Source organism: Mytilus edulis, chromosome 2 (assembly GCF_963676685.1).
Source record: "Mytilus edulis chromosome 2, xbMytEdul2.2, whole genome shotgun sequence".
Classification (NCBI taxonomy): Eukaryota; Metazoa; Mollusca; class Bivalvia; order Mytilida; family Mytilidae; genus Mytilus; species Mytilus edulis.
Window position 1 is genome coordinate 22213606 of NC_092345.1, and position 72089 is coordinate 22285694.

Consider the following 72089-nt stretch of genomic DNA (forward strand, 5'->3'; position numbering starts at 1 on the left):
ATCTTGAAATACATCTAGAAATTAAGAACGAGGATCGATTGACAACAAAAATTTACGACGAAATTGATGATTTCAACTTATCATGTGTGAACTTTCCATTTCTATGTAGCAGATTCGAGCAGCGCTTGCATATAAGGTATATATCTCCCAATTGATACGGTTTTCTAGAGTTTGTATTTCTTGAAGTTAGTTACTTCCAAGGCAGCTATCTACCAATAAGTTCTACCTAGTGAAGTTAATGTCATGCCAATAAAATTTTACGAAAGTTTTCAAAAGTTGGTTTGACAATTTGGCCGTTATTTAATATCTTTTGCACATATGAAGAATATGTTCTAATCACAATGTGACATCACAAAATTATCGTAGAATTTGGACTTATATGAGCCGCACCGTAAATGCTAATTATTGGAGCTAGATCTGCTAAGCGTTCCCCAAAGCTCCTGAATTCAAACCAATTTTTTGTGAAGTTCTATTTGCTTAATCATTAGTTTTCTATGTTGTGTTTTGCAAATTGCTAATTTGTAATTTTTAGTCGGTTTTATGTATTGACATGGCGTTGTCAGTTTGTCATCACTAGTTTGAATATTCCTTTGGTATCTTCCATCACTCTTTTCATATTTACTGGTACCATTTTAAGTTTGCAGTTTATTTGGATCAAAAAGATGATGTTCCAGACACACAAAAAAGCATAACAATAACTCAATTCTTTGGACCCAGGTGTTAAAGGTCATATTAAAACCAAGCACTGCTACTACACATTCATACTAAATATCATAACTCAATGCCAAAATTTTGGTTGGGACAAGGTTGTATGAGAGCTTGAGGAAGAACAAATACTACTGAAAGATAATGTCTTCCTTCATTGAAGGGAGACATAATTTTATTTCATTGACTTATAAACAATGATAAAGGAGTATTACTGTACTAATAGTAAACAGAAAACCAATTTTTACAATATATATCAAATGTTAACAATTGTACACATTATTATAAATAACAAGAGTATCATACATTTTTTACATCATTTATAAAAAACAATTACTGGGGGCTGCATGCTGATATATAAAGCATCCATCAGTTTCTGTTGATCTGAAAGATGTTGGGTATAGGTCAAGTAGAAAACAACCATACAAATAACACAATAATTGAAATACACCAATTGTGTTCATTAAAGTATTCTTAAAAAAAAGTCACAGCCTCAATTTTTTTTTTTATTCCTGTTTCAATGTTTGTTTCTGATGACCATTATGTATGTTTTTGTCCAATATGTTTTTCAGGTTAAAATAGCCAAAAGAAGCGTTTGCTGACCATAAGGACATTCCAAACATTCCAAAGTAAATATGCCACAAAGTCCATGATGATGTTGTAAACTGTGCATATATCTGTGCTGTTACAAGTCCACTATTTCCCTATAATAAATGGAAAATGTCTAATTTACAACATATCATCATAAAATAACACTTCAAAACGATATAAAAACATTTTATAAATTAAATGTGTTCAAAGCACTTTTCTGGGTTTACCTTCATCAGGAGTTTTTAAATTAGAGTATTTGAAAGCCAAAGATATACAAGTCAGGGGAATTACTGAAATAAGTGATTTATAAATCACTTATTGAAGTAGCAGATTCCAAATTTTGTCACAAATTGTGATTTGTATTTTTTTCAAAATTTTAAACATAAACAAGTACTTGTTGACATCCCTATTTAAAACTATAAGAAGACTGTAATTCAAATGATGAGCATTTCACATATCACTGGCATTCACACAGATTTTAAATCTTTTATCTATGATGAGTTCTATTTAAAGGTTGGCATCACAAAACAGTTACTTCTATCATATGAAACCATATTTTATTGACTCTGATTTAATTTCCATACACATATAGATTCCCATTACTAAGTATACGCAAAGATGTAAGAGAATCTCATCCTGATTGTGTGAACTTAGAAAAGACATAACATGATGTTTCATGCTTTTGTTATTGATCCAACATTGTATGTAATTTATGAAATCATCTTTTTAACATTTAATATATTCTTTAAAGAGATTTCCAAAGAACCATTTCTTTCCTTCAACTACTGATGTATATATCCTTACCATAACCCTGGACACAAAATGCCAAATTTTATCAATGTTCTCTGAAAACTGCAAACTTTTCCAAGCAATTATTCCTGTATTGAACACAAATGCAGCCATCATTCTAATCAATGTACAATGTAGATGATTCAGAGTCTTTGTAGTCTAAAATATAGGATTTTAAAAACTTTGGAAATCTGGAGAAAGTTATATTATATAAATACTAAAATGCTCGCTGAGCACAGCCTGATACAAATGCAAAGGTTGAACCCTGAACAGAAGGGCCAAAATTTGGACATAATATTCAAGATTGATACTGTCTGATTTTGAATTGTGATCAAATTTTTACATAATACAGGTTTCTGACACAAAAAAAATGAGGTCAGAGATCTAAAACAATATAATGTGCAATACTCTGCAATTGAAGATTTCTTCTTGAAAATTTTTTGAAAAGAAATTATGAACCCCTTTAAAATACCCCCCCCCCCCCCCCATCCAATGGAGCAATTACACCCAAACTCAATCTCAGCCCTCCTTTGTAGTATGGAACCTTGAAGAACAATTTTAGAGAGATCCATACACTAAAACACAAGTAATGGTCTAGAAACTACAAAAATTCTTGTTTTTGGCCCCCTACTTCCTATACTGTTGGTACCATAACCCCCAAAATCAATTCCAGCCTTCCTTTTGTGGTATTGAACCTTCTTGTAAAATGTCATAGAGATTCATTCACTTAAACTTAATTTATTATCCAAAAACAAAGTGTGTCTTTGACGAAAATTGGTATTAAACAAATAATAATGAATACACAGTAAAATGTATGGTTTTTATTATATCTAAATGTTAATTATTACCTGAAATCCAAGCATTAACCTTGGCATTACGAAGAAACTAATGCCAAACAAAAAACACTGTACAAAGTCAGACTTCAGATAAAAATCAGCTTTAGATAAAGTGGTGGTCACCTTTCCCAAATCTGTAACTTTCAATGAGTAAACAAAGTTTCCAAGCAACCATAAACAGTCTCCATAGATACCAAACAGAAGAGCCTACAACGAAAAATATAACACATTAAATATGGCATTACCAAATATAGAAAAACTTATTATTACCATGATAACAAATGTTAACTTTCACAAATTAATTCATTTTCGCACATGATTTTTTTTCTTTTAAACAGTTATAGTACATGTTTCTTAACAAAAAAAAATTGTTAACATTGCTCTATCAATTCACTTATTTTGTACCTGATCCATGTTTATCAATGTCACAATCAAGTAAATGTCGTCACCTACTTGTAAGTTGTTAGCTAGCGGTATATTTCACTTAATAAAGTAGTATTTGTCAAGAAAGTATTGCAGATTCTTTATAAATGTAAAAACAAAACGTCCATAAGTACTTAATTTACTATATAATAATTTTCATTTCTTTATTATTACAAAAAACTTGTTTGATATGACTTGATGATGTTTGTACAGAACAAAAAATATAAATTCCATCTTTATGCAAAATATGATAATTTTAAACTCCATTAATTCAAGCAATGTCTTTGGATGGCAGACATGTATATAAGCAGTGTTTTGAACTGAACTTTCAAAGGGAAGATCACTAAGGACAAACAACAAAGTATGTGTATTCACTGTAAACCTACCTACCCTAATTTTTATCCCCTACCCTAAAGTTTTCGAGGCAATTTTTAATTAACCACTGTTAAAGTCACAATGTTGCTACCATAGACTCAATGTAAAAAAAATAATACCTACCTACCTACCCTATTTTTTTTCAGCATGTGACAGTAAACACACATTCTTTTTAATTTGGCCTGAATATTAATTCAGAAGATCAACAGGATTAAAATTATAAATTTTATGTACGTTCTCATTTGATCCATAAATAATTCTATATGATTGTCTTAGATGTTTTATTGTAGCATGCTCACCTCAAATAGTTAACTTCTCTTTTGTCATTTATTTTCAAATAAATTTTGCAAAAGATTTATTTTAAAAAAAAGGCAATATTGACATTATTTATCTTTTTTCTTTTGAATCAATAGCTTTATCATATCTAATAAACTTAGGATTATAAAAAAAAAACATCATGAAGGTATCTGCCATTATTGTTTAAAAAAGGTCAATTTAATTTTCAGTTTTTTTAAGTTGAAATTTCTTATTTTTTTCAATAAAAGAAGATTCACAACAGTACAGAAAAAAATTACAGGTCTCTTTATATCTGTGAAGTGAAATCACATATAAAACTTAAAAATAATCAAACACTGATGTCACTCAAAGAAAAGACACATCATTGTTATAAACAAGAGTGCACACGTTGAAATGTCTCGCCTTCTTTACTAATCATTGATATTATGTTCATACATGTAGTCCTAAATATAAAGCTTTATAACAACTGTCACATAATCTAAATTCTTGGCACTGCCTATTTCTATTACCCCTAATTAATAATTATGTCAGTACTGTAAAATATTTGTGTATCCTATTTATTACACTTTCAATGATTTCTCATTTATTTTCAGGCTAATAACATTATTTGTTATATCAACCTTTTTGCACTTAAAAAACTTTTACATAGAAGCAATATACATGATTTAAAATGGTTTTGTGTTATGAATTCTTACACTGTAAACAGATCTAGGATTGAAAATAAATGGAGTCTCTGCAAAACATTTATATTTTAATAAAAAAAATACCTGTCACAATATATTTGTGCAAAGTGGACTTTACATGTTTAAACCCGCCGCATTATATATGTATGTGCCTGTCCCAAGTCAGGAACTTGTAATTCAGTGGTTGTCGTTTGTTCATGTGTTACATATTTGTTTTTTGTTCATTTTTTTATATAAATAAGGCAGTTAGTTTTCTTGTTTGAATTGTTTTACATTGTCAATCTGGGGCCTTTTATAGCTGACTATGCAGTATGGGCTTTGCTCATTGTTGAAGGCTGTATGGTGACCTATGGTTGTTAATTTCTGTGTCATTTTTGTCTTGTGGAGAGTTGTCTCATTAGCAATCATACCACATCTTCTTTTTTATATTTAGTAGTTTTGGGTAAACACAAATACATTAATTAGTTATAAAATTTAACTTCATTCTTTAAATAAAAGCACTTAATTATTCTCTGACAGGCCCTCCACTATTTCTAAATAAAAACAGAATGTACAATGATTTATCATTTACCTGTTTATTCCACTTGATGGATTTTGAAACTTGAAAATAACCATGCACCCTTGCCATAACATATAGTGACACTCCCTGCAAAAGTAATTAAACAAACTGATATAAAGTTGATAGACTTTCATAGAAAATAAAAATTATTATCAAATAAATCAATTGAATAAATTATTGAAAATTTATCTTCGCTACACAAATGGAGACCTCCAATGTGTTGTCGCATTACTCATGTACACTAATATTAGTCCAGTCAAACTAAGTTTGAACCTCAAACTAATTCAAACAGAATCTAGTTCTAATCTATAGCAGTTAGCACCAAAATATACATTATATACACAGAAAAAAACTCATAAAATCTAACTTGAGGAAAACTCAAAATCAGCATTTTTAATTTCCTATTAAAATTAACATAGGAAAGGGAAATAACTCTGCAAAAATGAGTTTTTTTTTTTGTTTGTCAGTTTTTGGTTGATTTTCTTAAAAACCATGTAAAGTATGATACTTTGATGGGGTTATAAGTTGGTAACTTTTATTTGACTACATTATAAAATCACCTGCTAATGAAATGTACAAAACCAAAATGTTACAGGTATTTTTTAGCTTTTTTGCACAATTTTCCTTAAAGAAATTGCAAATTTATGGCTTTGTGACCATTTTGAAAAATTCATTTGAATATTTGGATTGTTTATGTCTATAATTTATTTTTGTTCAGCATCTACCTTGTTTAAAGATGATTTAAACCACAAAAAGAAGAATAGATGTTTAATTATTTTTTTTTTAAATTTTAGATGCTTTACCTTCACAAGTTGAAAAATCAAACTACAAAAATGTATTGAATTATGAAATCTAGGTTAAAGATATGAAAACCCCTTTAAAGTTGTTTGTTATACTCTAAAGACGGCTAAAATAACAAGAATCAATTCATTCTGTTGAATACAAGCGGTAAAGTTATAAATTTTGTATCAATTTTTATTGGTATTTCTGCCCTTTTTGCAGAGTTATCTCTCATTTCAATGGTTTTTTTTTTAGTTTCCCTCAAGTGAGATATTCTTGGACTTTTTTCTGTGTATATTTAGGGTACAATGCTAAAGATTAAAACTTAAAAATCTTCTGTTGCAATTACTATAAGGTAAGGGTAACATTTATGCTATATTGACTGGACTATATAGCCAATTGTCTGAACTGTGGTGGATTGTTGTTTCAGTCGCAATCATACCATACATGTATATCCTGTTTTCAATTAATCAGTTTATTTCATTTCAAACATTATGCATCAATATAAGTTTTGCTAACTAAGCTACAAATACACATTGAATCGTTTCAAAGTTTTCATATGACATATGACATATAAAAAAAAACAAGGAGAAAAATGATTAAAACTCATTTCTGCAACAGGTCTGCTATTTTTGCAAAATTTATACTCCATGAGCAATTTTAAGCACATGAGAAACTTCAGCTCCTCTTTTATGTCATAAGCATTTTGAATCTACTAATTTAATGTTTGAATGAATACGCATTTGCGTAGGTACCCTTTTATTTCATTTGAATGCTTGTTTTAAAGTGTTCAGTTGATAAAAATAAAGGAAAAAAAAGAATATCTAGTAATAAAACCATAAAAATTTAAGAAATCAGATATACATGTACCAAGTTTACCCCAGTCCTCACCTGCATATGCAGTCATTAAGTCAAGAGATTTGTTTATTAATCTGAATCAGTTATACAATCCTTATTCTGGTGTATGGACTACGATGATACTCACCACAACCCTCCCCCACAGTATAGCACTTTTAATGTTTTGATCTTTTGACTTCCTTGCTAGCCAAGCAAACATTGTACTACTGAGAAGCATTATACCACACATTCTGTACATATGTAGATGGACGTCATCTAACTCGCCTTTTGTCTGGAAATAAAACATTTGAAACTAAATAGAGTTTAATTCAATATGGTAATTTCTGTGATTTTGCATTGAAATATATTTTGTATTAGGCCAGACAGGGCTGTGACTACAATTACTACTTTGAGGCAAATGTCTCATGTTGTTAATTTAAAAAAATATAAATGATAAGTTGAAACAAAATTAAAGCTCTTCATATCTTTATATCAAATTGTTTTCACAATGAGTGTCTGCAAGAACCAACTTCTGTTCATACTCTGAAGTCGCCTTTCTTTTTTTTTTATCAGTGTTTCTCATCTATTTTTAATTTTAAAGTTAATTATCCATTGTTTGTCGTTGTGCGTCCAACATCTCAATCTCTGTACAGCACTCGTTTCCTTTACGTATACTTAGTACACTACAATACAATGACACACATATTAAGTGTAGTGATACGAAGTACATGTAAGTACGGAACGGATGTGAGCTCTGCGCCGTTGATTGCTAACATCTGTACCCTGGTTTGTCTTTTGCTCATTGATTGCCCTTCTGTTTGAATTATTATTTTCAATACTTTATTTGACATGGTAAATAAAATTTCATTATGTTTTAAAAATGAAAGTATAAATTTGTCCATCTTTGACTTTTTTCAATAATTTTACAAGGTTCTTGTAAACAATCTTGTGACTTGTGATCTTTACATCATAGGAAGTCATCACAGCAAATAAAATAAAAACAGCCTTTTAATTATAACTAATAAAAAAGCGACTTATTCTCCAATCCAACGGCAAGTTTTTGTTAATCTCCATATTGGAAGGGATTCAACAAAATATGCCACACCCACATGTGCCACATCCCCCTTCCCCCTTTCCATTCTCCACACCATAGTAGATACAATTACATTCAGCCTTTAGCTACATTTATTTGGTTCAATCAACCGTTGTGTAAAAGCTGGCCGTTTCGATGTACAAAACAAAATCTTAATCTTCCCTTACAATACAAGTCACTGACCATTGATGACCGTTACATGAACCTTTTTATGATAGCTCACCTGCCGGCTTAGGAAATGTTTTGGGGAACAGACCATCGTTAAACCGAAAACCGTTGTAATGATTGTGTCTGCCAATATCCAAACATCAACACCCCATGGAATCAATACGACAAACATAAAGGTTACTATTGCTGACGGTAAATAATCTGTCATCTTACGATCTTCAATATTGAATCAACCGCCGACATCAGTGTCAATTGAATTGGAGATGTAACATAATGATAAACGTTTAGCTGACTATTTACAATTTTACAATGAATTATAACAACTGCAGCTAATACGGAAAAGAGTTAATAAATATCCGGAAAAACAAATCTTGTTCATATTATCACTTTTATGATCTGTTATTAGAAGTATGTTGATAGTCATGTATAAATAAAGAAAGTTATGAATTATTTCAATTTAAAGCATATGTACTTAGGGACATGACAATTTTTTTAGCCCCCCTTTTTTTCCCTTCAAAATCCGTTATTTTTTTATCCCTTTTTTTTGGGGGGGGGGGGGGGGGAGGTCCATTTACTTCTGTTTTTTTTTATCTGGATAAGAATCTAAATCACTGATCAAGCAGTTCACATGATAAATGTTTCTTGTTACTCTTTTTTTTTTTATATAGTTAGACCGTTGGTTTTCCCTTTTAAATGGTTTTACCATAGTCATTTCATGGGAGGGGGGCTTCATAGCTTGCTGTTCAGTGTGAATTGCGCAGTGTTGAAGACCGTACGGCCGTCTCAGTTTGCCCTATAAATGGTTTCCTTTTACAAAGTTATGACTGGGATAGAGAGTTATCTCATTGGTACTCATACCACATCTTCTAGATCTTATAACTAGTTATTGTCCGGTCCCCAAGATAATTAACTTCTGTAACACTTACATGTAGTACGTAGTCTCAGCCCCGAGTACATATGATTTTTTTAACCTGAAAGCACGTTCTTATAATTAACAAAATAGTCATTGCTAGAATAGTATTGATTCACGACTAGATAACAAAGGTTTTACTTAGTTTACTTGCAATCAGTTTTGCAAATGAAATTTGGAGAATTTGATTGATTTATATATTAATGTCTGCTTTGCGCCGCCTTAGCAATGACTTAAATTAGCCGTTGTTGTTGCCTTTTATCTGGCGGATAATATATTAAGTTGTCTTGAAATTGACAATGTTACCACATCTCCTTATTTTAATACAACTTAATGCTAACTTGGGACTAAAACGGACTGACTGTCACACCAATAGGGGGGCATTTAGAAGGGCACCTTTTACCAGAAATATTTGGATGATAGAATAGGAATCCACTGAAGCATAAACGGAGCGGCCCCTCTTAAGCAGCCAATGCCATTTATGGGCCCCGGACTTATGAAAGTTTCTGGATCCGCCACTGATATGACCAACACAATAATTTGAATAGATTTTCTGTGTTTTGACGGCACTTTTAAGAACCGTTTTAATCTATTTCGTGGCGGCCAGTTTTTATTGGTGGAGGAATTAAGGCGGGTGCCCGTAGAAAACCTTCGACCTTCGATATAATATGGTATTACAAACAAATGGAAGTTTTTAACGACCTTGACTGGCTATACAGCCCTTGCACGGTCGGTTAAATGGTATTAAATGGCTTAACTTTATATATCTATAATCTAACTATACTAGATGACTTAAGTTTTCTGAAAATATAAACGGGCGTGTCAATGCAAGATAAATAAGTCTATTTTGTAAATTTTAAAGATTAGATAATAAATGGACATATGATTTCTGCATAAGGAAGAAATACTTTTTGACCCTTGCAATATTTACTGAAAAAGATAATTTCTTATTTAGTTAATAACAATAATTCTAATTTACAGGTAAGTCAATAATAAAGGACGCCTCATCTTTAAATATTAAAGTTAAAATATTCCAATCGTCACATACTGTGGTAAATAAAAGTACATAAAGTCATTTATTGTTAAAGTTTGATTGTTATTTCTAAATTGAAATCTGGTGACGTTCATTTTTATCTAGATTTAAGCATTCCGAGTTTGAAATCATGTTACCGAGGTGTGCATGTGTGTGGGGGGGGGGGGGGGGGGTAGTTTCCGACGGCCTCGATCAGTATTTTCAGTCGTGGTGAGACAGCCATTGGAAGAGTGCAATATTTTCTATTTCACGTAAACCAAACCACAATATCTATAAATAAGAAATAAAAATATGACATGTTGTTATCCCCACTTTTTGGAGGTGATATATTCTCCAATTCTCTGTCTTTTCTCTAGGTCAGTCAGTTAATTTAATACATCCGAACTAATAAATGTCTCTTTCCGAATTTGCAAATTGACGTTTAGCAACAAACAATCAATATCAATGCGTTAAATCTGATTTCATTATTTATCTCGAACCGAAAGTAGAATGACTGTGAAAAACATACCAATTAAAATTTATCATATCATGACATAATAGATATCATTTCATTTAAAGTACCATGTCAGAACAGAAGTGTGATCCTTGCTCAAGAGATGAAGTAGAAACCTGTGCCACGACTTGGTGCACTGACTGCGAAGAAGCGCTATGCGCCGATTGTACGAGGGCCCACCGTCGCAACAAACTGAGCTTATCCCATGTTTTATTAGATACTTCAGAAATCAGTTCATTACCAGAATCTACCATCACAACGCAAACGTTCTGTGATATTCACTGCGACATTCTACTTGAGTTTTATTGTCAGTCCCACAGTAAGACCTGTTGTCGTTCTTGTATGGTGGAAGCACATCGAAACTGTGACAATGTAATACCGTTGAGCGAAGCTTCAAAAAATATAAAATCTTCCCCTATAATTGAAGAATTGTCTGCAGAAATAGAAAATATTATTAGTACAGTCGATAAATTGCTACAAAATGGAAACGGAAACTTGAAGGAGATTGAAAACCAAGAAAGGGAAATCTTAGATAGTTTATCGAAAGCGAAAAAACAAGCAACCGACACTTTCGATAAAGCAGAAAAATCTTTGAGGAACGGTCTTGCGAAAGAGAAAAAAGTTATTGAAGAAAAGGTAAAAGCTCAAGATGCAACTATGTTACAAATCAAAAAGTCAACCGAGGTTAGTGACCAGGAACTCAAATTTATTGAACGTTATGCATCCGATGTCCAAGGATATCTTCAACTACGAAAAGTGAAGCAGGAACTCCGCACGAAAGCAGATGAATTAGACACTTCAATTTCTGAGATAACTAAAATGTCAATGAAGTATGACAATGCAACAGATTGGTGTGTCAAGTCACTTGGCAGCGTCAGCGTAGAAGTGATACCATGTCCTATTGTATATAATCCTGTATATCAGACGTCAAAACCAGAAGTTCCAATGTCTGCTCCTCCTCCTCCAGCGCGAGCGGCAAAAGAACAAACAATTTTGGATCATTCTGGTAAATGGTAAACAAAATTAAGAATAACAGATAAAAGACAATGTCAATTAAGAAACTGCGTATAGATTGATTAAGCTAGCCTAACTTGTTAAGTGATCGATTATGACTTCATTTTATTTTGATACTCAGAAACCTTTTATGTGTTTTGCTTCTAAGTTTCTGTCCCCAAGTGTCTTTTAATAAGGTTCTAGTAACGCTTGTCATGTACTGTCACATTTCTAATTCGTTTAATTTTAAAATATGTATAATATTTTATGCATTAAATCATGGTGTCAAAATAACTAAAATGTCGAAAGAACATATTCAATGATAAAGACACCAGAAGAAAATAGAGGCATCAATATTTATAAGTATTCGCTTTTTAATGTATGAAATAATCTCAATGGAATTATACATTTTACTTAAATTTCCAGATGAAAATACTGTTAACGTACTAGAAATACCAGTCGCATCAATAAGAAAAGGACTAAGAATTAAAAGTGGACAATTTGCTGATGTGTGGAAAGGTAAGAAGTTCGAAGTTTAGATAAATTGTATGTAGTAATTCAGAACAATCAATGAAAATTTCAATCAAATACAAAAAGTAATTCTCGATTTATCACCGAGTTTGCATGAACAAATCTTTATTCTTATTTGTTTTCGAAAATTCCTTCTGTCGATTGGTAAAAAAACTTTCAACTTAAGTATCAACCAATTTTAAATAGTCGTTGTTCATTTATCACGAGGATTACATTAATTTTATTGAACCTAACTGTTTTTATTTTCAAAAGTCCAGGGGCCTGGTTTTCGAAAGTATCTTATGACTAAGACATGTCTTATGATGGTCTTAGGACATGTCATAGTCGTAAGATATGTTTTCGAAAGTGTCCAAAGTTACGATTTGTCATAACTTTTGTTGTAAACTTAAGACCCCTCGCGACATGACTTATGATGGTCATATGATTTTCAACTAAAATTTGAATTACTTTTCATGTATAATTTCATGTTCATTGCAATAAAAATATTAGTTGTGTTTCTCAGTTAGCTAAATAGTAAAGTTGTTTTTTTCTCAACTACGTTAATTAAAAATTGAATCTCCTGCGGTATACAATTTTGATTTTTTTTCTAACTCATGGTTTTGTATAATAAATATACATATCATTGCGTTCCTAGTATATTTAAAATAGTACTGTATTAACGTATGTGCACGGGCATTTCGTTAAGCTGGTACTCGATGTACCGAATCTAAAAATTATTCAGTTAAATAACTATGCATGTATGATAATACACGAAAGCGAAGTTCAAGATTTATTATATATTACAAACTAAATTTTAACAAATTATCAACTCATATTTAAATTCCTTTTTGTATAAAATTTCATGTTCATTATAATAAAATAAATAAAATATTCGTAAATATTAATAACGGTAATAATTAATATGTTCATACTTTTCATTTTCATTTTTATATTTATCATTTTTAATCATTATTTAAAATAATAGAACATAATGTTCACCTATGACAGACATAATAGCATCATAGCTATGACTCTCTTAAGACAGCTTTGATTTACATCCTATGACATATCATATGACAGTCATAAGATGATCATAAAATATGTCCTAAGATATATCTTATGACATATCTTATGATACTTTCGAAAACCAGGCCCCAGTAGAATAACTCTAGAACTGTAAAATTCAAAACGACAACAATATAATTTAATCCGTCTTCAGTGGTCTGACATATTCCATTAAAAATTCGATCGGTTCCAAAAAAAGATTTTCAAATAGCCGGCCCGGAAACATTTTTCCACAATCAGTTACTAAATCTTTCAAACGGTAAAAGTGAAACGACGAAAATGAACCTGTTTTAAGTGATCCGAATATTCAATTAATATTTCAAAGAATTAAAAAAAAAACGGTTCTCTTGCTTACGTTAGTAAACCAAACGTGTGATGAACGGTCGGACGGACAAACATACGGATTCATATATTCCCAGATATGTCGAAGTCGTTTTGGTTTTACGTTACGCGGCTTATACGCATTCTCAGAGCTCGCAAACGACATCAATATGACGTCAACAATAGTGAGTTTTCTCATAATGCAAACCATTTCTGAAAGTGTGTTTAGTTTGCAGTCTTGTATATATATTTTTCGTTGAATAAACTTTTCCTCTTTCCATGAAAGGTACATGGGCGTCTGTAAAACTAGGACGATCCAAGGAGGTTGTCGTAAAAGTTGCAAAGGACGACGAAGCGGCCATTACACACTTAAAATCCCAGATTGACATCCTAGCTACATGTAACCATACAAACATAATCACCCTCTTTGGAATTTGTGTTGGGCCTCCATTTTCGATGGTGATGGAATTTATGACGCAAGGAAATCTATCGCAGTTTCTAGTGAAAATGGATAGGCAGTCGCACTATATATCAGAAAGACTCGAAGAACTTGCCTCAATTGCAGTACAGGTAATATCAATCTTAATTTTTACGTATTTCTATGCATTTGAATTTGATATTTATTAATATAGCTAATTCAGTGAATCACACGTCATATACCCATATATATGTTACAGGGAATTTGTGAAATCAGTGATTTTGTAAAATCACTGAAATTTCAGGGAATTTGTAAAATCACTGAACTGATTAGTGATTTTATAAAATCCCTGATTTTGACTAGTGATTTTACAAAATCCCTGTAATAATTAAGATCTTTTTTATAGATTCACTGATTAAATTCAGGGAATTTGTAAAATACATTCATTAATTTTTATTAAGAATTTCTGTGGAAAAAAAGACTACAACAGTAACACTCAATAAGTTTGAGGTTAATTTAGTATTTATTTTAATGTTAAGTGAGCGGTTTTCATGCACAAAACAACTGACATACTGTAGAACAATGGCTCAGACACAACTGTCTTGAAATCAAGAGCAAACATACACACAAAAGTTACTTCAAATAAATGAGGTAAAATGCAACATATGGAACCAGGGAAAATATGATAAACATTTTGGAATATTTTGTCAACGAGCCACAGAAAGAAGACAAAACAAGCTCTTATCACTACCGTGTTTGAAAGAAAGTTACTGTTTATTATAGTTTTTCTGTTTAATTACTGTAGAAAATAAAACCAATTATATAATTTTTTTAAATCAAATATAAAAACTGATCAGAACATTAGGTTGATTGCTGTCATTAGAGAAGAAAAACACATTTGTAAGGTATAAGAAATTGAGTGGGTTAGGGTATGTGATCCAGTGGCAAATATTACATGCATATCAGATCAAGAGCATCTTACTGCTGCATGAAAAAGTGTTGTATTATTAATTTGCTACCTACAAAATAACATTTATATTCACAAAATAATAATAAAAAAAGACAACAGAAAATATTGGTAATAACACTTTGTTTTGTACTTGCATGTTTATGAATAGGTTAATCTAACCAAGCAAAAATAAACAAAGTTTACCTACTTTGGTCATTTATCAGACACATGTATTCTATCACAAAGTGGTATAACTTTGAATAAGTTTCTAAAATTTCTCAACTCTTTTAATCCAAATAAAGTAAATATTTTGTTGATAAATGAAAGTATGAAGTTCTTCAATGTGAAGATTTGAAAAAAATTGTTAAAAACGATATTCATCTGATGAAGATGTTTTAAAAATATTATGAAGACATGTACAGCATAGTTAAGAAAATTCACATATCAATAGCTTATTGTGGTAGGGATGTCATCCAAACTTGTCTTGCAAAAATAAGCAAATTCAGAGTGGTCTAAATACCCGTTTAAATGCTTTTTAGTCATTATCATTATACACAAGTTCTAGCTCATAGTGTTTATTAAACAAATATATTTCTAAATAATTAGTGATCATTCATTTGGTTTATCTTTATATTAAAAAAAACACATTTCTAATAGCATGTTATACTCTATTGTAATCAGGGATTTTACAAAATCCCTAGCTCTATTTTCAGTGATTTTGTAAAATCCCTAACAATTTCAGGTATTTTACAAAACCACTGAAACTGTTAGTGATTTTACACAATCACTGATTAGTCCAGTGATTTTACAAAATCCCTGATTTTACAAATTCCCTGTAACATATATACTAGTACTTAACCATTTATATTATACGCTATATCTTTATTTTTGTTTATAATAGCTTCATACTATTTGGTTACAGGTGTGTAATGGCATGGAATATCTTAATTCTAAAAGAATTGTCCATACAGATCTTTCCGCAAAAAACGTGCTGATAGCTGATGGAATAATTGCTAAAATCACTGGCTTTGGAATGGCAAAAATTCTAAGCAATGGAGATACACTCAAAATGGGTAACTATTTTCTTATCAAAAACTTTCACTTGAATAAAAAAAAAAAAGCAAAACGTATTACCTCTAACCCCAGGGGTGACATGGTGAATAGATTTGTGATCACTTAGGTCTTCTTCCAACCCTTGAAAAAGTAGGGTATACGCAGTATGACTGTGCGGGAAGTACAAGTACGCAACCACAAAATTTGGGCATTAAATCCGATGCCTTCTTGTGAAGAGGTGCCACGCTTTTTATATGTGAACGATGTTAAATACAACGATATAAATGCATTTCTTCCATCTTTTTTTTATTTAAGATACAGCCTTTCCTGTACCTATTAAATGGACAGCACCGGAAGTTCTTCTTGACAAAACAATATCCATAATGACTGACGTCTGGTCATTTGGAATATTAATGGTTGAAATAATGATGCTTGGAAAGGAACCATATCCTGGTAGGTGAACAAATATCTGTTGATAAAGTCATTTAGATCAAATTATTTGTTGTTGGGTGCTTAATAGAAAAACAAAATTGATCAAAATGTAACTTATAAACCTTATGATACAGCTCTTTTTTTAGCTTTAAGAATTATTTTACTACCACAGGAACAGATTACCATAGCATAACCTTTTGAAATTTTGGTCCTTAATCCTATTCAGCTCTGTACTTTACTTGGCTTTTCAACTTTTTGATTCGAGCGTTACTGATGAGTCTTATGTAGACAAAAATTGCGTTTTGCGTACAAAATTATAAGCCTGGTATCTATGATGTCCACGAAATTCCGACTTATTGCAAAGCCATTTTTATTTTTCTCGACAGGAATAAAGAAACAAGACCTTATTCCTATGATGAAAACTGGTTATCGACATCCTCAACCTGAAGATTGTTCCGATTTAATTTATGATATTTTACTTCGATGTTGGAATGAGAATCCCGACGAAAGGCCAACGTTCGATTTTCTTTACAATTTCTTCGATACAGTAGAAGTAATTAATGATGAAGATATAGGAAGCGACGATGTAATGTCAGTTGCCAGTAACGAAGAGGAAAATGCATCAAGCAGACTGAGCGATGTACACGAAGACATACTACCTACACAACGAAGCAAGAGTAAGAAAAAACATCAACAGAAAGACAAAGAAAAATGCACTATATCATAAAGATATATCTGGACAGACGTTGTACGTTGAAAGTCAATGAAATAAAGACAAAAAAGAGATGATTAAAATTGAGGGCGTTCAACTTTTTTTTATTTTTGCAATATCATAAATGTAAAAAAAATATGTTTAACTTGATATTCTCGAAGGCTCTAAGATAACTAAAACAATAAAAAAAAAAATTGAGTCGAATAGTTTAAATCCATAAAAGTAGCTACAAGATTTCATTAAATGATATTTCTAGTTTTCGTATATTTCAAAATAAAGTTAGTTGTGTAGTATGGAGTTTTTTTGTGCCTGTTACTGAACATGACTTATTTGTTTATAATTGTTTAATTTTTTTTTTTAATCTCTTGAATTCAAAATCGATTATCTAGTGACGCCAGATATTGGTCAAACCAAATTCAAGTTCGAATTGGTACATCTGTGTTAATATCGATGAAAATATCAAGATATGAAGCAGACTTTCTAATTTCGAAATAATCATTAATTGCAAATTCACTGGGTAATATTAGATGGAAACGCACATCGAAATGATGTTTATAGAGTACCAGAACATCACCAATATAGCTGAAAGTGAAATTAAAAACCTTGGTTAGATTATTTTTCTTTTCGTCTTTGAGAAGGTTCTGTATGAATTCAAAATTAGCCATTAAATGATGTCATTTTATATGAAGTACACTTCATTGTGCACCAAATCATCACAAACAATAAATTATATAAAACCAAGCAAACAAGCTGTACGTAAACTATAAATATAAAATCGGCTTCGGTTGAGTAGTGTACACGAGGGGCACATCAACCAAAGATGAATCAAAAGATAGTTAGAATGTTAGTTAGTATGGTCCAGTAAGATTTCACAGACTACAGGTAAATAGTATGTAAGGTCATGGTGTTGGGTCATTTAAACTGTTAGAGAAATATTAATATATGCCTTGGCATAGACATGAGTTTTTTCTCATTATAATTTCACTGTAGCTTGATAGGCGTTTACACTGTATTATTTGAGTCACATTTTTTTAGTTTGGTTAAATAATAAAGAAGAGAAGTTTCAATTCAAAATTGCACCTTTCTTTGCACTTTATGTAAATAATCGAAAATATGTATCTGAATTAAATTGTGTCAGCACCTTTATTAATAACAATTACAAGATTAAAAAGAAAATTGACAATACTTGGATATTTTACAGTCCAGTCTCACATAAACATGGATAGGTTTGGAAACTATACAAGTGCGTGTAACACAAATTGTAAAATGATTCATGAATTGGATCTCCAAATCCAATATGTATAAACATAGCTGAAAATTTTAAAAACTTTTGCAAAACATTAGAAAGACGGATTTTTTGGATAAAGTTGTCTTAAGTGAAAAGTGGAAGATACTAAGGGGACATAAAAGAAATTGAAAATGTCATTACAGAAAACAAAGGAACAACAAACTTGTTCACAAAACACTACAGAGGAAACTGAAGACCGGTCAACATGAACCTACCAGAATCCGGGATTGATCTCATGTGCTCCGGAAGGGTAAAGAGATTTGCATGTGGCATTAGTCATTTTGCTGATGATAAGTACACATTCGGTAATGTAAGCATTAAAGCCCAGGTCAAAACAGATCGTACGAATTTTTGTCGTGGGAGATCTATAAAATAGTTGTCGTGGCGCAGTCGTGCAAAATGTCAAAAAAATATTTCGAGTGGTCACATCAGCTACGACATGCCCACGAAGGTTCCACGATGGGTACAAGAAAGAAAAATGAATTATAATTGTACGATCGTGAGTTGTCGCAAGTCGGTCGTGTGACAGTCGTACGACAATCGTGAGTTGTTTGGGGCTATTTTTCAGGTTTTCATGTCAATGGATGCGCGCGTTACTGTCGTGTCACTGTCATGCCACTGTCGTATGACTGTTGTGCCACTGTCGTACGACTGTCGTACCACTGTGATGCTACTCTCGACAAAAGCTCTTGAAACATGCCAGGCTCCATCCGCTCCAACTCTTACATCAGTGTACTATACTGCCAAAACATTAGGCGCCGTTTGATCCATGGCATAACCAACCAATGTCGGGCGTTTCGCTGGTTCCTATACTGTTCACGGGCTCGAATCAACACTAACAGGACCATATTTTGCTCTTGTTGTAGTCCACAAAGGCGCCTATTCAATAGGGCAAAGCATAATCGTTCTGATGAAGTAGCCATCCTCTTTAAACGGGAGACGGTATGTTTTTTCCAAACATTCATTCCCACCGAATTGTATTCTTCTAAATACAACGAGAATATGTTGCACGACGAACGTACCTCTGTCGTCCGATTGACAATCAATTTTGTGCGATCATCGTACGAAATTTGGTATTCCTGAGACAATCGTGCGACTGTATCACGAGTGTTTTTGCGACAGTCGTGAGATTGTCGTACGATAGACGTGCGACGATTATTTGATTAAAATGCATTATATTGATACCCACGACAATGTGATTATCGCAAGACAGTCGCACGACGATTGTAAGACACTTTCTCGACAGCCACACATGCACAAGACAGTGACACGATAAAAAAAATCGTGTACGACGACCACAGATGACCCACGATTTGACCAATTTCATTTCGTGGCGCTGTATAGATGTGTCGTAGGTTCCTTGTGACCAGGGCTTAAGGAAACTTTAAGGAGGACTGTATCTACGACAATTGCTATGTAGTTTTTTTATGTACAAATAATTTCCTGTTGGTATTTTTTTGTAAAATAATTTGAAAACCATAACAGCTGATTATACTTTTTGATATACAAAATTAAGTATACCTGTCTAAATTTGACCCAGTCTTAGAAACAAGTACACAAAACGTATCCTAGCTTTTAAGGACTTACTTATTTCACAATTCATATCAAATGACCTTGATTTATACTTATTTGAAATCTTTTGCACCGTCATGAATAGTTTATCTCTATTACTACAGATAATGAAATAGTAATATTAAATTCAGCAATTCATTGAGACATCATTTACATTAGCATTTAACATAATGTAAAAAAGTATAAAGTAAAATTGCTGATGTCTAAGAGTTTGTTTTCGATCTACGAGTTTGAATTTATTCTTCGTTCTAAAATGCGAATTTCATATTTCAATGGAGATAGCTAATGAGCATCAGTTAATGATCTTGTCTGCATTGATTCAACTTGAAACTATTGTCTGATCGGTTGTCAGGTGGAATTTTCGAAAATTCATAAACATTTAAAAAAAAATCTAATCAAATATTTCGTAACAGGGCAGACTAGATTTTTTTAGTGGTTGAAGACTATAAACCCTAGTTTTCACACACAAAAAATTATAATTTTTCTAAGATATGCGTTTTCATCTTCTAACTTGAAAGACTGTCGTCAAGTACTTTCAGTAAAAAAAAATAGCTATTGTTCTGCTTAACTTTGTACTAAAAAAATTGAAAACTTATGCAAATGGTGTTTTAAAAATAAAACACTTTGTAATTGAGAAGAAAATTGTAATTTTGTTTGTTTCTATTAACTTTTAAAATGTTTGTCACTAAAGTAAACATTACAGTAAGCATTTATCGCCTTCTCTAACAAAGAGCGTCGATTCTTTTGTTCTATTTCAACCGGGTTTCCGACTGTAGAAATCCAAATCCAAACTGTATTTTGTCCACACATATATTAATAACAATTAAAAAACTAGCAAGCCAGTTGTATTACTTATGACAAAGTTGTAACAGCTCAAAAGTTTAAACCTTTATTTTTCAAAGTTCATTCTTCTATACACAGGAGACGTAAATCTATGTAGATCGAGTGGAGAACATTGCTACATTATAGTTTGTAAAGCGATTCCTTATAAGAGAATTGGAACATCTGAAATGAAACTAAAGACTGGACAACAAGAACACAACCAAAAACCTGGGGTTGGTATCATGTGCTCCGAAAGATTAATGCTATCCTGCATAATATGGTACTGATGGTAAGTACAAAAGTTGGTGATGTCAGAATGTAGGGAAAAGAAAACTGGAATTTTGATACGCAATTATTTTAAGACATAAATTCATTCATGTTGGTATTTCATGTTTAAAAAATTGAAAACTCTTTTTAAGTTGTTTATTATTCAATCATTTTGATATACAAATTTGAGAATGACTTTCCACAATTCTGATGTGAACTCCGCCAGAGAAACAAAAACAGGAAATTGTCCATGCTTCTTTTTTTCAAACCTTCTATAAAATGACCTTTATTGTATACTTATTTACAATTTATTGCACCATCATGAAAATTACACCCATATTACTTCAGATGATGAAATGTTCATATAAAATTCATTTATTCATTGGGAAGTACTTAATATAACCTAAGACAACGATATGTATTCGGGAAAACGTTTTAAAAGTTTCACATTTCAGGTACGTATACTATAGACTAAGTTAAATGCGGTCTACATTACAGATTTCATATTTCAACGGAGATATGAAGTTCTTTGTAGCATAATTAGTTTAAACCAAATTAACAGAAACTTCGTGGTATATTAACTTATCTATTTTTAGTGTGATGGAAAATAGAGAATAAACGACACCAGATATCTCAAAATATGTCTAAACGATATTTGAATTTCACCTAAATGCACATGTAACAGGTTAAACTATTTACTTCATTCAGTAATTTACTAACGGGAAGCAAGGTCTGAAATTGTGTAATGAAATATTTCAGTTTAGGCTTTGAGTTGCTGAAAAACATCAACATCATGTAGAGATAATTGACATGTTTTTGCTCAAAGCAAGAACATTAGAGTATACTTGACAAAGTTAAACTTCGATTTCGATGGAATATGCTATTATTTTCCCGTCATATAGCTCTTTGTGAGTTTAGGTCAAGTATTTATAAAAATACCTAATATATGTCCTTGTTTCAGACACAACATTGGCTTGCATTAAGTGTCTAAGTATTCCAGGTAAAGCTAAATCCCCGAAAGCGGTTCGGAAGCATTAAATTTATTGAATATTATTTTCATATTGAAGGTATCCAATTAAATGCAAAAAAAACCCAACAACTATCTTCCTGTAACTGATTGTGTCATGCTTATTCATCGTGTGTAGTGTACCGAAAATTTATCGGAACGTAAAAGAGGGGCGAAAGATACCAGAGGAACAGTCAAACTCAGAACTCATGAACTGACAACGCCATGGCTGTTAATGAAAAAAAACCCAACAAAAACAGACAAATAATAGTATACAAGAAACAACATAGATAACTAAAGACTGAGCAACAAGAACCTGTATGTGATCTCAGGTGCTCCGGAAGGGTAAGCAGATATTGTTCCACATGTGGCACACGCCGTGTTGCTCATGTCATTCCATTTACGTGAATGTCAGCATCGTTAAATATTCGATATTCGTCATTGATGGCTTAACATAAAACATTTTTTTGCACTGCTTTGACCATTCAGCACACGACTGTTATTTTCTCACTTCAGTCTCAAGACTAGAAATGATAAAGGAGTACTCTATCTTCAATAGAAACGATGTACCTGTCTTAATTATTTTGTCGGATGGATTTTAGTGAAATATTTCCGTGATAATGAACAAATGTGAACTAAATTTGACAAGAGATATGCACAGTACCAATCTACTGATATGCAAAAAAAAATTAAACGTTCATCTGACCGTCAAATTTTTAACATTAATATCGCACTTGTTTTAGTTACATCTTGTGATTTTTAATGTATGAATAACATTATTGCTCTTGGAAACATGATATGTCCATCTATCATCTGTACTTCAGGGTTGATAAATTGAGTGCTTGATTCATTCCTTGGTTAGTGGTTTAATAATGTTGTGTAGTAACACATAGGCTTGTATGTCGCTGCATGGATACTTTTTTTTGTAGTACTATTAAAAGTAGACAAAAGACTTGCCAATTAGATAAAAAAAAAAAGTATCTACAGAATTGAGATCATTAGACTTTCATTTACTCCGTGTAGTATGATGTCTTAAATCGCTTCATTTAACTAACATTCAATGTTCTATTCACTATAGGAGCACTCGTTTTGAAACCAAAGATGATTTGTTCAGATTCAGCTGTAAATCTCTACAGAAAACTAAAGAACGACAAAGCCTACAGACAAATATTTACAGTGTTTGCATGGTCCTGTTTTGCTTTTCTTGTTTTAGTGAGTAATAATTAATTACATGTACAACAACGAAAGAAACTGGATCAGGACCTGTCTTATTCGATAAGTTTACCATACACATATACATAGTTTAGTAAATCACGCACGAGTAAAGACATACCAAGATTCAAATTGAGAGACCATGCATCTAATAATATCACAAGGATGTAAAAAAGGCCAAAATAGTTACAAAATTAAACACGTATAAAGTTGAAGAGCATGCAGGACCCAAAATTCCAGGAAATTGTGCCAAATACGACTAAGGTCATCTATGCTTGGCACAAAAAAATTCCCTGTTAGTACTTCGAATAGTTCATAATATTGCAAACAGTAAATTTATAAAAATGACCATATAATTGATATTCATGTCAAAACCGAAGTGTTCACTTCTGGGCTGGCAAAGGCTTTTATAATAAACGTCAATTGAATGAGACTTTATTTCTATCAATATATTTACAGGGTTGGAATCTTGGACTAGGAGGGCCGACTTTATTAGACCTTCAGATAATCGCAAACTGTTCACTAGAACAAGCATCTCTTTTCTTTACAGCTATTGCATCTGGATATATGGTTTCATCCCTTGTAATTGGAGTCACCTTTGACAGATTTGATAAATTTTTGCATATCATATTCGGTAATGTCGGCATCACTATCGTTATGGCTGCCATACCATGGTGCAAATATTATGAACTCATGTTCACAATACATGTTCTAAAAGGATTTTTGTGTGGATTTTCAGATGGAGGTTTGTACTTTTCAGCTTTCAACAAACCTACTATGACATTTTATAATATATAACGTCCTGCCGTAAAATTGTTTGTTGTGTTTCAAGTGACATTTACCTTATTCATATACCAAATGCTCAAATAAGTGGTCATTTTTGTCCGGGCAATATTTGTGTCATTCGTTGAAATAGACTTCTCTCTCCTTAGAAACATATCTTGCCTGTATAAATAATCTTGAAAACTGTTCAAAGCCCCGCTACTTAACCCTAAATATTCTTAATTATAAATCCTTTATAGTGTCAAACAGGAATGCGTTGACACTGAAGGTCGCACGCCTCCCCTTTTATTGTAAATATAGTATATCAATAACCATTTGGATCCCACCATTCAACCAAATGTATTCTGAATTTCCAGGAGATCACTTTCCAGTGTACCATAGCTTTGTTCCCGGGGTTGTACCTCCCAGTCCATTTTAACCAAAAACTGTTTAATAAATCTACAATTATCAAGATTTTTTACTCTAAACAAGATATTTTCTGTATGAAATGACACTCTTTCTTCAGCAATATTTATCCGGATAGATTTGACTACGTACATGTACATGTATTTTGAAAAGATTTGACTACGTACATGAACTTGTATTTTCAGAACATTTTAAGATCGTTATCCATTAACCATGTATATTTACCATAATCTTGTAATATAATAGATTTTTGTGGATTATGCGGAGATATATGTTGAATCCACTACAAAATCTATAAAATTCTATATAGTTTCTTTTAAATTTATGTTTTTTATGTCGTGTTTTTCCTTTAAAAGTCGTAGTTTACGAAATCAATCGGGGTCGGATCTATTAACTGCTTTATTTGATTTGTTGTAGTATCATGTATTGTTAAAAGATAAGATAATAACTTTTGATTTCTTTCCTTTGGAATAGTTTGACTGAGCATCGTTATATGTGTAAGGAATCCTTTATTTTATCTTTACAGTTGCCTCTACCATTTTGATTCATCTTCTTGGACAAGACTGCAGAAGATATATACAGATTCTTCATTTTTTCTTCACGATTGGAGGAATGCTATCACCACTAGCCGCTGCTCCTTTCTTAAATCAGCTTGAAGGATCGAATATGATAAAAAACGAGTCATATAATGGGTTATTTGATATGACAACTTTGCGTTACAACATTAGTAACGTACCTACGGTTCAAAATTCGCATAACCTTTTAATTTTACGAAATACTAGCGATAGTTCCATAACAACGGAAGTTTATAAACCATACTTAATTTCTGCAGGATTAAGTTTGCTGTCAGTTGTTCCATTTGCTGTCATGTACTTGACATTTGATAAGAAACTGATGGAAACAAAACAAAAAAAGTTAACAAAAGAAGATAAAAACTGTGAACTTCCAATATTGCTCCGTATCCCAGTTTTGTTAACTGTAGCTCTTTGTTCATTAGTATACACAGCACTAGAAGATTCGTTTGCCAGCTTTCTTGCGACGTTTGCTGTTAAGCAGTATCAATGGGACAAATCAGTAGCTTCATATGCGACATCACTGTATTGGGCTTCATTTTCAGGAGGTAGTCTTATCGGAATATTTATAGCGCCGTTATTTGATCTATCTAAATTCTTAACATTCTACAGTTTAATGATAGTTTCATCATTTACTGTGCTCTTGCTGACTACTTTATATGGATTTGATGGCGGTATATGGGCATCTGCTGCAATCTCTGGATTCTTTATGTCTGTTTTCTTTCCTTTATTCTTTGCATGGACAGAAGAAGATTTCCTCCATGTTTCTGCTCGCGTAACGGCATTAATTATGCTATCAGGAAGCAGTGGGGTAATAATCAACCCAATTATTCTAGGGAAGCTGATGGAAGTATCGCCGGTTTGGTTCTGTTACATTTTACTGGGGGAAAGTATTGTATTGTTCTTACTCTTTTGCGTTGGAACCCTTCTGTCAAAAAGAACAAAAAAAATTCGAATGATGTCAGAACTTGAAATTCGTGTTGACAGAAATGGGGAAATATATGAAAACGGAAATACAGATGCAAAGGTCAACAAAGGTTTTGAAATAACTAAATTCTGAAATAAAAAAATCATTATGAATTACATTAATTCAAATAAAATGATTCATCAAAGGTACGGGTTTAAATCATCTATGTCTGGTGGTAAACGCCTATTATAGTGTTTTCAATATTTTATTACATTTCTTTGAGAATGGTAAATTTACAGAAACTGACCGTATCAACTTTATATTTCATGTCAGCATAGAGTGCTAACTACTTGGCTTGGGATATCATCATGTCCGAAACTTCCACCGGCAGTGTCGCAACCAACCTAGTGGTTGTCAAAACTTATAAAGGATAATAGTCCTATAAGTAACTAACGAAAACGGGGAGCCTTCTTGTTTTTGTTCTGTTTCTTCTTTTTATTATTTTTGCTCTTTACAATATTCTTGATTTTTTCATTCTGAGACTGACGTTAATTCACGCACTTAATAAAACCTCAGAACAGATCTTTAAATTGGAGTCAACACACAAACCAATAATCTTGGCAAATCTATTTCTAGTATAGTTATCAAAAAGAGATACTTGCAATTGTATAATAATTGCACATGGGTTAGGGCAAATTTTCCTTGTACAAAATAGTCCTCTTTTGATTTTCAATATTATGGAGGCTATTTTATATGTTTAAAACTTTTTCTAATTTTTCTAATTCAATTTTTTTTTTTTTTTGTCAAGTTCATTTTAATCAAAACAATAAATGTACACGTTTACAAGAGCAGGGTGAGAGGAGTGTGATTTGTCCCGACTACGTTTATATTTATTTGGGCCCTCATAGCATGCTGTTTGGCGGAGCTTAGGTTTCGTGTCGAAGACCGTATTTTGACCTATAACGGTTTTTTCTTTTACAAATTGTGATTTGTCTCATTGGCACTCATACCACATCTTCTTTTATCTAGAGATACCTAACTGAAATGAAATAGACAATTCAAAACGCCTATAACCTGAAAACATAGTGTTCAACTAACCTGTATGACAGGTGTTTAACAACCTTGATTACCAATGAGGGTCTAGCATGGTTTGCTGTCCTACTACCTTGAGTGAACACACGAAAAAACAGTAACAAACTTGTTTCACAATATTTATATTATCTTCCTTCATTTTTTGGTTTCCTGCTTTACTAATGACTTCGACCAAAAGAAGGTATTACTTTAGCTTATAATGCTGTCATGTACCAGCTAGCGAGCAATATTAAAATAAGAAGATGAGGAATGATTGCAATTGAGACGACTCTCCACCAGTTTAAAAAAAATGAATGTAAAAAATTATAGGCAATTAAAGGCAATCTGCAACAAAGGGAAAAACCAATATCATATGGTCAGCTATAAAAGGCCCCGGTGATAAAAATATATAACATTGCAATTGAGAGAACTAAAGTCCTAATTTATAACAAACCAATTAACGGAAAACAAATATGACAGACATGAACAAACGATGACCATTGAGTACAATAGGTGCTTGCAGATCACATCATTTAAGATCTGTAACATAGTCTATCATTTGAGTCTGCAGATCACACTGCTAATTATCTGTAACATAGCCTGTATAATGTGCCTGCAAGTCTCCATAGCTCTGCATTATACACTAGTAAAGGTGCCTGCATGTCACACTTTCATTTATACATCTGTATGGTAGGTGCTTGCAGGTATGATTGCAATTCTCAACAACAGACCAAATGACACAGAAATCAACCACTATAGGTTCCCTTACGACTTTTACAATGAGTAAAGCCCATACCGCATAGTCAGCAAATCTAAGTACAAAATAATAGATGAAAAACAAATATGTATCAGAGCAATTAATGACAACCACTAAATTACCAGCGTTTGACTGCGGACAGACACATACAGAATGTGGCGGGGTCAAACTAGTTTGGAGGACTAAGCCATCCTCTAACCTGGGACCGTGGTTTAACACTAACAGTAAAATATAAGAACAATCTACAAACATTAAATGAAAAAGGCTTAACTCATCAAATGAGTACAAATAGAAATACATCTAACAAAACCCAAAGTGGACGTGGAAGGGTACCTGTACATGCGCATAACAAACAAAAAACACCAATTACAGATCTGAGAATACTCGCAGTTATCACTGGTGCCTGTAGGTTATTATACTTATGATCAGCACCTTAGCTTATCATATAAGCCTGCTGGCCACACTGCTATTTATCAGTACCATAGCATATCATACGTGGTTACATGCCATATCGCCATATGTCTGTACCTAAGCCTATCACAGGAGCCTGAAGATTGACCATAATAGGTCCACACCGCTTTTGTATGTAACGTATTCTATCATAATGCGTGCATGTTAATCGTAAGTGCCTGTAGGCCACACCGATTTTGTATGTTCCATATCCTATTATAGGTGCCTGCAGGTCACATCAAACATTATTTGTACCATGTTTGCCTTCAGGTCACACTTTTTTCATATGAAACATTAGTCTTTTGTTACCTGCAGGTCACAGTGACACTTATACATGTATATATCTGTATAATAGCCTATCATATGAGTTAGACTTCAGGTTTCGTCTCCATAGAGCTGTATCATAGGTGCGTGCAGGTCTTATCCTCTTTACCAGAGCCCATCACATGAGTTTGTAGGTTACACTGCTAAAACAGGTATATATTTATCAGTTGATAAACGTTTCAATGTCGAAAAGAATCAAAATCCACATGAAAAGTTTATATTCCATGGACCCTGTCTATCCAATATAAAGCAGACTATAGATTTTGCATTTTGTTAACGAAGTAAAAAATAAATAAAAATAAAACGCAGTTCCATGGGTATTGCGATATCGATTGCAATTGCCCCCTTATGTAGTGGTTAAACAATATGGATGTTTGCTTGTACCCATATGGCCTAAGAATGTGCCAGATTCTAATATATTATAGAGACTGTCTTTCACTATGGGAGAAAAACAACTTGTGCATTCATTTAATTTCACTCAATTCTTATGTTACGGTCTGCTCAAGATAACATTAAAGTTCATCATTAACAAAAACGACGATGTCAAAGATTTATCAGCTTTATCCCGATTTCATTTTGAAAATTTGTGTTGTGTTTTTTTTTTTAATTTTTGCGACACTCCTCGTGTATATCGCTTAAGCTAAGTAGCTAAAAAGTAAAAAATTCAAAAAGGAAATTCCCAATTCCCAAATCAAATGTCAAAATAAAACACCCAAACACATCAAACGAATAGACAACAACTGTTATATTCTCGACTCGACACAGGCATCTTCCTACGTAGAAAAATGACGGATTGAACCTGGTTAAACCTCGTACCTGCACGACAGCCGCAACAAAAGCAACTTTTCAAAATATTTTATTACATTTTCCAAATCTGGTATAAAAATTCAATCATAAATCGTTGGAATAGTTGTATGTGTTACATAGAATAAATCATTAAAAATAAAACAAAATAAGCCGTATATATATAAATTGATTTGTTTTGATATTCCAGCCGTATTCACATTGAACTAAAATTAAGTTTTCGTATTCGTTATATTTTCTTTACATTTATTATAACATACAATTATACTCTAACCTGGGACCGTGGTTTAACACTAACAGTAAAATATAAGAACAAACTACAAACAATAAATGAAAAAGGCTTAACTCATCAAATGAGTACAAATAGAAATACATCTAACAAAACCCAAAGTGGACGTGGATGGGTACCTGTACATGCGCATAACAAACAAAAAAACACCAATTACAGATCTGAGAATACTCGCAGTTATCACTGGTGCCTGTAGGTTATTATACTTATGATCAGCACCTTAGCTTATCATATAAGCCTGCTGGCCACACTGCTATTTATCAGTACCATAGCATATCATACGTGTTAACATGCCATATCGCCATATGTCTGTACCTAAGCCTATCATAGGAGCCTGCATGTCACAATGCTATCTATTTATAACATAGCCTATCGTCGGTGTCTGTAGGTCACACAGTTTTTTATTTACTATATTCCATCATAAATGACTGTAGGTCACACGGCTTCTTATCATAGTGCCTGCAGATTTATTCTATAGGTGCCTGAAGGTCAAACCGCTTTTTCTGTTCCATATTCTATCATAGGTGTCAGCATAGATCTATATCATTGGTTTGAATAATAGACTATGTTAAATAGACTGAAAATTGACCATAATTGCCTGTAGGTCCACACCGCTTCTGTATTTAACGTATCCTATCATAATGCGTGCATGTTAATCGTAATTCTAATGCAATAATTTTGTAACAATGGCTTTTTATCAAATTTTATTACATTCTGAAGCGGCACAGAAGCCAGAAAACGCCCGGTGTTTATGTTTGACGCCGGAAGCTTACCTATGACGTCACCTAGTGTAGAGCCCTAAGAAGATAACATCTTTCGCGGAATTTTCTTTAATGAAGATTTTACACTTAAATCATGATTGAAATTTAATAATGAAATTGTTTTGCATTGAAATAGAGATAACTGTATTGTATTTGAAGCTTTCCGGACGTCCATCGGTAGTTTTACTGTCGCAAATACCCGTAAACGGATATTGGCGACAGTAAAACTACCGATGGACGTCCTTAAAGCTTCAAATACAATACAGTTATCTCTTAAGTGCCTGTAGGCCACACCGATTTTGTATGTTCCATATCCTATCATAGGTGCCTGCAGGTCACATCAAAAGTTATTTGTACCATGTTTGCCTTCAGGTCACACTTTTTCATATAAAACATTAATCTTTTGTTTCTACCTGCAGGTCACAGTGACACTTATACATGTATGTATCTGTATAATAGCCTATTATATGAGTTAGACTTCAGGTTACGTCACCATAGAGATGTATCATAGGTGCGTGCAGGTCTTATCCTCTTTACCAGAGCCCATCACATGAGCCTGTGGTTACATTGCTAAAACAGGTATATATTTATCAGTTGATAAAAGTCTAAATGATGAAAAGAATCAAAATCCACATGAAAAGTTTATATTCCATGGGCCCTGTCTATCCAATATAAAGCAGACTATAGATTTTGCATTTTGTTAACGAGGTAAAAAATAAATAAAAATAAAACGGAGTTCCATGGGTATTGCGATATCGACTGCAAATGCCCCCTTATGTAGTGGTTAAACAATATTGATGTTTGCTTGTACCCATATGACCTAAGAATGTGCCAGATTCTAATATATTATTGAGACTGTCTTTCTCTATGGGAGAAAAACAACTTGTGCATTCATTTAATTTCACTCAATTCTTATGTCACGGTCTGCTCAAGATAACATTAAATCACATCATTAACAAAAACGACGATGTCAAAGATTTATCAGCTTTATCCCGATTTCATTATGAAAATTTGTGTTTTGTCTTTTTTAATTTTGCGACACTCCTCGGGTATATCGCTTAAGCTAAATGGCTGAAAAGTAAAAAATTCAAAAAGGAAATTCCCAGTTCCCAAATCAAATGTCAAAATAAAACACCCAAACACATCAAACGAATAGACAACAACTGTTATATTCTCGACTCGGCACAGGCATCTTCCTACGTAGAAAAATGGCGGATTGAACCTGGTTTTATAGCCAGCTAAACCTCGTACCTGCACGACAGCCGCAACAAAAGCAACTTTTCAAAATTACATTTTCCAAATCTGGTATAAAAAGTCAATCATAAATCGTTGCAATAGTTATATGTATTACATAGAATAAATCTTTAAAAATAAAACAAAATATAACAAAATAAGCCGTATATATATAAATTGATTTGTTTTGATATTCCGGCCGTATTTACATTGAACTAGAATTAAGTTTTCGTATTCGTTATATTTTCTTTACATTTATTATCACATACAATTATACTACTAGTCTTGCATGTGTGTTGTATGTTAAACCAGTCCCTTTAGCATAAAAGGAAAATATGAAAATAAGGGAAAATATGAAAATAAGGGAAAATAGTATAAGTGCCAATGAGAGAAATATCCATTTAGACCAAATGACAAAAATGTTAACCAGCATTCAAGTAATCTTATGGTCTAAATATATCAGAAATAATTCTAGCAACCTTAAATCTCATTTGTTTAATAATTCTAGTTACGATTATCAGTTAATCACCAGTGAAAGGGCTATATCTCTAAAAGGTAGTCTACTGAATATTTCAACCATGTTCATTTCTTTTTAAATCCTGTCTTGCGCATCATTTTTGACAAAGTTATTTATGATAGCTGTTATGATACATGCATATATGTAATATGCAAGTAGAAACTAAATGTTGACGCTGCAGATTGCTACAATATGAAGGATCGATATGCCCAAAAAGGTTTTTGTTAAGGGCTGTTCCAAGATTGATTGTGTTAAAATAATGGGAGATTTAAAGTTCATAAATCAGACAGAGAATTGACAAAGCAATGAAAAAACAACGAATACACGAGTAAGCCTTAAAAGCAAAATCAAAACAAACCTTCAATATGGTAGGGATGAAAATAAAGCCAATTGATGAAAAGTTTCACTGGAACAAATACCGTATAGCGGGTTATTTTCGAGGGGTGAAAATTTTCGTTTCTTTTGAGGAGAGAAAAAAGTAGCCAAAATACATTCCGCTAATTTAAAACGGCACGTTCAAAAGTCTTGATGAATGTTTCGAATCCGCCAAAATAATAACCGCCAAAATATTTCGTATACCTCATTCAATGAAAATCGTGAAATTTTACACCCGCGAAAATAACCCGCTATACGGTTTCATGACATTAAATAGGTGATTGCTAACATGAAATAAAAACCCAGATTCAAAAGCAATTTATTTTATCATAAATTATGACCAAATGAAAAAGTCGAAATCCTCGAAATTACTTACATGTTTTATTCAATTTTATGTTTTTTCCTTAACGTATATTTAGACATTGTCAAGTGTTAAACACTTATAATAACCATCTTCCCATCTTTGTGTTAAAACAATGAGCCAATTGAAATTTCTCTGTTAATTTCAATAAAGAAGTTTTCGTCTTTCCTTTTTCATACTTTTTAGTCTTTTATGTACTAGTATATAATAGAGGTGGTATGATAAGATTTCAGCTTAATCCCCATTTCATTATGAAAATTTGTGTTGTGTCTTTTTTAATTTTGCGACACTCTCCATGTATATTGCTTTAGCTAAGTCACTGAAAAGTATAAAAATAAAAAAGGAAATTCCAAATTCAAATGGCAAAATCAAACACCCAAACACATCAAACGAATGGACAACAACTGTCATATTCTCAACTCGGCACAGGCATCTTCCTACGTAGAAAATGTTTTATTCAATTTTATGTTTTTCCCTTAATGTATAGTTAGACATTGTCAAGTGTTTAACACTTATAATAACTATCTTCCCATCTTTGTGTTAAAACAATTAGCCAATTGAAATTTCTCTGTTAATTTAGTCTGTTATGTAGTAGTATATAATAGAGGTGGTATGATAAGCTGATATCACGACTGTGAATGATCTTGTACAGATGGAAAGGTGAGTTTTATTTTATTGCAGTAAAAGTTATTCGACAAGAAATATAGATTTCATCTTCAACTTTGCATAATGTTTCATAAGGTCAAAGTTTAGACGTATGTTAACTGGCTTCGTTTTAATGCAACAAGTATACTTCAGTGCTTCATTAACAGATCAATCACATATATTATGTCTGCAATCAGATTATAATATTACATCTGTTATCTGTAAATATAAATATAATCAATAGTGAGGTCTTGCCACTTTTCACGTCCTTTTTTAACCGATCGTCGTGTTAAGCACTTTGTCTATAAACCCTGACATGTAAATTGTGTTTTTTTTTTTATTACATAGCATATCTCTTGCGGTCGGTTTTGTTTAATCTACGATAACCAGAGATTGATTTAAGGAAATCGAACCTCTATTTGTACGTATTCATAATTTATATATAAAAAAGGTCCAGAAAAATAAGACACAATTATATCATTTTGCTAATAACAAACCTAGTTCTTACTTTTACTTTGAAAAAACACCAGACACATACTTCTACTAGTGATAATGATAACCATAATTATTAGAACGCACAAAAAACAAGTAGATTGCCATGCTAGCTCTTGATTTCTATTACACAGAATAACGTATCCTTTATGGGTGGATTTTACATATATCTTATATTGTAAAAGCAAAATGGGGTTGTTAAAATTGGTGTATGCTTTTTTGTGCTTCGATGTTACATTTTTTTGTTTTTATTATGATTAAGATGTTAACACAATGCTGACTACTGTACCCCTATTTTTGACATTTTTACCTAGTGTGTCTTTTTGTTTTGTTCACATATAATAAGCTATAGCCCAGCGTCAAGAAGGAAATAAAACTTCTTATTATCACTCTGCAGAGGATATGCCTAAAGAACTACAGAATATATTATTTTCATACTTTGAACGACATTATTTAATAATTCTATCCTGTGTGATGTTTACTTCTGACACCATTCGCACGATGAACCATTTTGGTCTGGCCATTTTGTTATTCGTGCTTAAAACCGTTTATGGGTAGATTTAACATATATAAATAAAATTCAAAAGTAAGAAAGCAATGAATGAGGTTGTTACATTTGATATATGCCTTTTTGTACATCTTTGCTCAGTATCTGTGTTGTTTTATTGGTACTAAGATACTTGTACTTGTACATTCTGTCATTATTGTTTATGATATTCTCGTAATCTTGTCTTTCATTTTGATAATGTACTCTGTCTATATGCATTTTGCTGTTACTTCAAAAAATTGTTTGTTGCTCGTCTTTCATTTTTGCTATGTGCCTTATCTATATACCTGTTTATGTTTCTCCGTTACATATATGATGTGTCTCTGTACATCCCGTCATTGTGTTTTAGTACTAAGGTAATTTTTTGTATTCTTGTCTTTAATTACCGGTAATACTAATATGCTTGTTTTGTATGACATTTGTGCTTCTGTATTACATGTATGTATGGATTGTTTCGTATGCTGTATTATTGACATTTTAACATAACCAATTATGTCTGTGTGTTTTGTTCTCGCATCGTTGTCAATATAATATAATTTGATGCGACTGTCATACAAGTGAAAGGTTTAGCTAGCTATTAAACCATGTTAAATCAAGAAATGATTTTAGCTTCCCAATTGTTAATTTTCATTTAAAAAACCAAGAGCTCCAAATGATGAAGATTTTACTATTTACACATTTTTTATTCAAATGTAGATGCATTTTGGTCAAAACGCCGCATTGATTTTTATTACTCTGTCTAAACAAAGAAACCTGTAATTTTGTAGTTGTATTTTGTTGCTGTCTGTCATATTTGTGTATCCGTTCATTGTCCTTGTTTTATACCATTACGTTTGGCACATTTTGTCACATGGAAGCCTTTTCTATAAAAAGTCAAATAACAAAAATACCAAACTCCAAGGGAAATTTAAAACGGAGCATTCCTCTACAAAATGGCAACCTCAAAAGCTCAAAACATCAAATGAATGGGACACAACTGGCTCGATAACGATATGGGTTGTGTTTATCGTGTACAGCTTAACTATTGTTCCGATCTTTGTACGTTACATGGTTAGCATAGGCATCTTCTCAACGGGCTCCGATTGCGCTAATTGGAGACAACTCCATATACAGTAAAACAGCATTCTTTATGAAAAGATAAATAGGAATAAAGCGCATTAACTGTAACAATTTATGACTTACATACTTGACTTAATAACTGAACATTATTTTGCTTGTGTATCTCATGACACAATGTATACCCTAAATACATTCGATTAAAAGTTGTAAAGTTGCAAATGCTTTTTTTAATATACACACCATTGATATTTCCGTTTAAATTGCGGCCAACATGTTTTCGAACTTATTTGATTTTATGACTTCACCAATTAAGGCATCTGATTTAATATGTAAGTTGACGGATTTTGCATTCATCGTTGAACGCTTGTCTTTCTTCGTAGGGAATTATTCTATCCAGTTCACGTCGAGTTTTGAACACGTTTGGCTTAATTTAGACTATCGGCGACATGAATAAAATAGAAACGTCACTAAATTATGAACCTTTTCTATTAACGCCATCCTGTAATTCACAATTGAAGTATGCACATGAACATTTTCTACAACGAAGTTTACAGTTATCAATTTATGATTTTACCTGTCATTTCCACAATCCTGTTTAACATTCGTCATATGTTCATTTCTCAAATTCAAATCCTTCACATTGTAAATATACACTTGAAAAATCAGAATAGAGCAATCTTTTTTTTCTATATCACAATGTGTTTTTAGGGCTCCTTTGTTTTATCTTTTCATAGTATGGGTTGTGCTTATTTTTTTTAGGACAAAACGATGACATATAGTAGCTCATATGGCTGCCCTTTACTCTATGGATATTTGCGTCATTGGCAAGCAATACAAATATCCTGAATTATACATTGACGGTATTCAGTTCTTTAATTTTCCCATTTGATACTTTCAAAGTTATAAACGTACAATAAACAGTGTGTCCCATAAAACTTTAAAATAAGGACGAAAAGTGTCAGGTATCAAAAAAACAAAAATACCATTATTCATTGGGTCATTACATTTTTCCACCAAGAAATGTATTTACAAAAAAAGAAGTGCTGTGTCCAGGTATGATTTAGTAGAGTAATGTTTCAATCCCCTTAAAGTTCATACATGCAGGTTATTTATACTTTTAACCAGTAGCTTCCGATCTCAACGTTTCAAAGAAAAACAAAAGCAGATATGATATGGACAAATACTTGAAAATTCATTTCCTAGAATGGTTTTTTTTATGTTTCTGCTTCCTTATACAACTTCCGTACGTGCACAAGTGCATATCCAAAATAATGAAATCGTACGTGTTAATGACAGCCACTGTCTTTAAGTGACTACTTCAAATAATTAACTCGTACGTGTTAATGACAGCCACTGTCTTTAAGTGTCTATCCCAAATACTAAAATCGTGCGTGTTAATGATAACCACTGTCTATAAGCGCCTATTCAAGATAATGAAATCTTGTGTCATAAGTTTATTGTTATTTTCTGTCTTCCATGTTTGTTTAACGTTAAGTGATATAATATAAACAGGCAATCAGATTTATAGGTTTTACTTGTTTTCTCATTTCAGTACTTTTAAGGAAACATTTTCAATTTGATCATTGTAGAAAATATTTACGGTTCAAATCGATCACCCGGTCTGTAGAAATTGACTGCATAATGCTGAATCGTTTGATATCAACCCATTTTAATGGTTTCATTTACATGTTAAAGTTTCCACTACTAATAAACATCGCAATAAAAAAATACCAAACTCCGAAGAAAATTCATAACCGAAAATCTGACAAACTTTCCAAAACACGATGAGCGAACATCTCTTATTCTATACATTTTACTTACATCTCAAATGTGTCCACAAAAATACATAAACAACTTTGATGAAAATCCATTTTATCATACCAATATTCATGACAACATTCTGTGTATGTTCAATTTTCCAATTTCAAGCATTGATGTCCTATGTGATTAAGTAATTAAGTTGTTGTGGTATGCTGTACATTGGTGTTCCATTGACTTGATACATGCATATTTAGTTAGTTTATTTTAGTTAAAACACTATTTCGTTTTGATCAAACTAATTACGCAATGACGTCTATTCGATGATATGGATGAAAAAGGTCTTTAGAAAACTAAGAAACTATAATGAGATGATCAAAACTAGTAATATATTATATAGGTTGTAAAATTGTACCTCTGCCATATATCTAACTTGTTAGTAGGTCAATGAGTCGTTTATTTGCAAGTATACGTTATAGATAATATATATTTTAAGGTTTTTCTTGTCGTAGAACATCCCGAGGTGTCTTTTGCGACAAGAACATTCTTAAAAGGTACAATACGACACACGCGCGTTTCTTCTACATATGACTCATCAGTGGCGCTCAGATCAAAATAGTTATAGAGCCAAAGTACAAAGTTGAAGAGTATTGAGGACCCGAAATTCCAAAAAAAATGTGCCGAATACGACTACGGTAATCTCTTCCTGGGATAAGAAAATCCTTAGTTCTTTCGAAAAGTTCATAGTTTTGAAACAGGAAATCTAAAAAAAAAATGATCATATAATTGATATTCATGTCAACACCGAAGTGCTGACTACTGGACTGGTAATACTCTAGGGAACAAAACGTGCAGTGGCATCGACATTATCTGATCTTCAACTTTGTTTGGACTGATAACTATTTTGATATGAGCGTCACTGATGAGTCCTATGTAGACGAAACGCGCGTCTGGCGTACTAAATTATAATCCTGGTACCTTTGATAACTATTTACACCACTGGGGCGATGCCTCTGCTGGTGGACGTTTCATCTCCGAGGGTATTACCTGCCCATTAGTCAGCACTACGGTATTGACATGAATATCAACTATGTGGTCATTTTTATAAATTCGCTGTTAACAAAACATTGAATTTTTCGAAAAACTAAGGATTTTCTTATTCCAGGCATAGATTACCTTAGCTGTATTTGGCACAACTTTTTGGAATTTTGGATTCTCAATGCTCTTCAACTTTTTATTTGTTTGGCTTTATAACTATTTTGATATGAGCGTCACAAATGAGTCTTATGTAGACGAAACGCGTGTCTGGCGTATTAAATTATAATACTGGTACCTTTGATAACTAATTATATACCTCAAAAAGTAATTTACTTTCTACAGATTTGCAAAACTTAGCATCCTAATTTATCTACCCAACTAAAGTGGGATATTCTTTGCTAATGCGTTCAGTTTTTAATACGCCTTACGGCTTAAATAAAATGTGAAATAAAACTCACTAATTAATCAAGTTATAAACCTTATAAATTTTCATTCATACAAAATAGAAATATAACTGTAACTGCATGAAGTATGACACAAATGAAATGTCATCATCAGATTACCATGTATGTAGCATTCAAGAGACTTTGTAAGTAATTTATTATACCAACTTAGATTGTGTAAAAAGGGGGGTGATATGTTGTTGGTTTATTTTTCTACTAGTAATGACATGTCTATTGCGAAAGAGTGATTTTTTTTTAAATTCTAATTGAATCGAATGAAATATCTGAATGATTTTCTTTTGAATAGCAATAAAATAAATTAACTGATAATCAGGATACAATTCTATTATAGATGATAATGTCTCTGTATTGTAGCGATAAATAAACAAAATTTCGCATTTTTTAAAAATCATTGAAGTTTTATATTGTCAATATAATACCTCCATGGTAAAATTAAAATGCGGGCAATGACGATCACCTATCATAGTTTTCATAATGATCAGCGTTTTAATGACTTAACACAAGAACAGTCAACAGCAGTTTGCAACATCAAATCTCGAAAAAATGGTGATAAATTTCAAATCGATCGATTAATAACTTAAAGTGACAATTCATTGTATTTCATGATTTCTATCTTTAGATTCATCATGGACAAAAAAAAACAGAAACCAAAAAATGAAGACGATAAGAATATGTATGGTATGAGTAAAATTACATACTTGGAAAAATACGGGGTTAAACGTTTTCCTTACCGTGGAAGGCGCAAATACAAACCATTAATTTACCAATCAGAAGACGGAGGGATGGTTATCTCAAACGATGTTTTTGGATTGACAATCCAACAGTTTGAACGAATGTACAAAGATTGTTTAGATAGACGGAAAACACATAAACAGTGGATACTAAACCTGAGATACCCTGACAAATCCTCAAATGAATATTTGGAATACCTACAGAATTGTATTGACTGCCATAAAGGTAATAACAGTGCAATGACATAAACATTTGAAGAGAAAATAGACAATTACATATGATAACTAGATTCTGACTAAGCAAAACTTGCAATTAAATGTCCTAAGGCAGCAGCCTGATAAAAGAGGGACGAAAGATACCAGAGGGATCGTCAAACTAATAAATCGAAAATAAGCTGACAACGCCATGGCTAAAAATGAAAGAAGACAAACAGACAAACAATAGAACATATGAAACAACATAAAAAACTAAAGAATAAGCAACACGAACCCCACCAAAAACTAGGGGTGATTTCATGTGCTCCGGAAGGGTAAACAGATCCTGCTCTCCCGTAGTGTTGTAACAAATCCGGTAAATAGTCTAATTCCTTAGTTCACATTATAACTAAGTTCTTGTTTTTGGTTCTTGTTGTAAAGACTTGTTTTTGTTTTTTGTTTTGTAGAAGACATAAGTTGTCTCGTTTGATTTTTTTTACTTTAGTCATTTCCAGGTCATTTTAAGCTTACTATTCGCAATGGGTGTTGTTAATTGTTACGTACATCTACGTAACTGGATTCTGATTGATGGTTGTCTCATTAGTAATAATACCGTATCTTCTTAGTTTTAAATGAACAACACAATCACTTAAACACGATAGACAAAGAAACAAACAAGTTCATAAGGTATAAAACAGTTAACTACAGATCGAGGAAATCGGAAACAAGGACAGTATCTACGTACCTTGGGAATCCAAATAATCCTTAATCTTGTAATGGCATTGCTATCAGGCTAGAATATGGTGCTCCGGATTTTTACAGTTCTTGTTTTTTTTATGTGTCATGATGCTGTCTGGAAAAAACTAGCTGGGTACATTGTGTACGTCTCATTATGATGTTAACGATCTATGGCAAGTGGATGGATGGGATCATCTCATTGATGATATGAATAACTTCTGTAAAGAAAATCAACTGATTATTAAAAAAAAAAAAATGTAGTATGATTGACAATGAGACAAATCTCCACAAGAGACCAAAAATGGCACAGAAATTAACAACTATAGGTTACCGTACCGTACGGCCTTCAACAATAAGCAAAGCCCATACCGCATAGTCAGCTATAAAAGACCCCGAAATGACAATGTAAAACAATTCAAACGAGAAAAACTTATGAAAAATTTATGAAAAAAATAAACGAAAAAAATATGTAACAGATAAACAAACGACAACCACTGAATTAGAGGCTCCTGACTTGGGACAGGCACATATATTACATAATGTGGCGGGGTTAAACATGTTAGCAGGATCCAACCCTACCCTTACCTGGGACAGTGGCATAACAATACAACATAAGAACGAACTATAAAAATCAGTTGAAAAACTCATCAAATGGACAAAAATACAAGTGGATGTAGCCGGGTATTTGTACATCCCAATAACAACAAAAACACTAGGTACAGGTTTGGGAGTACTCGCAGTTAACTGACAGCTATGTCAAAGCCACAAACAACTAATCAAAAATCCATTCATCTAAGACTAAATTATTTATCCGTACACATCTAACATCCAATGGATTTAGTGTAAAGACTTCATAAACAGTCAGAGAAACACATGACCTTGTGCAATGCCAATATACAGGTATGGACAGATTGTAGATCCATGAATGTATATATGTATATAACATATTAGTAATATTTTATTACAAGAGTTATGATAAGCTCTTTTATAGTAGTTAAGGAACTTGATAAACGCACTGAAAGTTATGTTTTGGTAGAACACTTACTAGAGGCCGAGGTGAAACGATATTTAAATGTTGTTTGTGCAGTTTAGGTAGCCAATAGTTAGTAGGGACCTTCAAATGTTCAGAAGAAGCCTTAAGCTTTGCTATGGTTATGCTATTTTTGTTTACTATATGACTGTCTGTAGAGCGCATGAACTTCAATGAAGATGAATTTAAAATTTCATTCTTAAGAACGTTTTGTAGTATTTACGGCATACCACCACCACATTGTTGGCTGTTTTGTCGGCCGGTACAAACACAAACCACTTTGAAAGTTCTTGAAGTTTATTTCTCATTCTGGAAAGAGCCGTATAATGTACTTTAATATTTACTTTTGAATAAAAAAAAATCAAAATGTGATATTCTATTATCTACAATATTCATACATTCATATAAATGAGAATCAAGATATTTTTTTTTTATCAGATTTTACCCGTTTACACCACTTTTTACATAACGAGCAAAGCGCATCTTTGGTGATTTGACGACACTCTTTCCAATCTATTTTAGATGGAGGATGATATTTTGGTCCTTTTTCAAAAAGTTTTTAACCTCTCCGTCCTAGTCGATATTGAGGTCCCCCGTAATAACATGGCCATTAACCGATTTTAATGTCTTCCTTAAAAGAGGAAATATTTGTGCAAAAACAGAGTAAAAATTGACGTAACATATATACACATAATTGTTATTATAACGATTATTTTGGTCCTTTTTTCAAAACGTTTTTAACCTCTCCGTCCTAGTCGATATTGAGGTCCCCCGTAATAACATGGCCATTTACCGATTTTAATGTCTTCCTTAAAAGAGGAAATATTTGTGCAAAAACAGAGTAAATATTGACGTAAAATATATACACAGAATTGTTATTATAACGATTATTTTGATCCTTTTTTCAAAAAGTTTTTAACCTCTCTGTCCTGGACGATATTGAGGTCCCTTGTTAAAACATAGCCATTAACCGATTTTAATGTCTTCCTTGAAAGAGGAAATGTTTTTGTAAAAACAGAGTAAAGATTGAAGTAAAATATATACACATACATGTAAATGTTATTATAACGATTCTTTGGGCCTTTTTTTCAAAACGTTTTTTTACCTCTCTGCCCTGGACGATATTGAGGTCCCCTGTAAAAACATGGTCATTAACCGATTTTAATGTCTTCCTTGAAAGGAGAAATACTTTTGTAAAAACAGAGTAAAGATTGACGTAAAATATATACACAGAAATGTAATTATAACGACACTTTCAATATATTGATACAAAACGGTTTAAAACAACATACATTTTCATTGACACAATAACGTAAAATGCCAAATAAATCCAGTATTGGGGTTGATATACCGCGGCAGTTCGGTTTTCTAGTTATTTGTTGAGATAACCCTTAGTTTGTAATCTATAAATTTGTTTAGGTTGAAGTGTCTATTAAAATTTACCTACACAATCAACCTTCACAAATTTAGATAGATTTACTTGTTGGATAGATATTTTATCTTTTCGTTGGTTACATAAAACATTGCAATCAGAAAAAAAATTCACTATGAGCAGGTACAATGATATTATATTTTGTTTGGGGTTGTTAAAACACGACAGATTGCACTTGCATTGAATGACGTGGTTTTAAAGGATATTCAGATCAAGAAATGGAAAAATAATTCATCTTTTTGGGGTTTCTTTTAAGATTTTTGTCATTTTCACATATGGACATATAACAGTTAAACTATAAAGTATTCGAATTAAAATAGTTGCAAAACCTAAATGATTGCTCTGTTAATATACATTCTAAACAAAGCATTAAAAAAACGTTGTTCCATATCTTGCTTATGTAATGTATGCTCAATGAACTCAACGTTTTGTTTTAAATATTTTTCTGGAAATTACCGGCGATATTTTTCTTAACTTCATGTCAATTAGTACAAGGCCAATGTAAAATGTCAGTTACTATACATGGTTTACTCTAGCCAAAATGTTCATCTACTTGAAACAGATCTTTGGATATTACGTTTTATATACAAACGTCAGTTCACTGTTGTATGATACATCAATGAAAATATTTTCTTATATGTGTTGTAGATCACGCTCCTTGGCCTGAAATTGAATTAAGAGAAAAAGAATTTTTCGAACTTTTAGTAAGGACAGTCGGTACTGAAATAGATATACGTACTAGACAAAGATTATTTATTTTACAAGATATGATTATTAATGAAATAAATGATAATACACAAATATCGAGTGGAAGTTTGGCAGAAGGACTCGATTTAGCAGGAAGTGATGTAGATATAATGTACGTACTCAATGAAGCAGCTGTCATACGGAATGTACGAAATGCTAAATCTGTTCATCGTTGTAAAAAAGCATTGCAAACAATATTTGTTATGGAGACTGATAATAATCATTATGGTTTTATTCGACTGAGATTATTTGCTGCGGGGGATAAGTTTTTTGATAATATAACATCTAAATGCTTTGAGAGCACTGCAAAAGGTTTATATCTTTCAGTTAATGGATTTGTTAATAATATGAAGAAAAAATGGCCACATCTTAACCTTATTTCACACGGTCCATGTCTGACCGATACAGATCAACATGATGATCTTGCATTCTGCCTACGAAGTAAATATTTACCTTACAACGCAAGTCCATGGGAAATGCGTTGTCGAAAGCAATGGCCCTCTAATGTCGTGATTGACAAGATTAAACAATACGGATGTTTGCTAGTACCTATAGGACCGAAGAATGTGTCAGCTTCTAATATATTATGGAGATTGTCTTTCTCCATGGCAGAAAAACAACTAGTGCATTCGTTTAATTATACTCAATTCTTGTGTTACGCTCTTCTCAAGATAACATTAAAGCGTATCATTAATACAAATAATGATATCAAAGAGTTATTGTGTTCGTATTTTATGAAGACGGCTTTATTCTGGGTCTCAGAGGAAGTGGACATTGACACATTTCAAATACCTAAATTATATACTTGTTTTTTTCTCTGCTTGAATAAATTGATATCATGGGTAAAAAACTGTTACTGTCCAAATTATTTTATACCTGAACACAACATGTTCCTTGAAAAGATCACGCCGGAAAACAATAAAATGGTACTACGTGTACTTAACACCATACAGTCTGGCGGAATTGAAAGATTGACGAGGAATTTATTTCTGCCGCATGATGGAAATCCTCTTTTTGTAAGTACAAAGAGTGAATCTTCGTTCATTACGCTAGACTTATTATTTTTCAGGATAAGTGGATATTGGGTTGCGACTCATATTTCACAGTGTTATAAAGCAATGGCACTAATTGAATCTTTAATTAAGTCAGAATCGTCTCCGTTCATTATTGGTGTATGTAAACATGAATACGCTATATTTAGTACATTAGCAGTACAACTTCTATTACCACCAACCATATTAAATAAAATGTACAAACGTTATCATAAACATTTACAAGACTGTATCAAGACAGATGCTGTTTCGGGTTGGTTGTTATATGCGTCTTTTTATTATGTGACAGGACAATACAACGTAACACTCAAACTGATAGATTATGTTCTATCAAGATGTTCACCTGATTTAGTGTATAAGGACTGTATCTATTGGGAGCAATGTATAAACCGTTACAGGCATAATGTCCATTACAAAAGGACATCAAATGAGAGGATGAAAATAGCCACTATAGATCTAATTTATTACTTGCAGCACTCTTCATTAATACCAAAAGAACTACAACTTGAGGTGGAATACGGAGACTTTTCTATACCGCCAATTACAATGTCTCATTGCCTTAGATTTCTATGCTACCACCATCAGGGCAATACTTTAAACAGACAACACGCTTTACGTGATTTATACTCAGCAGTGAAAGACGATTTTGTCAAAGGACTTAAAAAGATATCTGATTCATTAACAGTACTTGGAGTATGTATGGAGTTGTCAGGAGATAAAAACAAAGCGTATAATTGTTATCAAAATGCATTACAGTGTGAGTTTATTATATGTTCTTCAGCAAAAGTTAGGATATCAAAGCTTTTCGGCTTATAACGTGAGTTTTGACGTAGTATCGACAAAGTCACTATGACACAGTTGTTCAGTAAATGGCGACCGTTCGGTGTGAACATACACGAGCTTAATGTATCAACTGATATACGCTATCGTCATACTCTGGGGCAGATGGTATGGTAAAGCGGTTAAACAGGAAATTGACAATTAGAAAATTAAATAACTCATACTTCAATTACAATTAATGATCATAGTTCATTTAGAAAACAGAAGGAATATACCAAGGGACAACTAGAACTCGTAAGAGAAAATGACAATGTCATATCAAAATCAAATCGCGACGAAATGAAAACACATCAACACATAACTGCATTACACATTTAACACACAAATATGGATACCACAACCTATCAATAAGTTGACACTGCATTTAAATGCTACATGAACTACGTGACTTATACATGGAATAATATCCAACCACTGACTCAGGCTTCTAATCAAGTGAGCTTCAAAATACTAGAAGTATACGGTAAATCATTACTGCTGCCACATGTGTCATTGGCTTGACAAATCTAAGTAATGTTCAAAGGAATTACACTAATTTCATTAGCTGACAAGAAGTAGTGCGTCAAGAGACAAAAACCCGACCGAAGAGCAGACAACATTGTTCATTGTAAAGACATTTTGTATTTATAGAATGTTTTGCATGTTGTGATAATGGTAGACTTTTGACAAATCTAATCATAAATTTAAAACTTTTACAGTCAACTGACTTTACCTATGACCCTCGTATTCATTTATACATATGATGTCTTGATACTAAATCTAAACAAATATATCAATGTTGATTTGAATTACATTTTATATGCATATATTACATTAAGAAAGAGAAGGAAAATCATATCAATCGAGGCGACAGATACTGTAGTTTACCGATGTTCAAATCTCGTTAATGGATTAACAAATGACTCATAAAGGGATTGATTGAACTGTAAATAAAAGCGAGACTGTTTCGTCCGACATAATAAGCGTCTCCTGCTACATATGGATCACCCTTCATACAAATTCACACTTAGTCATATTATCACAATCAATAATTTTGCAGATCCTACGACTTTCATCCAGGTATAAAACCATTTTTAACCAATCATATTTCTCAGAACATGCTTGTACCAAGTCAGAAATCTAACAGTTGTTTTCCTTCTGTTGTACTGCTTGAAATGATAAACATTTGATTTTGCCTAGTATTATAGACTTCCCTATGTCCAATTTTTAATTTATATACTATACCTCGGGGTTGGTTATTTCTGTACATACAAGACACTAAACTGGTATCGTAAAATCTTACACTGCGAAACAATTTGTGAATAAAGACATCGACCAGAGGGACATTCAAACTCATAGATAGAACATAACTGCCAAAGTCATGGCATAAAAAGAAAGACAAACAGACAATTAATAGTACGCAAGACAAAACATAGAAAGCTAAAAAAATAAGCAACGCGAACCCATCAAAATCTGGGGATGATTTCAGGTGCTCCGGAAAGTTAAACAGATCCTGCATCTGTCGTGTTGGTCATTTTATTACAAACCCGGTAAATAGTTTAATTCGGTCGGTCTCATTCGTGAAAAGGGGACGGGATTGTAGTTACGACATACGGAACAAAGCTGATATCATCTGTGAAAAGGATACGCCGCGTATTCCACAACGGTAAACCAACTCGTGATGGAGTCCGTAAAATATACGAAGGGATGATTTCAACTTCACCATTTGGAACTCTTGGTTTAATACTTGTAGCTTAGTTGTGAGAAGCAACCCTTTATTATGGAAATCCTGATCTAAAAAACAAGCCCGGGAATAACGGTCAACCAATACGTAATGGTGTCTAGACCGTCATGTTGTGTCGATCTCAGTCGTCATTCCTCCAAGGGTTTTTGGAATTGTTTTGGACCTCATGCACATGCACATGCACTACCGTATCGTATTGAAATAGTGTAATCATATTAATTTATAGTGGATTGGGAATCAAGTTCTTGCAACTTATGTTAATCCTTTATCACTTCACGGTGCGACTGCTGCCATTATCCTGCTCTTTTTCGAAATCTACAAGGGTGTCTTTTACGTGCAAGATAAACACAGCCATTTATCGTCCCCTCACAACGGACTATCGTCGATTTTTTTAAGACCATACTCGCTAATGGTATCGTTTGGATTAAGATGTGTAAACGCTATATGAAGAATCAATTATGGCGACCATTGATGACTGATAACTACGTACTGATAGTTCCGTACATTGGGGGCACCTGGCAGGAATTACAGGAAGATCCTCTTTTAAGAAATAAGAATAAATTCAAGCCCCCTTCGAAAGACACACATAGATATTATCCCCCACTCCCTCCTCCATCGTCCTCACCAACATTTATTTTTAAACACCTTTATGTGTTAACAGAACATATGACTGATATTTTCTTCATATTCCCCAATGTTTCTCTTTTTGACTCTGTTGTTCTATATTCCGCATCAAAAAATACTTTTCGTTTTCTCACTGAACGGAGCGTGATATAAATAAGTGATACAACAAATGGGTTAATATGGATAACCCATTTGTTTTATCATGCAAAAATACTCATTTATTATCATATTAAAATTAAATGACCATCCAGTTGATACATTTATGTGAAAAAGAATGTACCATACATAACCTATCACATTCTGCCTGCAGGTCACCTGAATATTTAACTATAGTTTTGCGCTTTAAAGTAGGCTGCAGGTCCAATAACCATATATATATATATGTATCTTAGGGCATGAAGGTTGAATCCTATAATGGTATATAGATAAAAACCATAGTGACTTATATGCACCTATGACAGATCAAAAGAAAATAATACGGTGAGCTACAGACACCAATGAAAAGATATGTAAAATAACAGGGTGACCTACAGGCAAAAATGAAAGGATATGTAAAATAACAGGGTGACCTAGAGTCCCCTATAATATGATATGGATAAACACCATTATGATCTACAGGCACCTAAGTATGATATGTAATGTAACAGGATGACATATAGGCGCCGTTGACATGATTTGTCACATGGTAAACAACAGGGTGTGGTAAAGGCATTGTTGAAATTATTGGTAAATGTCAAAAGCATAGTGACATACAGAAACCTAGAAATTGATATGGTACAAATCAATTACAGGGTGACCTGAAGACACTTTTGACAATTAAATACCGGTAGATTATGGTAAAGATGAACATAAATATAATCTGCAGCAACTTTGATAGGCTACAGTAGAAATATATATGGTGGAGATACGGTAGAGAATAATAATAGATTACTAAGCACTTTCGATAGGATATGGTACAGATCAACAACAAGGTGACCTATATGCACTTTTGAAAGGGTATGATACAGATCAATAGCAGGATGAACTACCGGCACCTCAGATAATTATGGTCCATATCAATAGCAGGGTGACCTACAGACACCGCAGATAATTATGGTACAAATCGATAGCAGGGTGACCTACAGGAACCGCAGATAATTATGGTGCAGATCAATACGATTATGGTGCAGATCAATAGCAGGGTCAACTACATGCTCTTCAGAAAATTATGGAACAGAATGATAACCAGTAAACTGTCATTTGGCGAGAAGAAAGACATCTACATTTTAGTGCATTTTATGCAATGAACAAAGTAATTCTTATGACTAGTATTCAGTGTCAACTGCATTTTGCCTGGTACAATGTTACAAAATTATACCAGTTCCACATTGATGAAGATGCAGGTACTGTGATGCTGTTATCTGGTTGTTGTTTCTGGAAATTGCCCTAGCAGTAAATGTTAACCCGGCATGTTTACAAGTATACAGCACAGAACAGACAAGTTGTTCGGATCGGGCTATGTTTACAAGAGCCTTGATACAATGCAGTTTTACAAATTCAAATGTAGTTCAAAACAGAACGACAATTAGATTGAAAAAAAACGAAATCTAATTAAAATTAAAAATATAAATGATACCCCAACGTACAAGTCATGCCACAATCAGTTCAATAAAAAAAAACCGGTGTACCTTCTCGGTCCCTATTAGTAGTTGAATATTCAACAAAATAATAAATGACTTGCATGTACGTGTCGCTTAGACTCCTACCATTTACCAAAAAGTAAAATTAGCAACAGCGAAGAAAATTCGAAACCGATATCCCAAAGCAAATGGCAAAAATCAAAAGCTCGAACGAACAACAACAATCATATTTGGGCTTGATACAGGCATTTCTCATGTAGAAAACGGCGGACTACACCTGGTTCTATAGTAAGCTAAACCTCTCACTTGTATGGCAGTTGAATAAAATTCCATCATATTGACAATGATGTGTGAAAAAACAAACACACGAAAATTTTTTATTCTGTTTAAGCTATGGCGTTGTCAATTTATTTTACGATCTATGAGTATTAGTGTCCCTTTTGGTGTCTTTCGTCCCTCTTTCAGAAATAACATTTAATCAAATTTAAAAGTCCTATTACACGACGACACTCTTTGACACCAGGAATTACCAAAAAAAAGGGGAAAACACTGCAACACTCAAAGAAGGAAATGGAAACTAGATTCCACTAAAACAACATTTGAACTAAGACGAAAGTCACTGTTGATTCAGTTAACTTCCTAAATATGCCCCATCGTGTAGATTTTTTTTTAATTCCAAATTCGGATGCTGTAAAGTAAATACATGTCTATTTTCACGAAATGAATACGAACACATTTGATTTTGTTGATTTTTAAAAGTCCAAGAAGTAGAGAAAAAATGAAATCTTTATTATCTAGCAGATTAAACGACAGAATAAACTGCCAAAAACAGAGCAAAAAAGGATGCATGCAGAAATGGATTTTTTAGGAGATCACATACATGGGTTATGTATAGACTTTAAGCTAATACCACTCCAAACGATGCCTAGTTCGGGCCCCATTTCTGAAAACCCTGGATTTGCATGTTGCATGATCAAATAAAACAAATGTGTGATGTCGTGACATTTATGGCAATCATAAGTCGTGTCAATTACTGACAGCTAGATTAAAGCCAATAACAACAACGAAAAACGTGTATCTAAGACTAAAATATCAATCAGTACACATCCAACATCACATTGATTTATTGTAATGATGTCATTAACCGTTAACAGTAGTGCCAAAATAAAGGTATCGACAGACTGTAGTACCGTTTAGGTGCATATGTGTTTAACAACACTATTAAGTATGATTTTAATTTACTGATTACTGTAACAGATAAAACAAATACCAATAAAAACAGCATGCAAAGATCTAGTTAGAGTGTTGAATTGGCGAGTTTTAGAATACATTTACATAGATCGAATACAAACTTTAAAATTCGGTAAACATCATCGAAAAATCTTAAGGTGCGCTATTCTGTCGAAAATAGTTTTTTACAGCTAGGTATACACTCAGATAAATTTGCACACTAAATATTTGTATCTATGGAAGTATAAGATAAAGATTTTAAGTAATATAAGCAAATCAAAGATGTTACATTTACCTACATACTCAAGTGAATGTGCTGTAAGTCGCGTAATTTTTTGTATTCGAATGGTTTTCTTCAAATGATGTTCTTTTTGCTATGCCTGAAGTTTACACTACTCAATCCTTAGAGTATTTTGTATATTTTATGTGTCTCATTCGTTTTCAATCGTAAAGCTCACATAATTAATCCTAATTTTATGTTTAGCAATTTACAACTGAATGTTGAATATTGCTCCTGCTTCTCACATTGTGCCTATAAAGCTAAAACATCAATTTTCCACTGAGTTCAGTATATTTGTGATTTTCATTTAGGTGGAGTGTCAATTATTATAGTTAAGTAGAAAACCAATTAAAGGTGCATAAACATTGTGATACCAGTTTAGAAATATGTGTTCAATATATTAAGCTAATTAGTAATTGAAAACCAATTTGTTGGTCTGTTTGATTTGTCAATTTCATTTTATTGAAATCAAGACTATGTACAATTTTTACAATAACATGGTGAGAGGAGCGCCTCAAAGATTTGACCCGACTAAGTTGATTTTTCACATTATGTTGCTCTCCTCCAAAACAATATACATATTAAAATCGAAGATAATGATATCTTCATTACAATTTTATATATTAACATTTTTTTAAATCAATTAAATCATAATGTTTTACAGAATTACACTTACAAACAATAATATATAAATGAACACAGGTAATAATTGATTGAAAACCTGAAAACATATTTTAAAACTTACCTATAAAACTGGTTTCCCAATAATATATACGTTTCCTACTTTTGGTTGGTTTCCTGCCTACCGATTGACTCCGCCCAAAAAGAAGGTAGCACCTTAGCTAATAATGAATTTATGGTTCAGCCGATATGACAAGCAAGGTAGCAAAAAAATTAAATATACAATACAATATTAGGTCAATGTCAGAAAAATACAAACCTTTTTTGTATGAGGCAAAGAAAAAGTGAAGGGCAAGGTTCATCCGAGCCCTTTCCCAGTTTTGTGCCGAAATCCAAAAAAGTTTATATTTCTATGACATTGACCTAATATGTTTATAACATTGATAGCTTTTTAAATCGTTTAATGTCAAACTTATTTTTATCCATCAATAATGAACCCCTGATTGTGGAGAAAGTGTTCAATCATGAAATTGACATTGCACAAAATATAGCTGTGTTACTATATTCAGGAAATAAACACAACTAGTTGCAGTATAATTACTTTATCTGCATAATCTAGTCAATATGCTGTAAATGTCTTGAAATTTGTCATTTAAACATGTGTAGCATTATCAAATAATGTGATGTATACCCAACAACAATTTAAAAAGCGAGGCGAATGACATCAAATGAAATTCAATCTCAAAAGTCGCATATAAACTGACAACACCATGGGACAAAAGAAAAAGACCAAAAGACAAAATTAAGTACCCTTAACACAACATAGTAAACACAACATAGAAAAGACTGAGCAACATGAACCCAACCGAAATAGGGGATGATCTCATGTGTTCCGAAAGGGTAGCAGATCATGTTATAAATGACACCAGCGTTATATTGCTTATGTAAGTACAGTCAAACCCAGTACAGGAAACTCAAGTGATGGCATCTATCTGTAAGATTTGAATGAAGCAGCATATATTGCAACACTGTAAAATTCTGTACAGTTATATTCCGCTTGCAAATTTCATGTGTATGCTACAAACTTTTACAAATAAAGGCACACACGAAAATGACAATTCTGTTTAATCATATCAATAAATTAGTTAGCTAAAGTTATTTACTGTTATTAAAGCACACCATACATTTATTTATAAATAGAAATAATACATATTCCCACGTAGAACATGTAAGTAAACAAAGCAAGTCCAACCGTTTTAATTTAGCTATTTAAAAAATAAGTCATTGAAATACAAGGGATTTACTAATTATAAAACTCTCAAACGCTTTAAATTCATCATCATATGTAATAAGCATGCCTATACATACATAATGACTTAATATAACCATCTTTAGTATGCTTAGGTTCATCAGAACAAATATGGCTGTATTTACATGCCAAAAATTACTCTGAGTACAGACTTACACGTGAAGTTGGAAAAGTTTTAATGCCTGGCATCCACTAGATATAAAAAAGTTAAATGCATTTTGTGTTTCAGAAAGATAAAATCTCTTCTGGATTTTGATGGGCATTTTTTTTTCCTTCATGCAAAATGTGTGAAAATCAACTAAGTTGTGATATGTATAAAAGGGATGATTTTTCATTTCCTATCGTTAATTATCCGTTTTTAGATGGTGACGTTCCCTTGTCACCATCTTACGGTGTTTATATATCTCAACTTGTACGATTCGCTCGTGTATGTAACAATGTTTTAGATTTTAACGAGAGAAATTTATGTATTACTGAAAAATTATTACACCAGGGTTTTCGATATCACAAACTAGTCAAAACATTTACTAAATTTTATCATCGGTATAAAGACATTATTCGTAAATATAGCTCAACATGCAGACTTTTTTAATACGTTCAGGTATTTCACATCCAATTTTTTATGGTAATATTCTTTATAAAGCACAAAGGTGTCAGTATTCACCTCAGAAACTTACAAAACCTTTGAATAGACTTATTAAGAAGGGATATAATTACGATACTGTTGTCAAGTCATTAAAGATTGCATATTTTGGCGTTAATATTGAGTCATTGATAAGGTCTTTGCATCGGAACTAAACACATTTATTCTAAAAACAGTTGTTGGCATGACACGGGTTATGTTCTTCTCATATATGTTATGATGGTATGATACTAAACCCCTAACGGGAAGGATTGTGCCTGATGTTCATATGATGAAATCATAATCTTTCAGTCAGTTTAGTTGAAGTCTGGAGCTGGCATGTCAGTTAACTGCTAGTAGTCTGTTGTTATTTATGTATTATTGTCATTTTGTTTATTTTCTTTGGTTACATCTTCTGACATCAGACTCGGATTTCTCTTGAACTGAATTTTAATGTGCGTATTGTTATGCGTTTACTTTACTACATTGGTTAGAGGTATAGGGGGAGGGTTGAGATCTCACAAACATGTTTAACCCCGCCGCATTTTTGCGCCTGTCCCAAGTCAGGAGCCTCTGGCCTTTGTTAGTCTTGTATTATTTTAATTTTAGTATCTTGTGTACAATTTGGAAATTAGTATGGCGTTCATTATCACTGGACTAGTATATATTTGTTTAGGGGCCAGCTGAATAACGCCTCCGGGTGCGGGAATTTCTCGCTACATTGAAGACCTGTTGGTGACCCTCTGCTGTTGTTTTTTATTTGGGCGGGTTGTTGTCTCTTTGACACATTCCCCATTTCCATTCTCAATTTTATAACTATGAGATGTTCCCTCAGGTAAAAAAAAAACGGTTTGTATTGTTTTGATTGTCATTAATTGACATGGACAAGAGGTATCTACACAACTATAGGTGTAAAGAGTTTATCTGAGTCCAGAGGCGGATTAAAGGGGGGGGCAGGGGGCCCGCCCCCCCCCCTTTTTGGGAAAAAAAATTGGTTGCTTATATAGGGAATCACTGAAGCGTGACTGGAGCGGGCCCCATCTTCAGTCAGTCAGTTGGCCCCCACTTAAGAAAATTTCTGGATCCGCCACTGGAGTCAGTGAGTGAACAGTATCAGAATAATACAGGTGTTTGTTTATTTTTACACCTTCTGCAGAAAAGGATAAAAATGCCCATCAAAAACAAAGAAAGATTATATCTTTCTTAAACACAAAATGCATTTAACTTTTATATATCTAGTATCCATTAAAAATTTCAAAACAGCACAGGTAAGCCTGTACACAGAGTAGTTTTTGAGGTGAAAATACGGCCATATTTGTCCATTTGTTATGATGAACCTTAAAATATGATCTTATCGGTATCGGATTCGTTGAATAGGTCACATATATCACAGTGACATATATAAGGCAGCAACCATTTGATTGCTATGGATTCGTTTTTTTTGGAGAAAAAAATGTGTTTTTGACCCTGAGAAGAAAAAAGATTGTTTGTTTCACCCTCATCTGCCACTATAATTTTTTTTATGTAAGGCTAAAATTGAAATAAAAAAATGGCGAAGGCGCAAAAAAAGTGAGTCTAGACAAAAAATCTATAGCCCCACCCACGAAAATCAAGTGGTTGTTGCCTTTATATATATATTCTTGCATTGTTCAGACATGTCTAGTATTCGGCTGCGGCGGCTATAATGCCTTCAAGTGTTTCTTAAAAGCTCGGTTAAAAGCTTTATATTTCAGAAGGAAGTAGAACTGAACACCATATCTTGGTAACAGATGCTGCGATGTTTCCAATTGTACAAGGATTTTATACCTACTATACTTACTATAAAAATCGTTGATCTGTCATAATGAGTTCCCTACCGACGAAGTCGAAGGGGACTTTAGGTTTGCTCTCCGTCTGTCAGTCTGTCTGTCCATCTGTCAGTCCGAGAAATCAGTTTTCCAGACTTTTTTCTTCATGCTTGAAGATGTTGATTTAATGTTTGGTGTATTGTTTTATCATGACAAGTTACAGGTCAAGATCAATTTTCACGATTTTAACTTTTCTCTTTGTTCAGTTAAATCCCTTTCCCTGATTTTTTTTTTTTCATATTAGAAATAATTCATGGCAGGCTTAGATTTGTTTGAAATTTACAAATGGCATTGGCCATGGTATCCAAATTCATCCTGAGTGTTAGCGATGGATAAAATTAACGAATTCCATTGCCCAGGCCATGTGTAAATATAAAAAAAAAGATGTGGTATGATTGACAATTATTAAATATTAAGTAAAAATATTAAAATCATCAGTTTTCCACACTTTTTGTCATTCTTGAAGATATGGATTTGATGATTAGTATATAGTTGTATCATGACACGTTAAAGATCAAGTTCGAATTGTTTTCCGGTCTGGTGATTGTGTGCAGAGTTATGGTCTTTGCACATAAAAAAATCAACAGTTTTTTTTTACGTCATGACTCAAAATTCATATTGACTTAATATTTTATACATCATGACAAGATATAGATCAAGTTAGAATGTGGTCCCATTATAATGAATTTTTAACCGGTAGTGAACTATGTATTGCCGTGCAATACTCTCAGAATGCTTGTTATATTCAGTGTTCTCGGCCTCGTTTCCGTGGTTCAGTAACCGCGTGCTTGAAAAAAATATACTGATTAGTCTCGGTTTTCTTCACATGAGTTTCTAATCTTACTTATTCTATAAAATTTATCATATATAAAGTAATCCTCACGTGTCCGTTATAACGATTGTCGAAATTGTAACAGAAGCATCAGATTTCATATAAAGAATATTCATACATTGTAGTTGCAAATTTAGCCGTGTTAAATCAATTAATATTTTAACACATTTTTACGTTGTGTTTCCGTTGTGTCGTTTATTTTCTCCTTTTTTTTGAGTGTGAATTCACATTACTATAAGACGTGTCACGGTACTTTTCTATCCCAAATTCATGTATTTGGTTTTGATGTTATATTGGTTAAAATTTATTCTCATCGGATGTTGTCTAATGCTTAGTCCGTTGCTGTGTGTGTTACATTTTAATGTTGTGTCGTTGTTCTCCTCTAGTATTTAATGCTTTTCCCTCAGTTTTAGTTTGTTACCCCGATTTAGTTTTTTGTCCATAGATTTATGACTTTTGAACAGCGGTTTACTACTGTTGCCTTTATTTAGTATACTTAATATCTAAAATTGATAATTATTATTATTATTGATATTATTAAGCATATACTGGAATGCAGAAGAATGATGATTTTGACCAAAGTGTCTATATACCAGAAGCTGAAATACCGTCCGAGGATGAGGGAATCATTAGTAGTGCACGCATGACAACAGCTGATGCAATACCTGAAAATGATTTTGACCAACATGTATGTTTATCATCAGCTGAAATACCGTCCGACGATGATGAACTCATTAGAAGTGCACGCATGGCACCATCTGGTGCAATACCCGAACGAAATGTATTAATTGACAATGACATAAAAAATCAAGAAGATGATGCAACAACAAATACAAAACAGTCATTAAAGGAGAGACTTGTGAAAGATGACATTTTCAGACGTAAATTTATATTATGGATTTTCCTGTGTATGTCTAACGGCATTCTGGTGAGTTTTTACTATATGAATTCTTTATTTACAACACTATTAGACTAAAATTGTTAACTTTAATTAACAGTTGAAAATATTGGGAAAATATAATATAGTGACCCAAATAATGGTAATTATCTCATTAGAATTTCTAAGGGATGAATTCCAAAAATAAGTCATAAGATTTGTATTTATTGTAGATCTGTAAAACTGATTAATATATAGTTCATGTGCCTTGTACATTAAAAGAACAAAATTGGACGAGCAATATCCTCTCCTCAATTTGTATTTATAGGTTGCAGGTGATAAATGTATCTTAGAATCTGAAATCAAAAAGAACCTTCACAGAAAATTAAAAGAATGTCTTAAGCTTAAAAAGGAGTAGGTCCGGTAAGGGCTGATTTTGGCCTCAAATTTCAGGTTCATCTAACGAAAGTTTTTGGACACTTTTTAAACACTTAAGTGTCTATTTCAATTGATTCGATTAGTTAATGTGACAGATTTTAACTGATTTAATCATTAAAAACGCTCTGATTCAAGCTTAAATATGAAAAATCTATCAAATATCCCCAAAAACGTCACTTTTCAGATGGTTTTTGTCAAAAATGAAAGTGGCCGCATCCGTGTTCATCCTCAACCTTTATATATGTTTTGTATTATCATCAAATACAACTTACATTTCAATATTATGAATGAACACGAATGCGGCCACTTTCATTTTAGACGGAAACCGTCTAAAAATGAACAAAAATGCTAAAATTTTGAAGACTTCAGTAATTTAGCATGACTTATTGATGCAAGAACGCGATATTTGTGCATAGTATTGTCAAAAACAGCTCATATTCATGTAGCAGAAGCATTTTACTTTCCAAAATATAGCTTAAAGATTACATTTTCATAATTTTCGAAAACTGCTATATTTTGGGGCCAAAAAGGGGTCTTACTGAACCTACTCCTTAACTTTGACAGATGAAATTTTAATGTAGTTACTAAACCATGCAAGTAACGAAACAGTCTATGCAATACAATGTACCGTCTTTTGTGTTAACAGTTTGTCGAATAATTTCCCTACATTTGATAAAGCAAACAAGAAGTCATTAGAGACTGGAATGAACTGTATTTTAGGGTTGCCGTCTTTTGTGTTAACAGTTTGTCGAATAATTCCCCTACATTTGATAGAGCAAACAAGAAGTCATTAGAAACTGCAATGAACTGTATTTTAGGGTTGGGTTATTGGACAATTAGGTCCTTCGCTGCTGGACCTGAAAGAGATAACTAATTGTAGACTAGAAGAAGCTTCGTTTTTTCTGACGTCGGTGTTTATTGGCTATCTGATGGGAACAATTGTGAGTGGAGCTATTTACCAGCGGATGAACCCGTTCTTGCTAATTTTCATTGGAATTACCACTCTCGGTGTCACGTCTGCGGCGATTCCATGGTGCTCTCTTTATGGAATAATGATTTCTATGCATATACTGAAGGGTTTTGGTTTTGGCGTTCTCGATACAGGTGAGAATTCGAGTTTACTATTATAGAATTATTATATTGTCCCCTTAATTTTATATAGCTAGGAAACTTCTTCAAATGTTACCTATTTTTAAAATTAACATCATCTTTTAAAACATTTTAATTGTTTGTGATATACCGTCAAAGCGCTTACTTATAGGTTGTACTGTCAAATCAATCATCCTTAATAAGAACGAGAGTTGTATGTGTGAGTGTATGTGTGAGTGTATGCGAGTGGGAGAGAAAGGCTTTTTATTTTTACTTTATGTGATTACATGTTTGTTATGAGCCCTATGATTAGGAACTAAAATATCTTTATCTTTATAGGGAGAAAGTTATGTTATTCTTCATATAAAAATTCATTTTCCCTAATGACCGTTTCCCATTTTATTCGACGCATGTAATATCGTACTTTTTTAAAATATAATTATATGCATTACAACGCCTACAACTCATTTGTTACCGCTTTCTACATAAGGAAATGTCTGTACTAATTCATGGATATAACAGTTGATATCCATTTCAATTTCCATTTCCATTCCATTATGCTTTTGTCATTTGATTAAGGACTTTCTGTTTTGAGTTTCCGACTTTTTGCTATTCAACTTTTTGTTTGTTTTACTTGCAGCCGGAAATTCTGTGTTCATTTCCAACTTTAAAAACGAAAAGGGAATACAGTCCTATCTACATGCTATACATCTTATGTTTGCTGTTGGTGGGTTTTTGTCTCCAATAGCAACAGCGCCGTTTTTAATGCAGGACCTTCCTAGCACAAAAGTGGACGAAAATCTAAATTTATCTGTCTACCAAAATACTAGTTTGTTAGTAACATCGAGTTTACCCTCTATTGTATTCCTAGAGAACAACACGGGTTTTTCAACATTGCAATATACTTTACAGACGTCAAAGTTTCCCAACCTGACAGATTATAATGACATACATGATAGAAACAATACTAAAGATACTCAAAGACTCTCAGTACTGTACAAAGCATATCTGATTTCAGCAGGCTTGTGTTTTATGCTTTCGATACCATTTTTGTTCATGTGTTTTACCAACAATAAAACAAACAAGGAAGAGAAATCGAAACAAATTAACAAAAAATTGAAACTACCTATCCGTGTGAAATTAAGCATTCTTTTTTTAATGTGCCTTTTCTTGGGAATCGATAACGGAATGGAAGATACATTTTTTGGACTATTTACGACATTCGTTGTGGTTCAGTTTGGATGGACGAAGAAGAGCGGATCATATATAACTTCACTATATTGGGCATCATTTGCCTGTGGTCGTCTTAGTGCTATTTTTATCGGTCGAAGATTGAAGGCTTCAAAATTATTACGTTATTACATAAACGTTTTTCTTTTAGCTATGATCGGACTTTTTGTTTCTACAATGTTTGCTTTTGATATAGGAATTTGGATATTTTTTCCAGTGATGGGATTTACAGTATCTGTTTTCTTTCCATCAATATTTATATGGACGCAAGATTTTCTTACTGTGGCGGGAAAAGTGTCATCCGTTTTATTAGTTGCTGCGTCATTAGGATCCATGCTTAACCCGATTTTGATTGGTTATTTAATGGATAATTACAATTCAATGTGGTTTGCTTATATTACATTAGCGGATGGTATAGTAATGTGGATTATGGTGTGGATAGCTACTTATGTTTCTCATTATGTAAAAACATATCGTGTTGAAGGACCTAATGATGAATGTATTGAAATTCAAGAAAATAATTCATAATATTAAGTTAGGGTTTAAATCAATGCGACATGTATGCTTGTATTGTCGTGTTCTAGAAAACTTCATCTAGAACGTTCCGAGCCAATATGTATGGCAGCCAAAGGGGGATAACACATGGAAAAAATAGTAACTATTAAATTCACTGAAACCATCAGAGGGCAACCCCCGTTTGCCTATGACAGTTCCTAACAATAGTTTTTTTTTAAATATTTTATTTGATTTTTAACGTTTACTTTTGAATTAAAAAAAAGTTTAAACAAAAGAAATAGAAATAAGTTGCTCACATATGTTAAAAGCACATTTTTTTTTATGTATAGCTGCATTGTATCTAGCAATATTACTACTCTGATAAGTCGTAGCGAAGAATTGAATTTTATTTCGTTCTTTACATATGGGATTATTTTTTTATGCATTTTTTTAAAAATACGAAACAATTGATGTGGCGTTGTTTTACATCGAAGGGGTTGCCATTAATAAATTAATGTTTCTTCTTTTCTGTGAATTCGATCTAAAGATTATTTGAAATGTGTAATGTGTAAACATAATAATGTCTTGATAAAAAATTGGGTTATTTTCATATATTTTATTTGCAGGAAATTCAAAAAGCCTAGTTACGGCATCCCCCTCCCCGGTTCTGAATGTAGTCGAAGAAAATGACTTCCAAGTTTTGTAAAGAAATGCTTGCTCTGATCCTACGATTTTACAGTATAAAATGAAAATAAAGGGGCATGATACATGTATATACTAATGTTATTGTAAAATGGTGTGGATTACATCAAAAACGCAAGGAATAAATGGAAATCTGTTAAAAAACAAAAAGTATTTACTAAAAATCATTCAAAAACAACAATAATATATGGAAAAAGGTGTTCCAAACGTCAAACAACGGCCGCTTTATTAATTTTATATTGCTATTTCTAAATCTATATTATTAGTACAATTTCATTATTTTTTAAATAGGGAACATTATTGTCGTGTAAGTGCGCCATTAAACATTTATTAGCAATTGATTTAGATATTTATACACATGTCATTACGCAATGTAAATTGACCGAGAGGAATTTCAACCTGCATGTACATGTAAATAAACTAATGACCCGAATAAACGTGTACACTGTATGTGTACAACATGTATTGTTAAGTACAAGAGAAATCAAAATGTAAGTATTTAATATAATTTTTAATGATTAATCGACGTATGTGGGATAAACATCCAGTGGCAAATATTTCAGAATGATATTAAGGAGGAGAACACATTTTATGTCACTTACTACAACTGTTGACAATGCTGCTAAAATTTTGTATCTTGTTTTTGAACTTTTTGAAAAGAATATTTTTTATTTTTTTTAATAACTGTATGTTTTAATTGTTGTTCGAAAATCTCGTTTCTATAAATCAAACGTAGCAAGCTTATTTTAAATGTTCTGAAGTTCTTTCTTCAGTGAGAGATATGTAATGAACTGACAATATCCGCCAAAGTTTTAAATATAACGATGTATTCCATCCTAATATCATTGAATTGTTATCTCCTGCATATGACTTGTGTCTTAATCTACCATGGGGTTCTAAGGCACAACATTAGGGCTTTGACTTTGACTTTGACCTACACAGCTACTTTTGCATATGTACTATTTCTGTACTTGTATTGTGTAGTACTGGAAATTTACTTTTAATATTTTGTACTATTTCTTTACTTTAAAAATTATTGTAATATTTAGGTGCCTGTATTTTATAGTACTTGATTTGTACCTAAAATTTTGGTACAGAAATAATATCAAAAATATTCCATGTTTGGAAATTATAACTTTAAGAGATTTGAAATAGACAAACGGTCAAAATGCAGAAAATGTAACGGTGTAACTAAAAACCTGTCGTACGTAAATTTCAAGTACAAATCAAGTACTGTAAAATGCAGGTACCAAAATATTACAATTATTTTAACGTAACATCATAGAACTGAATATTAAAAATACTACATATTTTTGCTACAGAAATAGTACCTATGCAAAACTCTGCAACTGTTTGTAATGCATCCCGCTATCGCCAGTTTCTCGGTTTTATAGTTATGAGAAATGCCGCTTTGTAATTGAACATAGGGATACGGAGTTTTAAAATGTTGAATCAAAAAAATTTCGTAGACTATAAGACAATATGTCATGAATCGAATTTGTAAGGTTCAATTAATGGAGTTGAATGCTAGAAACTTAGGGCCGATATATATACATATCAAACCAGAATACTAGACACATTAGAACTGTTTTACCTGCGTTGCCGAAGGCGGAAGTAGATTACGCATCTACTCGACTCTGTCTGTCTGTCTGTCTGTCTGTCTGTCTATCTGACTTTTCGTCCGTCCGTCCGTTAGAAAACTTTTGTCAAAATTTTCTCGACGTCTATGAAAGGGAATGATTTAGTGTTCAACTTAATGCATCTGCCGACCATATAATTATCCTTTTTCTGTTTGCCGATAGTTTGAAATTTTATAACACTTATTATACAAGGAGATTGTTCATCAATGTTTTCTTGGCACTTATGATACGGGAAAGTTAAATATTATTAATTCAGATTGTCATCAGGAATTTTATATACATGTTAATTATTTAAATATAAGTGTTGTCTGCGGTTGTAAATGAATGTTCTAAGTATCGAGCTGTTTTTCGAGGATATTCTGACAATAATAACTTTTCTCTGTTATTTAAACTAAATACGGTTTCACTAAGTCCAAAGAATAATTGATTGCGTAGTCCATTGTAAAATTGGCATTCAATCAGAAAGTGTAGTTCATTTTCAACATGTCTGGAGTCGCACATTCTACATATCCGTTGATATTCCGGCTCACCAGCAAAACGTCCTGTTTCTAATCTTAGCGGAAGAATGCCACATCTAAACTGGACCAGTACTGATCTTTCTCTACGTTCTAAATTTTGTTTAACGTATGTTTCTGTTGAATATGTAGATTTAAAAGTTATGGAAAAGTTCGGAAAGTTAGATAAGCTTGTATGCCATTTTGTTGCACATATATCCATAAGATTGTTTCTGACGCTATTGACATAACATTTTAGCATTTGTTGAAAGTTATCATCCATACCAACTAAAGACATTATTGTTCTTACACTAGATGACCAATTTCTTGTAGATAGTTCGTAGTCCCATAGGAACACCCTTTTACAAAGTCTACTATTTTCCATATCCATCAATCGGTTCCAATATCTAACCATATTACACCAGCGACGTTCTTTTGAAGGTAACCATCCCAAGGGGTACAATCAAAATCACGTGATGGATATACACACACCGGAAGTAACAGTCGAGCAGACCGCTTGAAAGGTAAGTAGTCGTATTTACTTGTTTATATCAATAAAATTTAATAAATAAGATAGTGCACCGAATGTAGGATACTACCTAGTTTTGAAATACACAATTATCCTTGCTGGAAAGCGTGCAGTTAATGCGAACACTTCGACACAGTTCCAAAATTTCACCGTCGAAGTGTTTGCAATAACTGCACGCTTTCTAGCAAAAACAATTGTGTATTTTAAAACTACATACTATCCGACATTCGGTGTGCCAACTTATTAGTCAAAATTTAATTGATATAAACAAGAAAATGCAACTACTAACCTTTCAAGCGGCGAGTTCGACTGTAACTTCCGGTGTGTGTATATCCGTCACGTGATTTTGATTGTACCCCTTGCATCCAACATCTCCATTGATAGCCAGCTTTGGAGCAAACTTGTGAACTCCCAAAAAGAATCTTATGGCCCCATACTGAAGAACAGTTGTCGAGTATAGGTACAATACAAGAGACATACAGTTTTTCATAAGTCTTTATACCGAATTTTTTTAAACTGTGTATCTTCGATATAATAGCTCTTCCACCAGCTGCAGAAAGATTTTCAGCATTCGATGTATAATCTTTTTTCTCGTTGAAAATAACTCCAAGATACTTATATTTGTCTGTTATTTGCAAAATGTTCCCTCCGATTCTAAACTGAAATTCACTCCTTTTTTTTGCGAGATGCTCTGAAGTGTACAACTTTTGATTTGTCTGTATTAATTAAGACTCTCCATTTTTTTTACACCAATCATGTAATTTATCTAGCATCTTTTGCATGTCACATTCATTCTCGGCCATCAAAACAATATCGTCCGCATATAGAAGTAAAGACAATTTCGATTCTCCAATATTAATACCAAGTCCAAGTTGGTTGATTTTATCTACAAGATCATCAATAAAAACAGAAAATTATGTCGGAGATAAATTATCACCTTGTTTTACATTAGAGTTACATAAAAACTAACCGGACATTTTATTGTTTAATCGAATACTTGCGGTTGTTTGAACATATAAACTTTTAATAGAGTTATATATTTTCCCATCAATAGTATTAAGCAACGGTTTGTACAGAAACATATCACGATCTACGAAATCAAAAGCCTTTTTTAGATCAATAAATGTGGCAGTAACATTAGGATTTATAGATTATCGTTGTTCATCTCAACGAGATTGATTTTCTCGCGTGAGCCGGGACGGCGAGTAGAGATGATCAATGATAATCTATTTATCGCTATTTTACCTGTGACGAGTCGTCAATTTCATGGCAATTTCGTTAGCAACGCCAAGTGCCTGCTTAGTTTCTAGCGATAATTTTCCATCTCAAGCGAGTACCTTGATATGAAAATTAACACAAAAAAAAGATCAAAGGAAAAATGCACAAAATAGCGATAATGTTTTTTTATTATGCTGGTAAGGGTGAATATATGATCCTCACACGAACGATTTTTACGAAAGTCGTTTTGATCCTGAGAAAGTAAATCATTATCCTCCAGATATGAAGACACTCTATTGTTTATAAATCCACTGTACAGCTTCGAAACACACGACAAGAAACTGATTCCTCAATAGTGTAGTGGAATGCGTTTATCTGGTGATTTATCTTTAAGTATCGGACAGATAATAGCCTGGTCCAATAATGATGGTACAATGCTCGTGTCGAACACTGGTTGAAACATAGAATATAGGATAGGACGGCGATAACCATGCCAAGAAATCCAAGCTAAAAATTCCGGTCGACCCCCTACGGCAGTCATTAGTAGCTAAAGATTTGATTTCATTCAAGAAATTAATGTATGACCTTCATGTACGTGTCGCTTAGAACACGGCCATATACCAAATGGTCAAAATTAATCATCCATGTAATTTGCTCTATGGGGTGTTTGCAGAATTTCAACGGAGGCAATTTCTTGGCATGGTTTTCTGTCTTCAATACTTCATAAGGGATATTATCAATTCCACACGATTTACCGTTTTTTGTTCTTGAGACAAGTCGCCTTATTTTATCTATAGTTATAGCTGAATTCAACTCTTCATTTTCAATAAACAAAGGATCGAACATTCTTTCTTCTAATAAGACTTTATGACTAGAGGCGTATTTTTTAAAATTACCATCGAAATCGTCCGCTGAATTATCCATATTATATATATTTTGAAAATCAGTTTTCCATTTTTCTAAAACAACCTTTTCATCAGTATAGACTGTGAATTAACAAATTGTTTTTAATCAGCTTTTAAATTTTGATCAATCATGTATTCACTGAGTGTACGAGGACCCTTTATAAATTTTTATTTCTGACACCGTACAATTGTAACATTTAGGTTCTTGACGTAAATGATATTGCTTTAGTATTTATATAATTTGTCTGGTTGGGGGATAAATCGACAAATTTGGGAATACAATTAAGAGAAACGAAATGTTCAGTTTTAATATCTAGTGACCATATAAATATACACCTGAAGTATATGAACCCTTGGTGATTTGAAAGAAAAGTTTGCCATTAAAAAAACCCAAATACTTTCTAACAAATTGAATATTGATATAGTGTGTCTAAAGGAAGAAGATGTTGTTGATTATGTATGTTCAGCTTCTAACCCGTGTTACCTTTCAACTTTTACTCTTTATACAAAAGTCTCATTTGTTTACGATGTAATTAACAAAAACTTCCCCGACTTATATAACATTACTGACACTAACAAGTTTCAAACATAATGTTATAGATTTAAGGCCGTTGAGATGTCATAGAGTTTGAGACCTCAAAGGGGGTATTACAAACATGAAGATATCTTCGATTTGATGGTCTCAAGTGTCTGGGCCAACACTTTGGTCCAATTTGATAGAAAAGAGGGACGAAAGATACCAAAGGGACAGTCAAACTCATAAATCTAAAACAAACTGACAACGCCATGGCTAAAAATGAAAAAAAGACAAACAGAAAAACAATAGTACACATGACACAACATAGAAAACTAAAGAATAAACAACACGAACCCCAACAGTGTAGCAATATTCCAGTGGTAATTGCATATATTTTTTTTTGTATGGAGAATGTATCTTTCAATATTATTACGATATTTTAGGGCTTGCGTTTCCTATGATAATTTCCTAGATAGAGAATTATCGCTTTCAAGGAATCTATTCAACCTCGAGGCTCTAATGGAAAAGTTGAAATCCCTCCGAAGGTTTTGTGGATAATCATGATTTGGATGGCTATAATGGGATGTACATGTAATCCTGAAGAGGCTCCATAGCTTGTAGATACAACCTCGTTCTCTTTTCGGTTGTGATATCACAAGACCGATGTTAGTAACCGTCTGAACTCTATTTCTCTTATTTTTTTCTGTTCTTTTATCATGGCAAAATAATATATAGGGAAGTTGTCTCACTGCCTCAATAGAAGTTACGACGCCGCACTTACGGGGCGCCGAATGGGACTCTTGTAGTTTTGTACTCAAAATTCAATTTTGTACGGACAAAAGTGACTTTTGTTCAACAAAAATAAGTTCAGTTTAACAAAATTTGTATCATACTACAAATTTAAAATTTTGTCATACAAAATTATCTATCAGCGAACAAAATCACTTTTGTCATGACAAAATTCATTTTTGTTACACAGACTTGAATTTTGTTACCTAATTTGAAAATTGGGCGACAAAAGTCAATTTTGTATTCAAATTAGTTTAGTTTGGTTTCTGTGAACTAATTTGCATACAAAATCGACTTTTGTTACACAAAATTGACAAAAATGAATTTTGTCTCAACAAAATTGGCAAAATTGAATTTTTTCTCACAAAATTGAATTTTGTCTCACAAAAATCAATTTTGTCTCACAAAAGTTAATTTTGTCTCACAAAAGTAAATTTTGTCTCACAAAGTTGAATCTTACCTCACACAATTGACTTGTGTGATTTAATTTCCATATCAGGTAACAAAAGTCAATTTTGTATGCAAATATGTTTATATTTGCATACCTTTTAGACAAAATTGACTTTTGTCATGACAAATATGAATTTTGTCTACAAAAATGAATTTTGTCATGACAAAAATTAATTTTGTCTACACAAATGAATTTTGTCATCACAAAATTGAAGTTCTCACAAAACAAGTCTGTAGCACATAGTTTTGTAAGACAAAATTTTTTTGTTATGACAGAATTGAATTTTGTACAAAACCACAAGAGTCCCATTCGGCGCCCCGTAGCACTGTCTAATACATTAACTTATAGTTGTGGAACAGGATCTGCTTACCTTTCCAAAGCACAGGAGGTTTTTGGTGGGGTTTGTGCTGCTCGGTCTTTGATTTTGTTATGTTTTATTATGTGTATAGAGTTGTTTTTTGTTTTGTATTTGGCCTGGCATAGTCAGTTTCTAGAGTAATGTGTTTGAGTGTCCGTTTGGTACCTTTCGCTTCTCAGGCTTTTCGTGTAGTATGAATGTAGTATTGGAAGGTGAAAAAAGGAAGAGATTTACCATTGAAAGTAGCGAATTAGTAATAAAAATGAAAATTTACCGATAAACAAAATATGCAACCAGGGAATTAAAATGATTATTAGCAAAAATATTTGTTGAACCAAATGGTACACCATACATTGTCGTCACTGAATACTTACGATACTTCCTTTGGTGACAGCAATACGCTTCCGTAGTTGTTAAGTCCTATCAATAAGTTAGTTTATATACATGTTCTATAAATAAATAAATCATTGATTTAAAGTGTGTTTACCGTCATTTTTCCTTTTTCACAGTATATAAAATGCCATGACGATTGGGAAATACGTCAGGACATTTCAGGTAAGAAAAAATGCTGCAAGTTAATACATTAATTTTGTAGTAATTTCCATGAAGCATGGAAAACATACACGCTCAGAAAACGGATAAACTATATGTCATTTTAACCAAAGATTAATGTAAATCAAATAAATCAATACACGCTCATAAGACGGATTGAAAAGAAAAGTTTTAAGTAAATCAATACACGTGTTATTTCACAGACGATATTAGATAATATTAAAAATTATTGTATGGCGCGCCTAGTTCACAAGTAGATAAAAAATTCACACGTCATTTGTCAAGTACAGTTGTATACTAGTACTTTAATCTGAAATAAACGAATATAACTTCACTTACATGATATACAGTTCACAGTCAGTATGCTTTATAAATGAAAAGTGATAGATAAATGTGAGCCAATTCCGTTTGTATGAAAAGTGAAAGATAAATGTTAGCCAATTACGTTTGTATGAAAAGTGAAAGATAAATGTGAGCCAATTACGTTTGTATCCTCATAATTATATATATATATACATTATATTTTAAAGGATTGCATAATAACTCATCGAGGTGTTGAGCATCCAAAACAGAGACATAGACATGTGTGAATCAGTGATGAATAGAACTGGATCACTGCTACATCGGCTTAAAACAGAACCAGAATTCAGATTAAGATTTTTGACATTCCTGTGTTTGGTCTGGTCATTCTTCATTTTAGTGAGTATTAATTTAATCTTAGAAACATCAAATACAGTAACATGGGTAATAGAACACGTATTAGCCTTTAAAAAAAAAGGCTAGCCGTCTCTTAGCTGATGAAAATGGAAAGTGTTCTTGCTTTGTAGATTAATTCATTTAGAATAGCCTTGCATATCGTTTAATGTTGTGTGCGTTTACAAAACTCCAAAAGATTCGGCTATTTATAGATAAAAGTTACCTGTGTTCCAATATCATGAATATGCATGATAAATGACCAGGCACAATCTAATTGCTAAAATAGAGAGGACAAATCCGATATTCTACGGGATTGAAAGACATTTACTAGGTTTGGATTTTCATAACCAATCAACAAACTTTGATTATTCACGTCTCATAATATCTTCCAATCAGGTAGTAAGAAGCATTCACGCACTGACTGTCCATCGTTCAATTCTTAATAACGTCTCCGAGGAGACGTTAACAAAAAAAAAACCGGCCAGTAATTCCCTATTCAAATACATGGTTTTCGTCAATAAAAGGTCTAATTACTGGCGTCATGATCAGGAATAATTCTGTTGGAAGTTCTGTTGGTTATACGAATCTACTTGGTGTGAACGTCAATATATCAGCAATCTTACAAAAATCAAATAGGAATCAGTTTTAACTTCCTTTGTGTAAGTTGTACAACTCAGGAAGTATTGAAAGGCCGAGAAAAAAATGTTGGGAATACAAAATATATAAAACAACCAGAAACAATTGTAATATCACCTTCGCCGCAAAATACACTAGCCATTTGAAAAGAAAACAATATACATATATATATACGAAATGCATATTCACCAAACATGCAGAGGAAACCGAGATCCAATATGATACAAGGAAATAACCAGGGTAAATATTGGAAAAGCACTTTTTGCTATATCTCATCAAGACAGTTTCTGATAGGGTTTTCAATAATGAAAAAATGAATCGTTCCACCTTCAGCAAGATTAAACATGTTTAAAGAAGATAGTCAGATTTTATGGCCCCTAATGTCTATCTTATTCAAGTTTTCTTTGCAAAACCTGGACTAGTTGAAAAACGCGAACGTTTTAATTGTATTATATGTTCTAAAAGCTTTCATATGTTATTAAAATAAGCTAGACGTATTAATCAAATGCACACGTGTTATTGCAAATAAAAAGAAAAATTGAAATAATTGGATGTTATTGCACTCTTATAAAAAAAAAAACAGGTATGCACTCTTAATAAAACCAAAGACAGATTGAAAAAATCACAACAGGACGTATGCAAAACGGTTGACTAGCTATTTCTGCTTTAATGAATCGTGAACGTCATATTGTCAATAGTCCCACACTGTATCGCCAGGTTTTATTATATTTAAGTTAATGTACCCGACTACCTGTATATATGATAACTGTAAGAAGTTTTAAATTTAAACTGTCAGATAAGAAGTTTCAGGTAGTAGTTATGAATATCTAATGCATTTACAAATCCTGTTTTATTGCTATATGGTATAAACTTAATGCTGTTGAACATGATTTTGAGATAAGTCCCTGTAGTAACTCGGCAAACCTAGTTATGGTCTTCCTTCATTTGGGATTTTGAGGTAGCAGATAACAACTGGTCTAGATCTTTAATGAAATGTACAAATTTTGAGAGTAGTATGTAATTCATGTGTAAGACTGTTCATGTAAATATAGATAAATTTGTGGAATTTTTTTACGACTATATTTTCAACAACAAAAAAATCAACAATATTCTTGGTGGATTATTTTTTTTTTTAATTTTGCCACATAAAGGGAGATAACTCACATAGTAGGGGATATAACTCAGATACAGTAATTTTATAAAAGAAAGTGTTGTGAATTTACCTATTTTAATATGAACATGTAGCAAGAAAACAAGTTCGGTGGCCCCATTTTCATTTTCCTATCTGAAAGCATGTTATAAGAGCTTTTTTCTCTTGTGTTATCTTAACATTCTATGGTGAAGTTTTCTTTTTAGTCCCACACAATTGAATTTTCGATGCAAAATCTACACAGATCTGACAATTTCGTAAAACCTGTAGCGTATAAAAAAGGACCCGGTGACCTATACTTTTTATTATATTTTTGAAATATTATAATAAAACTACATTTTGACAAACTGTAATATAATCTCTATGTTTTTTTTATTAAGACGCCACAACCACCTTAAACTAAAGTGCATAGTGCCATAAATCAAGAAATTATGTTTAGAATGTGAAATACGTCATTGTATAAAATTAGAAATAATTTGTAAATTTTCTGTGTCTCTTTTGAACTAGTTGCACATAATTAGACATAAGCATAATCATATTCATTGATAATTTCTTAAGTAATGTATTTTGTTGTATTTAGGGATGGATTCTTGGACAATTTGGGCCATCAATTTTCGATTTACAGTACATTACTAATACAGATTTGGAGGGAGCATCATTTTACTACATATCACATAATGTAGGATATCTGATTGGTTCGTTGATCAGCGCGGTTCTGATTGGTAGATGTGATTGCAATTTTCTCTTATTTGTGACAATGTGTATCTATGGTATTTCTGTATTCGCAATACCGTGGTGTTACCTGCCACCAGCCATGTTAGTAGCGCAGGCAATTAGGGGCCTCTCAGGAGGTCTTCTAGATACAGGTAAGTCATCCAAAAGTATATATCTAGAAGAATTGTTACTAAGTGACTAATACCGATTGCGAACGACACTTGTTTTAATTAAGGTAAAATTATGTTTTTTGTTGTCTTGACAACCACACTCATACGGCATTTCAAACCTAAAAAGGCGTCAAGATGGGATATAGAGGTGAACTTTGCACGA

At 32.6% G+C, this 72089-nt stretch overlaps 6 protein-coding genes across 7 annotated transcripts in view; 5 read left to right on the forward strand and 1 right to left on the reverse strand.

Annotated features, from left to right (window-relative positions):
• Positions 1–840: 840 nt before the first annotated feature.
• LOC139511732 (uncharacterized) lies at positions 841–8432 on the reverse strand. Its single transcript, XM_071298774.1, has 6 exons — positions 8192–8432; positions 7024–7167; positions 5271–5345; positions 2934–3128; positions 2101–2244; positions 841–1409 (listed from the first exon to the last, which is right to left on the reverse strand). The coding sequence occupies exons 1-6, from the start codon at positions 8342–8344 to the stop codon at positions 1212–1214; spliced, it is 909 nt and encodes a 302-aa protein (XP_071154875.1). The 5' UTR covers positions 8345–8432; the 3' UTR covers positions 841–1211.
• Positions 8433–9927: 1495 nt separating this feature from the next.
• On the forward strand, positions 9928–17143 carry LOC139511733 (uncharacterized). Its single transcript, XM_071298775.1, has 7 exons — positions 9928–10027; positions 10638–11578; positions 11992–12084; positions 13748–14031; positions 15751–15901; positions 16197–16334; positions 16700–17143. The coding sequence occupies exons 2-7, from the start codon at positions 10642–10644 to the stop codon at positions 17038–17040; spliced, it is 1944 nt and encodes a 647-aa protein (XP_071154876.1). The 5' UTR covers positions 9928–10027; positions 10638–10641; the 3' UTR covers positions 17041–17143.
• A 5926-nt stretch (positions 17144–23069) lies between these two features.
• LOC139510302 (sodium-dependent glucose transporter 1A-like) lies at positions 23070–26012 on the forward strand. The gene is made up of 3 exons (XM_071296807.1): positions 23070–23192; positions 23652–23937; positions 24907–26012. The coding sequence occupies exons 1-3, from the start codon at positions 23082–23084 to the stop codon at positions 26010–26012; spliced, it is 1503 nt and encodes a 500-aa protein (XP_071152908.1). The 5' UTR covers positions 23070–23081.
• A 7373-nt stretch (positions 26013–33385) lies between these two features.
• On the forward strand, positions 33386–46349 carry LOC139511734 (uncharacterized). The gene is made up of 3 exons (XM_071298776.1): positions 33386–33461; positions 39424–39761; positions 43579–46349. The coding sequence occupies exons 1-3, from the start codon at positions 33454–33456 to the stop codon at positions 45543–45545; spliced, it is 2313 nt and encodes a 770-aa protein (XP_071154877.1). The 5' UTR covers positions 33386–33453; the 3' UTR covers positions 45546–46349.
• Positions 46350–52858: 6509 nt separating this feature from the next.
• LOC139511737 (sodium-dependent glucose transporter 1B-like) lies at positions 52859–61232 on the forward strand. Of its 2 annotated transcripts, none has more exons than XM_071298780.1 (4): positions 52859–52894; positions 56819–57204; positions 58410–58695; positions 59321–60444. In XM_071298780.1, exons 2-4 carry the CDS (start codon positions 56830–56832, stop codon positions 60436–60438), a joined length of 1779 nt encoding a protein of 592 aa, XP_071154881.1. In that variant the 5' UTR covers positions 52859–52894; positions 56819–56829; the 3' UTR covers positions 60439–60444. The 2 variants fall into 2 exon arrangements, with proteins under 2 accessions (XP_071154881.1, XP_071154882.1); XM_071298781.1 differs by lacking the exon at positions 59321–60444 and adding an exon at positions 61032–61232 and having other exon boundaries at positions 52865–52894.
• Positions 61233–68443: 7211 nt separating this feature from the next.
• Positions 68444–72089, forward strand: part of LOC139511739 (sodium-dependent glucose transporter 1A-like) — a 5914-nt gene continuing 2268 nt past the window's right edge. Inside the window, exons 1-3 of the mRNA XM_071298783.1 lie at positions 68444–68563; positions 69091–69259; positions 71623–71908. Coding sequence (XP_071154884.1) covers positions 69143–69259; positions 71623–71908 — 403 coding nt within the window. The 5' untranslated portion in view covers positions 68444–68563; positions 69091–69142. The remainder of the gene's footprint in view (positions 68564–69090; positions 69260–71622; positions 71909–72089) is intronic.

What these genes read in the sequence shown, in the direction of transcription:
- LOC139511734 (XM_071298776.1), top strand. An exon ending in TTGTATTGACTGCCATAAAG is followed by an intron (nt 39,762 to 43,578) that starts GTAATAACAGTG and finishes TATGTGTTGTAG; the next exon opens with ATCACGCTCCTTGGCCTGAA.
- LOC139511733 (XM_071298775.1), top strand. Translation starts at nt 10,642, where the DNA reads ATGTCAGAACAGAAGTGTGATCCTTGCTCAAGAGATGAAGTAGAAACC. An exon ending in TGGAGATACACTCAAAATGG is followed by an intron (nt 15,902 to 16,196) that starts GTAACTATTTTC and finishes TTTTTATTTAAG; the next exon opens with ATACAGCCTTTCCTGTACCT. An exon ending in TGGAAAGGAACCATATCCTG is followed by an intron (nt 16,335 to 16,699) that starts GTAGGTGAACAA and finishes TTTTCTCGACAG; the next exon opens with GAATAAAGAAACAAGACCTT.
- LOC139510302 (XM_071296807.1), top strand. Translation starts at nt 23,082, where the DNA reads ATGATTTGTTCAGATTCAGCTGTAAATCTCTACAGAAAACTAAAGAAC. An exon ending in GTTTTGCTTTTCTTGTTTTA is followed by an intron (nt 23,193 to 23,651) that starts GTGAGTAATAAT and finishes ATATATTTACAG; the next exon opens with GGTTGGAATCTTGGACTAGG. An exon ending in GTGTGGATTTTCAGATGGAG is followed by an intron (nt 23,938 to 24,906) that starts GTTTGTACTTTT and finishes TTATCTTTACAG; the next exon opens with TTGCCTCTACCATTTTGATT.
- LOC139511732 (XM_071298774.1), bottom strand. Translation starts at nt 8,344, where the DNA reads ATGACAGATTATTTACCGTCAGCAATAGTAACCTTTATGTTTGTCGTA. An exon ending in CCATCAAGTGGAATAAACAG is followed by an intron (nt 3,129 to 5,270) that starts GTAAATGATAAA and finishes TTTTCGTTGTAG; the next exon opens with GCTCTTCTGTTTGGTATCTA. An exon ending in GGTTAATGCTTGGATTTCAG is followed by an intron (nt 2,245 to 2,933) that starts GTAATAATTAAC and finishes CCTATATTTTAG; the next exon opens with ACTACAAAGACTCTGAATCA.
- LOC139511737 (XM_071298780.1), top strand. Translation starts at nt 56,830, where the DNA reads ATGCAGAAGAATGATGATTTTGACCAAAGTGTCTATATACCAGAAGCT. An exon ending in GTATGTCTAACGGCATTCTG is followed by an intron (nt 57,205 to 58,409) that starts GTGAGTTTTTAC and finishes ACTGTATTTTAG; the next exon opens with GGTTGGGTTATTGGACAATT. An exon ending in TTTTGGCGTTCTCGATACAG is followed by an intron (nt 58,696 to 59,320) that starts GTGAGAATTCGA and finishes TTTTACTTGCAG; the next exon opens with CCGGAAATTCTGTGTTCATT.